General features: G+C 35.1%; 1 pseudogene across 1 annotated transcript; it reads left to right on the top strand.

Moving 5' to 3' along the window:
• The first annotated feature begins 18,074 nt into the window (after nucleotides 1–18,074).
• Nucleotides 18,075–59,733, top strand: LOC143223903 (lachesin-like; annotated as a pseudogene). Its single transcript, XR_013013179.1, has 7 exons — nucleotides 18,075–18,349; nucleotides 36,831–36,937; nucleotides 39,284–39,491; nucleotides 43,500–43,673; nucleotides 44,347–44,475; nucleotides 58,079–58,365; nucleotides 59,546–59,733. The product of XR_013013179.1 is annotated as a lachesin-like (transcript).
• Nucleotides 59,734–72,089: the final 12,356 nt, after the last annotated feature.

Raw genomic sequence — 72,089 nt, 5'->3', positions numbered from 1 at the left:
TTGCTGTACTTTTTGTATATAATGAACTGCTGCTGTAATGTTCTATATAATGAACTGTTGCTGTACTGTTGTATATAATGAACTGTTGCTGTAACGGTTGTATATAATGAACTGTTGCTGTATTGTTGTATATAATGAACTGTTGCTGTACTGTTGTATATAATGAACTGTGCTGCTACTGTTCTATATATAATGAACTGTTGTTGTAATGTCGCATATAATGAACTGTTGCTGTTCTGTTGTATATATGTGTACTTGTATATAATGAACTGTTGCTGTACTGTTGTATATACTTGTTCTATATAATGAACTGTTGCTGTACTGTTATAGATGATGCTGTGTGCTCACTGTTCTATATAATGGACTGTTGCTGTACTTTTTATATATAATGAACTGTATCTGTGCTGTTGTATATAATGAACTGTTGCTATAATAATGAACTGTTGCTGTACCGCTGTGTATAAATAAACTGTTGCTGTACTGTTCTATATAATGAATGTTGCTGTACTGTTCTATGTAATGGACTGTTGCTGTAATGTTGTATATAATGAACTGTTGCTGTACTGTTCATATATAATGGACTGTTGCTGTACTGTTCTATATACTGTAACTGTTGCTGTAATGTTGTATATAATGAACTGTTCTGTAAGATATAGACTGTTGCTGTACCGCAGGGTGTATAATAAACTGTTGCTGTGCTGTTGTATATACTGAACTGTTTGTAATGTTGTATATACTGTGGTCTTGCTGTACTATTGTGTATAATGGATTGTTGCTGTACTGTTGTGTATAATGGATTGTTGCTGTACTGTTGTATATAATGAACTGTACTGTTGCTCTAATGTTTTATATAATGAACTTTTGCTGTAATGTTGTATACAATGAACTGTTGCTTTACCTTGTATATGATGAACTGTTGCTGTGCAATTGTTCTATATAATGAACTGCTGGCTGTAATTGTTCTATATAATGAACTGTTGCTGTACTGTTCTATATAATGAACTATTTCTGTAATATTGTATATAATTAACTGTTCCAGCATATTCTATATAATGAACTGTTGCTGTATTGTTGTATTATAATGAACTGTTGTTGTACTCTTTGTATATATAATGAACTGTTGCTGTACTGTTCTTATATGTACTGAACTGCCGCTGTACTGTTCTCTTGCTGTTGCAATGAACTGTTGTGGTATAATGAATTGTTCTATATATGAACTATTTCTGTAATGTTGTATATATAATGAACTGTTCCAGCAATATTGCCTGCATAATGAATCATTGCTGTACTTACGTATATAATGAACTGTTGCTGTACTGTTCTATGTAATGAACTGTTGCTGTACTGTTCTATATAATGAACTGTTGCTGTGCTGTTGTATATAACTGGTACTGTTCTATATAATGGGCTAATAATCAGTGATGTCTGTATGAACCCACTTGTTGATGAATTTACTGTGCCAAAACTGTCTCTGTTTGCTGAGATATAAAATATTTTAACTAGAAGAGCGAACAACGTTTCTTGTCTGTTCTTGCATATAAATATATAAATAAACCGTTGCTGTGCTGTTGCATGTATAATGGACTGTTGTTGTGCTGTTCTATATAATGAACTGTTGCTGTGCTGTTGTATATAATGAACTGTTTGTAATGTTGTATATACTGACTGTTCCTGTACTGTTCCCATATAAATGAACTGTTGCTGTAATGTTGTATATAATGAACTGTTGCTGTGCTGTTGATATACTGTACTGTTCTATATAATGAACTGTTGCTGTGCTGTTGTATATACTGTAATGTTCTATATAATGAACTGTTTCTGCTGTTGTATATAATGAACTATTACTATGTTGTTGCATGATACTGTTAATTGTTCTATATAATGAACTGTTGCTGTGCTGTTGTATAATACCTGTAACTGTTCTATATAATGGAACTGTTGCTGTGCTGTTGTCTTTATAATGAACTATTACTTGAGCTGTTATATCTAATGAACTGTTGCTGTACTGTTGTATATAATGAACTGTTGCTGTAATTTTTTCTATATAATGAACTGCTGCTGTAATGTTGTATATACTGTACTGTTCTGTATAATAATCAACTGGTTGGCGTACTGTTGTCTATAATGGACTGTTGCTGTACTCTTTCTATGTAATGAACTGCTGCTGCAATGTTCAATATATACTGAACTGTTGTTGTAAATGTTGTATATAATGCAATTGTTGCTCTACTGTTCTATATAATGGACTGTTTGCTTTTATTGTTCTATATAATGAACTGTATCTGTGCTGTTGTATATAATGAACTGTTCTATATAACTGAACTGTTGCTGTACCGCTGTGTATATAATGTAATTGTTGCTGTACCCCTTCTATATAATGAAATGTTGTTGCAATTGTTCTATGTAATGGACTGTAGCTGTGCTATGTATTGTATATACTGGACTGTTCTATATAATGAACTGTTGCTGTGCTGTTGTATATAATGGAACTTTTCCTGTAATGTTGTATATAATGTAACTGTTGCTGTAATTGTTCTGTATATAATGAACTGTTGCTGTACTATTGTATATAATGAACTGTTGCTGTAATGTTGTATATATTGAACTGTTCTTGTGCTGTTGTGATATACTGTAACTGTTCTATATAATGAACTGTTGCTGTGCTGTTGTATATACTGTAATTGTTCTATATAATGAACTGTTGCTGTGCTTGTTGTATATAATGAATTATTACTGTGCTGTTGCATATACTGTAAATTGTTCTATATAATGAACTGTTGCTGTGCTGTTGTATATATACTGTAAATTGTTCTATATAATGAACTGTTGCTGTGCTGTTCTTTTATAATGAACTATTACTGAGCTATTCTATATAATGAACTGTTGCTGTAATGTTGTATATAATGAACTGTTGCTGTACTGTTGTATATAATGAACTGTTGTTGTAATGTTGTATATATACTGTACTACTTACTGTATAATGAACTGTTGCTGTAATTGTTGTATATAATGGACTGTTGTTTTGCTGTTCTATATAATGAACTGTTGCTGTAACTGTTGTATATACCTGTAACTGTTCTATATAATGAACTGTTTCTGTGCTGTTGTATATAATGAACTATTACTTGTGCTGTTGCATATACTGTAATTGTTCTATATATAATGAACTGCTGTGTTGTTGTATATAATTGTAACTGTTCTATATAATGAACTGTTGCTGTGCTGTTCTTATGTATAATGAACTATTACTGAGCTATTATATATAATGAACTGTTGCTGTAATGTTGTATTTAATGAACTGTTGCTGTACTGTTGTGTATAATGGACTCTTGCTGTACTCTTCTATATAATGAACTGCTGCTGCACTGTTCAATATAATGAACTGTTGCTGTAACTGTTGTATATAATGAACTGTTGCTGTGCTGTTGTATATAATGCACTGTTGCTGTACTGTTGCATATAATGAACTGTTGCTGTACTGTTGTATATAATGAACTGTTGCTGTACTGTTGTATATAATGGACTGTTGTATATAATGAACTGTTGCTGTACTGTTTGTATATAATGGACTGTTTGCTGTACTGTTGTATATAATGAACTGTTGCTGTAATGTTGTATATACTGTACTGTTGTATATAATCAACTGTTGCTGTACTGTTGTGTATAATGGACTGTTGCTGTACTCTTCTATGTAATGAACTGCTGCTGCACTGTTCAATATAATGAACTGTTGCTGTACTGTTGTATATAATGAACTGTTGCTGTGCTGTTGTATATAATGCACTGTTGCTGTACTGTTGCATATAATGAACTGTTGCTGTACTGTTGTATATAATGAACTGTTGCTGTACTGTTGTATATAATGGACTGTTGTATATAATGAACTGTTGCTGTACTGTTGTATATAATGGACTTTTGCTGTACTGTTGTATATAATGAACTATTGCTGTAATGTTGTGTATAATGGACTGTTTCTGTACCGTTGCATGTACTCGTGATAACAAGAACCTCATTCGAAGTAAAAATGTATTTCAGTACAGTTGGTATTGGTACTGACAATTTTGTTAATAAAGCAGAAAACAACGTTTCGACATTCTGAGGTCATCTCCAGGTTAATATTTAGGTTCGTACCAGCCGTTTTGAAATACATTTTGTATATACTGTTCTATATAATGGACTGTTTTATAATTTTGTATATACTGGACTGTTGGGGTATTCTTGTATAGACTGTTCTATATAATGGACTGTTGTTATATTGTTGTACATACTGTTTCATTGCGATATTGATGTATGTACTGTTTTATATACTGGATTGTTGTGACATTCTTACAAGATTAGTCTATTAATTTTCTGTCAAACATTGTTGGCTGAAATATTGTAGATGATTCAAAGTGATCTCAGTTGTGTGAGTCGAATTCATTCAGTATCAAGTTTATTTTAGCTATAGTTACGTAAATCATTGTTAAATTACTTACGTACATTATGCTCTCAGATTAGAGACCCTAGTATTGCCTCCTGATTAAAACAGTATCCTGGAAATTTGCGGATCGCGTGTTTAAATCTCTTTCAGGAATATACGTATTTTTTCTGTATTCGTTTAGAAAAGAGTAGTCCAGATGTTGGCGGTGGCTGATGTTAACTATCTGAATTCCCTCTAGTCTATCTTTTAATAATTCCAATATCTTTGTGCGAAATTCAACTTAATAAAAATATAGGTAAGAATTAAGTAAAACAATAAGTATCGATTAACCAGTGATACATATTTCTGAAAATATTGTACAGTTTAAAGATGTCAGACTAAGTTTTACTGTGAAACTTCACGTGCTTTGTACATTCTCGCTTTAATAATAAAAAAAAAATCGCCATTTCTTATTCAGTTATTTGTAGAAATCAAACTAAGCCTAACTGCTCTTCTGGTAGGTAATGTAAATAGATGATTTTTGTTTTGTGACTTGGTTGTGTCCGTTCAACTTCAGTTGAATATTTTGAACTATTTGTTAAACAGAACTTTATGATCATTCTCGTGAACAATTTTGTTTTTGTAAATACGTGGCGAGAGTTATGTGTTTGGTTGGCCCAAGTTTTATCTTTATAATGGCCACCTCAGACATACAGAAAGAGAGAAGAAAAAGGAAAACAAAAATCCGTCTAAGCCTTCTGAAGATTTTTTTTTTTAAGTGTGAGTTTTCTCAATAGCTTATCGAAGGAAAAAAAAAATCCATTTTTCCATGAAATATTCAGCTTTCCTGAAGATTTCACCCCGGAGATTCGTTTGGTTATTTTTCTTTCGATAAATGAACAACTGTCTTGAGAAAAAGTAATACATTCAAATTCTTCTTAAAGGGAAGCAAACTTCCTTCTTCATCCATAAACCTCTGCTCTCTCGTCCACTGGTTTTGAAAACTCAGAAGCTGAAAATGTGCAATTGAGAAGATTATTTCTTGTAGGTGGAGTGACAAGTCCGTCTGGTCCATGTAGCAAGTCCGTCTGGTCCATGTGGCAAAGAGTTTCCATTCTTTTTATTTCCTAATAAAATATTTTCGCATTCTAAGCTCTAGGTGAAATACGAGTGCGAATTAAAATGTTTAAAATTCTAGAGGTCAGTAGCAGTTTAATGGCGCATGTGAGATTAACCTTTTAAGATCATTTTCTAAGCCTAAAGCACACGCAACCCCTCCAGTGTCTCAGCTGGTAAGTTTACTGATTTACGACACTAAAAATCGAGTTTCGATACACACGACAAACAGAGCACAAATAAATCACTATTTAGCTGTGTTCAAAACAACAAAGTATTCTAGTGACATAGTATGGGATTTACTTTAAAACACTTATGTTTGGCTTATGGGGAAACGGAAGAGCACGTTCACGTCCGTTTAATTTATCGTGAAAACTTACTTATGAAACCGCCTTCTTCTGTGGAATTAATAATTTGTTTGTTTGTTTTGAATTTCACGCAAGGCTGCACGAGGGCTATCTGCGCTAGCCATCCCTAATCTAGCAGTGTAAGACTAGAGAGAAAACAACTACTCATCACCATCCAAGGCCAACTCTTGGGCTACCATTTTATTAGGGTGAGGAATAATTCGTGAGCGTTCTTAACTAATTTCATTCAAGCATTACATGCAAGACTATACAATACTTCAATGCATGAACACATTGCACCCAAAACATTTATTATGATACTTTATTTCATGTAATACCTAGGTGTATAGTATGCATTGTTTTAAACGAAATTGCAAGAAATTAAATGCGAAAAGCAGATGGTGTCGAAAATGATCGATTTTGTCCACTTGACATTCCATTTAATGAGCTGAAAATCAAACACACTATCTATTAGAGCAAAAAATTATCTACCAAATGACATGAAATATTTTGCGAAAGCGTTTCATTTATGAACGCCCCCGCTAGTACAGCGGTATGTCTCCGGATTTACAACGCTAAAATCAGGGGTTCGATTCCTCTCGGTGGGCTCAACAGATAGCCCGATGTGGCTTTGCAATAAAAAAAACATACTATTTTACAAACGAACAGTGGGATTAACCCGTAACATTATAGTGTCCCCACGGCTAAAAAGGCGAGCACGTTTGGTGCGATTGGTATATTCTAACCTGTGACCCTCAGATTGTGAGTCGAGCGCCCTAACCACATGGCCATGCTGGCGCCTGGAACTAACGAAACAAGCACTAAGGGTGAGATTTCCAGTTTTGGGGGCTAATGTACAATGCTCTTTGCAAAGGAACAAGAATACACGCCTTCATACGTATGTAATTAATGTAGAATTAATAAGAACAAGAATACACGTCTTCATACGTATGTAATTAATGTAGAATTAATAAGAACAAGAATACACGTCTTCATACGTATGTAATTAATGTAGAATTAATAAGAACAAGAATACACGTCTTCATACGTATGTAATTAATGTAGAATTAATTGTTCATAGCCACACTCATTAACACTTGTAAAGAAATTCCCTCTTGATATCATATATCAAAGTACCTCACCAACTAGCGCCCTAATTTACAATAATCTAATTACAGATGTTACACCATGCCTGTGGAACATCAAGGTTTTATTTTTTTCTTTTATCATAATCAACCCTCCGAAACTTCATTATTCACACTGTCAAACAAACGCTTGTAATTATGGTATATAATAAACCACAGAAGCCGCTGCGCGTGGTACACTTTCCAATCTCATTAGTATATGTCATTGTGACGTCACAGTCAGGGAAAAATTAGCATTTTTAGTCAACGCTGTTGAATCTTTCCGTTTGTGACCTCGTTACATAAGATGACACTAAAGTAGATATCGATTTTATCAAGAAAACAGGTTGGGGCTGTGGAGCTCTAAATTTAAGGTGTGAGTTTCGGGGGGGGGCGGAGACGTAGCATGAACAGCACAACTAGGCTTATTAACTCGTAATCTATTCAAAATATGTTTTTACGTGTTTTATCTTCCAGAAACGAAACGCAGTTATCCACGCAACTGTGGCTCTAGTTGATTTATTACTGTCTTATTACGCATAGTTTCCATTTTCTGTACAAACAAGAATGATCCAATAACCAAGGAATTCGTAAGGATTCGCTAAGACATAATCTGTTAATAATTTTCTCACCAGCAACCCAAATTAAAACAATTATAAATCGTACAAGTATAGTTTTGTTTTAATTAAAGTTTTTAATTGAAAAATGGTAAAATAGGTTTTCTGGGAATGTGGAGTTGGCGTGGCCTGATGGTTAGAACGCTCGACTCGCATTCTGTGGTTGCGGATTCGAATCCCCGTTGCACCGACCATTCTTGCCCTTCCAAGCTTAGGGTCGTGGTAATGTTATGATCAATCCCACTATTCGCTGGTAAAAGAGTGGCCCAAGAATTGGCGGTGGGTGGTATTGACTAGCTGCCTTTCCTCTAGTCTATCACTGCTAAATTAGATTGCGCCGTGTAGCTTTCCTCGAAAATGAAAACAAACCAAACAAGTGCTGATAACTGTTCCAGTCACGCTGATTTTATTACGGAAACTAACAATATTTGGCATAAATAATTGCTTTTAAGTATAAAAATGGGTTGTCGCTTTGTTTATATTGAGTATTTTTTTCTAGATGTAGTTTCTTAGCGTAGAAAAGAAACGTTTATACTAAATCGTACATTTCCAAGGATATTTCAAATCATTTGTGACACCCCACGACCCGTTTGACAGTCCCCCCCACACACACATATTTAACTCTGAGAGCAAATGCACACGTTCTGCATGCATTCAGTTTGTTTTTCATTCAAACTCAAGTTGAAACAGATTTGGAGAGTTCGATGCACTTATGGAGAAAACATCTCGTAAAAATGATGTTCTATTTCCACCGAACCTCCCGGGTCCGAGAATATAAGGTTTCCATGTTTCTGAAGGCTATCCATCAGTTCCATAACGCAACGAGTCTTCAAAACACAGTCTGTTCTTTTTGTTTTTAATTTCCGAAGAAAATAAAAAAAAATATATTAAAATTCTGTTGCCTTCAAGTTCCTCCCCTCTCACAAACTAAACTGATTTTATTACTGACCTCCGGTGAAATATAGTTTCGAGGGAAAAAAAAACACTTTAAAACGCGTTCTTTCAGTCTTTGAAATGGATGCTAAAAGATTTACGAATTTTTAAAATAAAGTTCGTAACATATTGACTGCGACCACAAGAATATTTGATGCGACCGACGGTTTAAGGTTTGAAACAGTGAAACAAACTGATCGTAATAATCTCAAACGATCAGTTCAAATATTAGTTTTTGAGAAACTGATTTGTTGTTTTAAATGAGTATTCTCAGAAATTCAAATAAAACATGAAACCAGAAGAAAAACACATTTTTATTAAATGAAATACAAATCACAAAGACAAATTTGATTTAATTACAGAAAACGTGGTATATTATAAATATAGCTAATCCCTGAAACTGAAGTTCCTAATGAATGTAGTTTAACTCAGAAACCAGGATTCGTAATGGATGCAGTTAACCCTAGAAACTTATGTTAGTAATAAATACAATTAACGCCAGAAACAGAGATTTGTAACGGATGAAGGTAACCCTAGAAACAGAGGTTCGAATGAATATAGTTAACCCTAGAAACAGATGTGCATAATAGAAAATTTTATTAGTTCAACAAACAAGTTGTGATCTTTATATTTCACAAAAGATTTAAATGGCGCCTGAGAGACAGTCAAGCCGGTTTCATAGCCCCTGTTAGCAACACATATATATATTAATTTTATTTCGTACGTCCAGGGTGGAAAACACAAATGACAGTTCGTTAATGTCAACAGAAAGGTTGTGTCTCAAGTTCCTGATTTTTAATATTGAAAAAGTTTAGGAAGGCCATTAATTATAGGTTCTTTTTCATTCCATGAAAATCCAGTTTAACGGTATCTCTCAGAAAACAATTTAACCGGCAAGTCACTGAAATCGTGGTATTTAGATTCTTGAAAAGTCACTGCATTTCTCTTAAAATCAATATGTCAGCATCTAAATGTCAATCCAACCTTTGTAAACAAACGAAAGTTTTTTTTTTTTAATTGAATATATGAAAGCGTAAGCATGTGACATTTAGCGCCATTCATTTTATATCAAAACATCTTTCTATCTAAAGAGAAAACTTACATTTTCCTTGGTTTTCTTTTATAATCGCCCGTATGCAACTAGTAATGTTTCACTTTTCTTCATTGGTGAGCGCTAAAAGAGCGGGAAAATATCTCTCAGTTCGTCTGCCAAAGTAGACATAAACGCAACTAACAATAGGTAGCGTTCTTTCCGGTTGAAATCTTGAGATGTTTTAAAACACAAATTTCCGAAGTGTCGAAGTGTGACAAAGATACCCACTCACATATATCCATGTGTTAAAAAATTAAATGAATAATTATCCAGATATATTTGTACATTTCAATTGCAATCTTTATCATATTTTATTGGGCTAAAATATCATGGTAAACACTATGTTAAACACTTTCAGGATTACAGGTGATAGAATTAGAAACATTTGTTCTCTCTGGAATTAATATTCTAATATCGGATTGATTAATTAATGTTACCGTCACCCGGTGGTGATGAATAAAATCTGGATCACTCTGTGGGGACACCTAGAGCCTGGATCACACGTTGGGGATACATAGGGTGTAAACCACATGATAGAAATATGTCTGATCTCAATTAAATGTTGTACATTCACAAAGCTTGGATCACATGGTGGGAATACATAAGATTTGGATCAAATAGTAAGGATATATAGTTCCTGGATCATACAGTGGAACACATAGAAACCAGCTTTCATGACGAAAAATAAAATCACCTAAAGTTTGAACATTAAAACAAACTAAGTTTGAACCCCGTCTATCATTTGGTTTATCACTTGGAATCAGTTTTAGAGATTTCACCCTTGGTTAGTAAACACAGACAAAATCAATTCGTACCCATAAAACTAGGATTTTTGTAGTGGTGAAGTGTACATTATACATGAGGCTATAACTGTTTTTTGTTTGTTTGTTTTTTAGTCATTTAGAAGCTAAATAATCAATATTCTTCAAATCTTATGCAAATATAACTTTGAGTGTTAGAAGACATCGAATAGTGTCATAGACAAAGTTCAGATGTTGCAGCTAACTGTTCAGACGTAGCAAAAATTATGTCATATCATCTCTGTCCCCCCCCTCCAATGTCACAGCGATACGTCTGCGATCTTACAACGCCAGAAACCTGGTTTCGATACCCGTGTTTGTCAGACCACAGATAGTCCATTGTGTAGCTTTATGCTTAACTTCAAACAACTTCTAATCTCTATATGTTGGTGTTACACCACCTCGATGTAGTGGTATTATATCATATTGATACGGTTATGGTACAATAAAATAAATAGTTTTAACTGTACATCAGTAACACCCAAGTACAATAAAATTAAGTAATTCTAAGACGTAAATCAGTAACATCCAAGTACAATAAAAATAAATAATTCTAATCTGTACATCAGTAGCATCCAAGTACAATAAATATAAATAATTCTAATGTGCAAGTCAACAGCATCCAAGTACAATAGCATAACAAAAGTCTGATCTAAATCTGAAACGAATATAAGAAGTTCATCCTCCTTGCTAACAACTAGGCCAACCAAACGTATTCACAAACTACTTATACTGTTTTATTAGCATTCCCTTCGGCCAGCAGATTACGAGGAAATATATTGCATCTCTATGAACAGTTGTTATGTGTTTTATAATTATAAGACTAAATGCATTAGCTGAAGTTCCAAGCCAGAATTTTTTGACGGGCAGAATACGCATGAATGTCATATCATTTATTTCCAATAAAAGTAACTTCATTATTTTGACATCAGGAGATATATCTTAGTTGTGCAGTCTTTGGTAGATACAAAAATAAATGGACTAGTAATTTATACCACGTGTCATCGCGGATAACCTTTGATACAATCTGCTTTCCATCAGTCCTTGATTTGTTTTATAACGATGCATAACAAAATATTAGAACAAAGAAATCGAAAATAAAAATTCTAATCGATTTTTGTTTCTGATAAAACAATGGTTACGTTATTACGAAATGTATTGTTTTTTAACTGTTTTCTCTGTGCAGAAACACGTCGTAAAAGACAACAAAGATACCAATAATGGCGGCTATGAAAAATTTGTTAAAATGGTGGTTGGGTATTGGGATAAAAAAGCTTTAAGATTTCTTCAAGATTGGTGGATTAATACAATGGCTTTCATGTAAATATTCTGTAAATCTGTACAACTTTTCACATGAAATAAGTTGGTGTTATACGTGTATATTTTACATCGCGCATACAAGATTTTGGTCTGACTTAAAACAATCTTACTTTGGTTCAACATGTTCTAACTTAAAACAGTCATGATTGGGTTCAACATGTTCTAAACTTAAAACAATATTTTTTTGGGTTCAACATGTTCTGAGCTTAAATAATTCTGATTAGCTTATCATATCCTGATCTTAAAATAATCATGTTTGGGTTCATGATGTTCTATGCTTAAATAATCTTGCTTGGATCCATCATGTCATAGATAAAAGCAATCCTGTTTAGAATGATAATGTTTGTTTGTTTGTTTTTGAATTTCGCGCAAAGCTACTCGAGGGCTATCTGTGACATCCGTCCCTAATTTAGCAGTGTAAGACTAGAGGGAAGGCAGCTAGTCATCACCACCCACCGGCAATTCTTGGGCTACTCTTTACAAACGAATAGTGGGAATGATCGTAACATTATAACGCCCCCACGGCTGAAAGGGCGAGCATGTTTGGCACGACGGGAATGCGAACCCGCGACCCTCAGATTACGAGTCGCACGCCTTAACATGCTTGGCCATGCCGGGCCTAGAATGATAACATTAAATATTTGAAATAATTCTGTTTTGAGAGATATCATATACCTTTGGGCTGGTTATAATAAAGAGATGAAACAATCCTGTTCATGGTAATTACATTATAGGTTTAAAACGATAATACTAGAAGGTAATGTGAGATTAGAGAGAACACAGGAACGTGCTGAAGTCAGTTTCTCCAATGTCAAAACTACTGACATTTATTGTTTTGATGTTTTCTCTTCTTTATATATTTTTGTACCTAATCCTGCATGGATAACATCGGTAAAATTCAATCTCCAGCAAGAGGAGCTTCATTTACATTCTTACCAAAGTGTGGATAAGACATGAACAATACAAACACCTTACATGATGTTATTAGTAAGGTTGGTGTGATTGAAGCCACCTATAGGAGAAACGTGTATATACAGTGTTGTCGTTGGAATCTTCAGGTAATGAGAAACTCAACACGAAGGGTTCCAGAAATATTAGAGATAAGCTATATGTGTAATTAGTGGCTTTTCAAGGTAGTAGATGTAAACCAATAACTGTAAAATTAGTTTAAGTTTAGGCAAAAAATGGAACATCTGACAGGATGATTGGTGTAAAAGATGTGGAAGTAACAAAGAAACACTTGAATAAAAAAGAAGACATTTTGATTATTGCGACGAGATGACAGACTCAAGAGACAATGAATTAATAGAAAGTTGGCGACAAACATATACGAAGGAGAAGCAGTTATCCGTGTACTTCGATTTGAAAAGAGGTTCTATCACGGCGGATCTTAATAAATGGCTCCGCGCAAAGAAGCACACGGCTGCTTTTAGTTAAGAATCGTTTGGATTATTAGAAACTGTTTTTAGGAAGACATTTGGAAAGTAGTGGGAATTAGGGTTAGTGAAACATGTGGAGAAGTCATTACGATAATAGTTTCTTGTCGTCTAATGACTTTTAATGAGCTTTATATACGTGTCGAGCTCGTAACTTAAGGGTCTTCAGCAGGCAGTATCTAAAACTGTATAGTTCTTTTGTACAAACAAGAACAGTCGACTTTAATTTCGAAATTATAACAAACAGCATTTGTGCAGCTCAATATCGAGAAACAAAATGGCGGCTTCCTATTATATACAGACACACATATACTTAAAACTTAGTTAGGTTTAACCAAAGCAATGGATACAGCCAGTGTGAGGGTTATGTGCGATAGGAGAGTAATAGGTATAATATGAATAGATCTATTTCATTCGAAAAGATAACCGACTGATAGTGGTAATATATAAAACCGTAAATCAAATATCTAGCGTCAGCGATGTCGTAGGTCTCTGTTAAGTTCTGCTTTCGGTAAAGTTAATAGTAGCACATTTTGTCGGCTGTGTTCGATTTGATGTCGGAACGTTGATCCAACCGCTTGATCGTAGCTTTGTATATTTTACCTTGAGTTTGCGTATTATTTTTGTATCTTAGAATCATCTTAATTTTGATCTATAAAATTAAATTATCCACCTGTTGGAATAATCTAAATTAATCACTCTGAATCAAATGTAATTATCTGACGTTTAATATAGTAGCACTTTTTACGTAATCTGTAAAAATTTGATCAATATTTTTGATCAATATTTTAGTAAAGCCTCGGGAATTAACCTAACCCTAATTATTTCTACTTTGGTACTTGGGCCTAGAGTGGACTAGTGGCTTGTGTACTCAAACTTTGAAGACGTCAACGCAAAAATACGCTTCGTACTTTGAGGGTGTGCGTGCACTATAAGCGTAACAGTCAAATCCTTCTATTTGCACAACAAAATTTGGAAGTTGGCATTGTTGACCAGTTGTCTTTCTTCGAGTCAGTCTGTCATTGTTGACTAGTTGTCTTTCCTCTAGTCTCTTTGTCATTGTTGACTTGCTGTTTTTCCTCGAGTCAGTCTGTCATTGTTGACTAGTTGTCTTTCCTCGAGTCTGTCTGTCATTGTTGACTAGTTGTCTTTCCTCGAGTCTCTTTGTCATTGTTGACTTGCTGTTTTTCCTCGAGTCTGTCTGTCATTGTTGATTAGTTGTCTTTCTTCGAGTCAGTCTGTCATTGTTGACTAGTTGTCTTTCCTCGAGTCTGTCTGTCATTGTTGACTAGTTCTCTTTCTTCGAGTCTGTCTGTCATTGTTGACTAGTTGTCTTTCCTCGAGTCTGTTTGTCATTGTTGACTAGTTCTCTTTCTTCGAGTCTGTCTGTCATTGTTGACTAGTTGTCTTTCCTCGAGTCTGTTTGTCATTGTTGACTAGTTGTCTTTCTTCGAGTCTGTCTGTCATTGTTGACTAGTTGTCTTTCTTCGAGTCTGTCTGTCATTGTTGACTTGCTGTTTTTCCTCGAGTCTGTCTGTCATTGTTGACTAGTTGTCTTTCCTCGAGTCTCTTTGTCATTGTTGACTTGCTGTTTTTCCTCGAGTCTGTCTGTCATTGTTGATTAGTTGTCTTTCTTCGAGTCAGTCTGTCATTGTTGACTAGTTGTCTTTCCTCGAGTCTGTCTGTCATTGTTGACTAGTTCTCTTTCTTCGAGTCTGTCTGTCATTGTTGACTAGTTGTCTTTCCTCGAGTCTGTTTGTCATTGTTGACTAGTTCTCTTTCTTCGAGTCTGTCTGTCATTGTTGACTAGTTGTCTTTCCTCGAGTCTGTTTGTCATTGTTGACTAGTTGTCTTTCTTCGAGTCTGTCTGTCATTGTTGACTTGCTGTTTTTCCTCGAGTCTGTCTGTCATTGTTGACTAGTTATCTTTCCTCGAGTCTGTCTGTCATTGTTGACTTGCTGTTTTTCCTCGAGTCTGTCTGTCATAATTGACTTGCTGTTTTTCCTCGAGTCTGTCTGTCATTGTTGACTAGTTGTCTTTCCTCGAGTCTGTCTGTCATTGTTGACTTGCTGTTTTTTCCTCGAGTCTGTCTGTCATTGTTGACTTGCTGTTTTTCCTCGAGTCTGTCTGTCATTGTTGACTAGTTATCTTTCCTCGAGTCTGTCTGTCATTGTTGACTTGCTGTTTTTCCTCGAGTCTGTCTGTCATAATTGACTTGCTGTTTTTCCTCGAGTCTGTCTGTCATTGTTGACTAGTTGTCTTTCCTCGAGTCTGTCTGTCATTGTTGACTTGCTGTTTTTCCTCGAGTCTGTCTGTCATTGTTGACTTGCTGTTTTTCCTCGAGTCTGTCTGTCATTGTTGACTAGTTATCTTTCCTCGAGTCTGTCTGTCATTGTTGACTTGCTGTTTTTCCTCGAGTCTGTCTGTCATTGTTGACTAGTTATCTTTCCTCGAGTCTGTCTGTCATTGTTGACTAGTTGTCTTTCCTCGAGTCTGTCTGTCATTGTTGACTTGCTGTCTTTCCTCGAGTTTGTCAGTTCACCACTAGGGGCGGCTACTCTTATTTAATTTTTGTTCTTCTGTCTTGTGAAACGAGATACTTTAATTAAATGTATTCCAATTTCACTTCACTTTTGAGCCCCGCCAAGTTAAGAAGTTGCTCGTAAATGATCAGATTAGGTTAGGTAAAAGCTTTAAGATCGATTAACGTATTAAATATACCATGTTAAAAATAACAGCCTAATCTCTTTACTTGGCTATTACACAGAAAGAGTAGCGAATATAAATAGAAACTAGCTCGTTGCTTTCATATCAAAGACAAGTAGCAACTATTTCTCAGTAAATTTCAAATTTGAACAGAACAATGAGAAGTCACCGTTTCAGTATTTACGCTCTGTGTAAACTGCTTCAGACTGGACAGTCATAACGTTTTATAGACGATTAAAGAAAATTTATGAGCATCTTTTATTCAGAATTTGAAAAAAAAACTCTCTCTCTCTGGTATTGATTAATCTATATTGAGCAAGCTGTTCGCTGGTTTTTCTAAATTAATCTGCAACAATTTACGTAGAGTTGGTAAACCTAATGTGTACAATATTGTCTCATTCTCTCTGTGTGTTTCGTTCAGTCATGTTTGTGTCGTTTTTTACGACTGAATTTTGTTGTTAACGATTTTAGCGAATCGGTTCATGAATATACGATGTTTGGTTTCTTTTGAATTTCGCGTAAAGCTACACGAGGGCTATCTGCGCTAGCCGTCCCTAATTTCGCGGTGTAAGACTAGACGGAAAGCAGCTAGTCATCAACAACCACCGCCAACTCTTGACTACTCTTTTACTAACGAATAGTGGATTGCCCGTCACATTATAACGCTCCCACGGCTGAAATGGCGAGCACGTTTGGTGTGACGGGAATTCGAACCCGCGCCCCTCAGATTACGAGTGGAGCGTCTTAACCACCTGGACATGCCGAGACCTAAATTTTTGGAACCTTGTATCGGATGAGTATAGAAAACAATACATTTTATGTGTTTTTATTAAGTTTCTAAAAGTAATTCAAGATCTTGAAGTACGAAGTAAAAAATCGATTTTAAATATGAATGTTATATTTTACTTTTCGTCATGGAAAAGTCGTTATTGTAGATTATAACTGTTAATGTTAAAGATATGGGTGTTTTCTTATAGCAAAACACAAGACGCTACGGCCGGCATGGCCAGGTGGTTGAGGCACTCGGCTCGTAATCCGAAAGTTACGGGTCTGAATCCCCTCAGACTAAACATGTCCGCCCTTTCAGCCGTGGGGCGTTATAATGTGACGGTCAATTCCACTATTCGCTGGTAAAATAGTAGCCCAAGAATTGGCGGTTGGTGGTGACGACTAGCTACCTTCCTCTAGTCTTACACTGCTAAATTAGAGACGGCTAGAGCAGATAGCTTTGGTGTAGCTTTGCGCGAAATTCAAAATCAAGCAAACAAACAACAGGCTATATGGTGCGTCCACCGAAGAGAAAGTTTAACAATGTACTTAACAAGTGACAATATAGGTAGGTCACTGACTATCTTCATCAACGATTAATATTAACTCTTATTCAACTGTGGAAGGTTTATTCATTTTCTAGCCAACATTTGCAGCCAGTTCGTCTTGCCAACAGTGCATGCGCAAACTGAACCTGGCCAATTTTCATTACCCGTTTCTTCTGGCTGTTATTTATAAAAGTCGCATCTCGTAAACTTTGGTTCTTAATTGAATCCGGTCGAAATTTGTTAGAACTGTGTCTTGCTGAGATATATTATGTGTGTGTTACATCTGGCTAATGTCTTTGAATATTGCATTCTTTTATAATATATGTTCTTAGCGAAGTTTTGTTCAGTTTCCTCTGTTGACGTTTGTTTTGTACACATAAAAAATAATTTTGTATACATCACTGGAAGTTCCAGTTTCATTATAGTTGGTTTATTTTCTCAGTGTCTGACATTGTAGACAAATATGAACTTTAATCGTAGCCAACGGACGTATTTGTGTGTCGTCATTTGCACAAAATTGTTTAAATTATCAAGTTTTTGTGTATACACGTGGATCAAAACAAAAAGCAGAGAAAACTTTGAAACAGTTTCTCAGACATCAGGAGTTGGGAGAATACAATATTTTCGATGTTCTTCGCACATTAAAATTCTTTGCTAGATTATTACTTTAAACTTATTCAGCGGGCTACCAAAAACATGCCATTGAAGATATTCAAGTAACTTTCTTTATTCTTTATTTCTTAATAACACCGATCCGAAAGTCATATGTAGGAAATGGAGAAGTTTCATACAGGAGGCGCTGACGAACAGCTTCCGTATAAGGATAGCTAACGCCAAACCACCCAATAAAAGGCTCGCTGAAAACGTACGTATTAGAAAGCCTGATTGGTAGGCGAAGGTTTCCCGCTTGTTTAAGTTCCAGATAAGATATCTAGACAAGGGTCATGAACCAGACGATAAGCTAAACTTATCCTGGACACGTTTCTTTTAGACCTGACAGATATAGCATATAAGGACTAGTTTGTCTCCTGTACAAATTAGATCCGAAATGGTCAAACTATATCCTTGTTTAGCTTTAGCTTGCACCCTGGTGTTGATACTTACTGACGACGTCGTGGAAATTGGACGATCTGAATATTACGGTAGGCATAAATGTATTGATGTGTTACTTTAATTGAAACGAATATTTCGTAAACACCTTGCGTGTTTTGTTAATTTGGAGAGTTAAATTATATTACGCTCCAGTAGTTATCGTTTCAAACAAAGCGAAATTGTGCATACAAGGTGTTATATTCGTCTATTGTAAAGGTGTTGTATGTTATAACATATTCATATGTTGTATTATAACACATAAATAACACGGTTTGTCGTTGTTCTTTTATATTTATGTCAAAAAGAACTAAAACTATTGTTTTAACAATTCGGATTTGTAATGTTGAGAGATAACTTAATTATACAAAGATTTAACATTTTAGTGTTTTATATTGTCAAAACAAAACTTAAAGCCACAGAACATTGTAACACCTTGGTGTTTTGTATTGTTATTAAAGAACTGAAAGGTACAGAACATTTTAACACCTTGGTGTTTTGTATTGTTATTAAAGAACTGAAAGGTACAGAACATTGTAACACCTTGGTGTCTTGTATTGTTAAAGAAGAAACGAAAGACACAGAATATTTTAACACCTTGGTGTTTTGTATTGTTGAAAAGAAGCGAAAAGCATAGAACATTGTAACACCTTGGTGTTTTGTATTGTTATTAAAGAACTGAAAGGTACAGAACATTGTAACCCTTTGTGTGCTTTGTATTGTTACTAAAGAACTGAATGGCACAGAATATTGTAACACCTTGGTGTTTTGTATTGTTACTAAAGAACTGAATGGCACAGAATATTTTAACACCTTGGTATTTTGTATTGTTACTAAAGAACTGAATGGCACAGAATATTTTAACACATTGGTGTTTTGTATTGTTACTAAAGAACTGAATGGCACAAAATGTTTTAACACCTTGGTATTTTGTATTGTTACTAAAGAACTGAAAGGTACAGAATTTTGTAACTCTGTGGCGAAACTCACAGGATATGTACTATTAGAAAAATGAATGTTTCAGTTTCTGGCATATTGTTTGTTGAGCAAACACTAAACGCTCAGTGATCTCAATGCAACAGTTAATTACGTCTCATTGTTTTGCTATGTTGTTAATATGTGAGTACTTCGCTATATTTTATTATAAATATATAAATATATTTGGTGGTAAATAACTTGATGGATTACATCTCAGTGCTAAGTTACAACGCAATAAACACCTCTTACATTCTGTAATGAACAAATTAAATATCAAACTTAAACAAACAATAACAGTGTTATATTTATATGGCTAATATGAAACGTTTTCCTGTCATTAACCTATCGGCCCACATTTATATCTAACCCTTTTTTTACCCAGTTAACTTCGCAAATTGTCTACCTACGCTTTCATTGTCAACTACTGACATCTACATTTTTATTTATTCATTATCGAGACAGTTATTAAAATTTCACAGTCCTTACACCCATACTTATAATTCTGACAATATTCAAGTTTCATCTTTTCTTTCATCTGATACATCTATATAACCGACAGTAATATGTCAGTATTAACACCTTATATCACTACAAACAACATTCACTAATCACAATCAACTCACTATACATTTATTACTAGTGCATCCACCTCTTACACTGAGTAACACACCCACCTAATACATTGAACAATACACCTACCTAATACACTGAATAATACATCTACTATCAACAAATACATTTTGAAATATTTAACAGCAAGTCTAACGAAAACAATAGATTTTCCATAAAATCATCTAATTTAACTTTCGGTTACGTGACATTTCACAGTGTGTATGTGTGATGTATTGTTGTGTGACGTCTCACAGTGCATGGTAGTGTGATGCATTGTTGTGTAACGTCTCACAGTGTATGGTAGTGTGATGCATTGTTGTGTAACGCCTCACAGTGTATGGTAGTATAATATATTGTTATGTGACGTCTCACAGTGCATGGTAGTGTGATGTATTGTTTTGTGACGTCTCACAGTGCATGGTAGTGTGATGTATTGTTATGTGACGTCTCACAGTGCATGGTAGTGTGATGTATTGTTTTGTGACGTCTCACAGTGCATGGTAGTGTGATGTATTGTTTTGTGACGTCTCACAGTGCATGGTAGTGTGATGTATTGTTACGTGACGTCTCACAGTGCATGGTAGTGTGATGTATTGTTATGTGACGTCTCACAGTGCATGGTAGTGTGATGTATTGTTTTGTGACGTCTCACAGTGCATGGTAGTGTGATGTATTGTTACGTGACGTCTCACAGTGTATGGTAGTGTGATGTATTGTTGTGTGACGTCTCACAGTGTATGGTAATGTGATGTATCGTTGTGTAACGTCTCACAGTGTATGGTAATGTGATGTATTGTTTTGTGACGTCTCACAGTGTATGGTAATGTGATGTATCGTTGTGTGACGTCTCACAGTGTATGGTAGTGTAATGTATTGTTATGTGACGTCTCACTGTGTATGGTAGTGTGATGTATTGTTGTGTGACGTCTCACAGTGTATGGTAATGTGATGTATCGTTGTGTGACGTCTCACAGTGTATGGTAATGTGATGTATCGTTGTGTAACGTCTCACAGTGTATGGTAGTGTGATGTATTGTTGTGTGACGTCTCACAGTGTATGGTAGTGTGATGTATTGTTTTGTGACGTCTCACAGTGCATGGTAGTGTGATGTATTGTTGTGTGACGTCTCACAGTGTATGGTAATGTGATGTATCGTTGTGTAACGTCTCACGGTGTATGATAATGTGATGTATTGTTTTGTGACGTCTCACAGTGTATGGTAATGTGATGTATCGTTGTGTAACGCCTCACAGTGTATGGTAATGTGATGTATCGTTGTGTAACGCCTCACAGTGTATGGTAGTGTAATGTATTGTTATGTGACGTCTCACAGTGTATGGTAATGTGATGTATCGTTGTGTAACGCCTCACAGTGTATGGTAGTGTAATGTATTGTTATGTGACGTCTCACAGTGTTTGGTAGTGTGATGTATCGTTGTGTAACGCCTCACAGTGTATGGTAGTGTAATGTATTGTTGTGTGACGTCTCACAGTGTATGGTAGTGTGATGTATTGTTGTGTGACGTCTCACAGTGCATGGTAGTGTGATGTATTGTTTTGTGACGTCTCACAGTGCATGGTAGTGTGATGTATTGTTGTGTGACGTCTCACAGTGTATGATAGTGTGATGTATTGTTGTGTGACGTCTCACAGTGCATGGTAGTGTGATGTATTGTTATGTGACGTCTCACAGTGCATGGTAGTGTGATGTATTGTTATGTGACGTCTCACAGTGTATGGTAGTGTGATGTATTGTTGTGTGACGTCTCACAGTGCATGGTAGTGTGATGTATTGTTATGTGACGTCTCACTGTGTATGGTAATGTGATGTATTGTTATGTGACGTCTCACTGTGTATGGTAGTGTGATGTATTGTTGTGTGATGTCTCACTGTGTATGGTAGTGTGTAACAGATTTACTGTTATACATTTATTTTAGTACCTACACTTATTTCAATATAGTTTTCTTTTTTGCATGCAACGTATATTCTTGACTTATATTTCGCAACTCCTGCCTGTTTTCGAAACTTGTAGAGAATTTTTTAAAGTGACAATCAACAACATTTGTTTACGAAAACACGCTATAAAATTGTTGAAAATTCTAGAAACTTGCCTGATTGGTATATAAAAACCGATGCGCCGAGTGACGAATAACATTATTATTGTTGGATAGCTATAGTCAGTGTGCTATAGGCCTCTGAAGCTATAATTGTGATTAACACCTATTATTCTGAAACTGCAGAATTTGACCGGGAACGTTTGTAGATAATTAACATTACAAACCGTTCAATTTCAGTGAATTACTTTGGACGTCAGTAATACAACGAGGACATTAAATATTGTTGTAGACAAAACACTTACGGGTGTTTTAAGCTATCCAGTCGTTAAAAGAAGTTTTACAGGTGTATCAACAAAGAAGTAATTTTCTTGTCGTGGACCTGGATCGTTAATAAAATATCCAGTTCTAGACTGGATAAAACCCAGTATTTTTTGTAAATTGTAACATTCTTGTACATAAACCAGCATTTGTAATAACTTTAATAATAACTGTTATTATAAATTATACTTTTTAATGTGTTTTATATTAACTTATATATTTGTTGAAAAAAAGAACTTGGGTGTATCAATCTTGTTGGTAAATAATATATATTAAATACATATTAGGTATTAAGTTCAAATTCAAATTTCCAGTTATTTGAAATAGTAATACGTAACGTACGTAACATAATAAATGTGAGACTCGTCCGAAGTAAATTACAATACAAACCAAGTGTGACGTATTGTTATGTGACGTCTCACAGTGTTTGGTAGTGTGATGTATTGTTGTGTGACGTCTCGCAGTGTATGGTAGTGTGATGTATTGTTGTGTGACGTCTCACTGTGCATGGTAGTGTGATGTATTGTTATGTGACGTCTCACAGTGCATGGTAGTGTGATGTATTGTTGTGTGACGTCTCACAGTGTTTGGTAGTGTGATGTATTGTTGTGTGACGTCTCACAGTGTTTGGTATTGTGATGTATTGTTATGTGACGTCTCACTGTGTTTGGTATTGTGATGTATTGTTGTGTGACGTCTCACAGTGTTTGGTAGTGTGATGTACTGTTGTGTGACGTCTCACAGTGTATGGTAGTGTGATGTATTGTTGTGTGACGTCTCACAGTGCATGGTAGTGTGATGTATTGTTGTGTGACGTCTCACAGTGTTTGGTAGTGTGATGTATTGTTGTGTGACGTCTCACAGTGTATGGTAGTGTGATGTATTGTTGTGTGACGTCCTCACAGTGCATGGTAGTGTGATGTATTGTTTTGTGACGTCCTCACAGTGCATGGTAGTGTAATGTATTGTTGCGTGACGTCTCACAGTGTATGATAGTGTGATGTATTGTTGTGTGACGTCTCACAGTGTTTGGTAGTGTGATGTATTGTTGCGTGACGTCTCACAGTGTTTGGTAGTGTGATGTATTGTTGTGTGACGTCTCACAGTGTTTGGTAGTGTGATGTATCGTTGCGTGACGTCTCACAGTGTTTGGTAGTGTGATGTATTGTTGTGTGACGTCTCACAGTGTTTGGTAGTGTGATGTATCGTTGCGTGACGTCTCACAGTGTTTGGTAGTGTGATGTATTGTTGTGTGACGTCTCACAGTGTTTGGTAGTGTGATGTATTGTTGTGTGACGTCTCACAGTGTTTGGTAGTGTGATGTATTGTTGTGTGACGTCTCACAGTGCATGGTAGTGTGATGTATTGTTTTGTGACGTCTCACAGTGCATGGTAGTGTAATGTATTGTTGCGTGACGTCTCACAGTGTATGATAGTGTGATGTATTGTTGTGTGACGTCCTCACAGTGTTTGGTAGTGTGATGTATTGTTGTGTGACGTCCTCACAGTGTTTGGTAGTGTGATGTATTGTTGCGTGACGTCCTCACAGTGTTTGGTAGTGTGATGTATCGTTGCGTGACGTCCTCACAGTGTTTGGTAGTGTGATGTATTGTTGTGTGACGTCCTCACAGTGTTTGGTAGTGTGATGTATCGTTGCGTGACGTCTCACAGTGTTTGGTAGTGTGATGTATTGTTGCGTGACGTCCTCACAGTGTTTGGTAGTGTGATGTATTGTTGTGTGACGTCCTCACAGTGTTTGGTAGTGTGATGTATTGTTGTGTGACGTCCTCACAGTGTTTGGTAGTGTGATGTATCGTTGCGTGACGTCTCACAGTGTTTGGTAGTGTGATGTATTGTTGTGTGACGTCCTCACAGTGTTTGGTAGTGTGATGTATTGTTGTGTGACATCTCACAGCGTTTGGTAGTGTGATGTATTGTTGTGTGACGTCCCACAGTGTATGATAGTGTAATGTATTGTTGCGTGACGTCCTCACAGTGTATGATAGTGTGATGTATTGTGCGCGACATTTCACAGTGTTTGGTAGTGTGATGTACCGTTGTGTGACGTCCTCACAGTGTATGGTAGTGTGATGTATTGTTGTGTGACACTCACAGTGTTTGGTAGTGTGATGTACCGTTGCGTGACGTCCTCACAGTGTATGGTAGTGTGATGTATTGTTGTGTGACGTCCTCACAGCGTTTGGTAGTGTAATGTATTGTTGTGTGACGTCCTCACAGTGTTTGGTAGTGTGATGTATTGTTATGTGACGTCCTCACAGTGTATGGTAGTGTAATGCATTGTTTTGTGACGTCCCATAGTGTTTGGTAGTGTGATGTATTGTTGCGTGACGTCCTCACAGTGTTTGGTAGTGTGATGTATTGTTGTGCGACATTTCACAGAGTTTGGCATTGTGATGTATTGTTATGTGACGTCCTCACAGTGTTTGGTATTGTGATGTATTGTTGTGTGACGTCTCACAGTGTATGGTAGTGTGATGTATTGTTGTGTGACACTCACAGTGTTTGGTAGTGTGATGCACTGTTGTGTGACGTCCTCACAGTGTATGGTAGTGTGATGTATTGTTGTGTGACGTCCTCACAGTGTTTGGTAGGGTAATGTATTGTTGTGTGACGTCCTCACAGTGTTTGGTAGTGTGATGTATTGTTGCGCGACATTTCACAGTGTTTGGTAGTGTGATGTACCGTTGCGTGATCGTCCTCACAGCGTATGGTAGTGTGATGTATTGTTGTGTGACGTCCTCACAGTGTTTGGTAGTGTAATGTATTGTTGTGTGACGTCTCACAGTGTTTGGTAGTGTGATGTATTGTTGCGTGACATTTCACAGTGTTTGGTAGTGTGATGTACTGTTGTGTGACGTCTCACAGTGTATGGTAGTGGGATGTATTGTTATGTGACGTCTCACAGTGTATGGTAGTGTAATGTATTGTTTTGTGACGTCCTCACAGTGTTTGGTAGTGTGATGTATTGTTGTGTGACGTCTCACAGTGTTTGGTATTGTGATGTATTGTTGTGTGACGTCGCACAGTGTTTGGTAGTGTGATGTATTGTTGTGTGACGTCTCACAGTGTTTGGTATTGTAATGTATTGTTGTGTGACGTCTCACAGTGTATGGTAGTATAATGTATTGTTGTGTGACGTCTCACAGTGTGTGATAGTGTAATGTATTGTTTTGTGACGTCTCACAGTGTTTGGTAGTCTAATGTATTGTTGTGTGACGTCTCACAGTGTATGGTAGTGTAATGTATTGTTTTGTGACGTCTCACAGTGTTTGGTAGTGTGATGTATTGTTGTGTGACGTCTCACAGTGTTTGGTATTGTGATGTATTGTTGTGTGACGTCTCACAGTGTTTGGTAGTGTAATGTATTGTTGTGTGACGTCTCACAGTGTTTGGTAGTGTGATGTATTGTTATGTGACGTCTCACAGTGTATGGTAGTGTAATGTATTGTTTTGTGACGTCTCACAGTGTTTGGCAGTGTGATGTATTGTTGTGTGACGTCTCACAGTCTGTGATAGTGTAATGTATTGTTTTGTGACGTCTCACAGTGTTTGGTTAGGTGATGTATTGTTGTGTGACGTCTCACAGTGTGTGATAGTGTAATGTATTGTTTTGTGACGTCTCACAGTGTTTGGTTAGGTGATGTATTGTTGTGTGACGTCTCACAGTGTGTGATAGTGTAATGTATTGTTTTGTGACGTCTCACAGTGTTTGGTTAGGTGATGTATTGTTGTGTGACGTCTCACAGTGTGTGATAGTGTAATGTATTGTTGTGTGACGTCTCACAGTGTTTGGTATTGTGATGTATTGTTATGTGACGTCTCACAGTGTGTGTTAGTGTAATGTATTGTTTTGTGACGTCTCACAGTGTTTGGTTAGGTGATGTATTGTTGTGTGACGTCTCACAGTGTTTGGTAGTGTGATGTATTGTTGTGTGACGTCTCACAGTGTTTGGTAGTGTGATGTATTGTTGTGTGACATTTCACAGTGTTTGGTAGTGTGATGTACTGTTGTGTGACGTCTCACAGTGTATGGTAGTGTGATGTATTGTTGTGTGACGTCTCACAGTGTTTGGTAGTGTGATGTATTGTTGCGTGACGTCTCACAGTGTATGGTAGTGTGATGTATTGTTATGTGACGTCTCACAGTGTATGGTAGTATAATGTATTGTTGTGTGACGTCTCACAGTGTGTGATAGTGTAATGTATTGTTTTGTGACGTCTCACAGTGTTTGGTATTGTGATGTATTGTTGTGTGACGTCCTCACATTGTTTGGTAGTGTGATGTATTGTTGTGTGACGTCTCACAGTGTTTGGTAGTGTGATGTATTGTTGTGTGACGTCTCACAGTGTATGGTAGTGTGATGTATTGTTGTGTAACGCCTCACAGTGTATGGTAGTGTGATGTATTGTTGTGTGACATTTCACAGTGTTTGGTAGTGTGATGTATTGTTGTGTTACGTCTCACAGTGTTTGGTAGTGTAATGTATTGTTGTGTGACGTCCTCACAGTGTTTGGTAGTGTGATGTATATTTTGTGTGACGTCCTCACAGTGTTTGGTAGTGTAATGTATTGTTATGTGACGTCTCACAGTGAATGGTAGTGTGATGTATTGTTGTGTGACGTCTCACAGTGTTTGGTAGTGTAATGTATTGTTATGTGACGTCTCAAAGTGTATGGTAGTGTGATGTATTGTTGTGTGACGTCTCACAGTGTTTGGTAGTGTGATGTATTGTTGTGTGACGTCTCACAGTGTATGATAGTGTAATGTATTGTTGCGTGACGTCTCACAGTGTTTAGTAGTGTGATGTACTGTTGTGTGACGTCTCACAGTGTATGGTAGTGTGATGTATTGTTGCTGACGTCTCACAGTGTTTGGTAGTGTGATGTATTGTTGTGTGACATTTCACAGTGTTTGGTAGTGTGATGTACTGTTGTGTGACGTCTCACAGTGTATGGTAGTGTGATGTATTGTTGTGTGACGTCTCACAGTGTTTGGTAGTGTAATGTATTGTTATGTGACGTCTCAAAGTGTATGGTAGTGTGATGTATTGTTGTGTGACGTCTCACAGTGTTTGGTAGTGTGATGTATTGTTGTGTGACGTCTCACAGTGTATGATAGTGTAATGTATTGTTGCGTGACGTCTCACAGTGTTTAGTAGTGTGATGTATTGTTGTGTGACGTCTCACAGTGTTTGGTAGTGTGATACATCGTGAATCACGATTGTGGCTCATAATAGAGATCACAAGGAATTTAAAATAACCGTAATAGAATGTTCAGGTAAAACACACCTTCAAATGTAAATATTCAGTACGAACAACACTTTAAGCCTCTTACTATCGACTGTTTAGGCTGTACACGCATAAAATTGAACAGAAAGCATGTATTTCAGAATTACTCATTTGTAATTCGTCTTTTTGTTATTATTTTCTTGTCAGCCTACAACAGAAACAGTTTGGTATATTGTAGAATATTATATAAGGTACCATGAAGACCATAAAGTCTGTTTATTATTTCTTGTGTAAACAATGTTATTTTTATTCCTGAAAGTTAGATTTCCGACAAACATCTAATGTTCCTTTAAAAAAAACTTAAGTAATGAGTGAAACGGGACTTATCAACCAATAATAGATGAACATTAGATTACTATAACATGTAAGTACTCAATGTTTTGTACACTATACAATCGAGGTTTCTAGGAGCCAACACCTATATTATGTATGAAGCGAAATATTAAAAAAAAAACAATATTAATTTTTATTACACACATTTGTAGAATAATTACTTTAAATATCACGAAGTTTTATTTAGAGCAATGTTTTAGACCTATATGTTTTATTTAAAAAGACTGTTTTTCTACCGGAAAAACATTTGAATTCGTTTACTGTCGTTGTTTCTTAGTTCAGGTATACATTTATTATTTCTATGCATTATTTATATGTACATATTTATTTAAGTTGCACAGAAACTATAAATGTTCACTATGTTGTCAGACAAATCTCTATGACAATCACCAACTACAGCTTAACATTTTACCTCTCAAACTAATGTAATCAAGTAGTGAATAGCTACAGTAAATCATCAGGTACCATATCAGCTAGCTACTAACTACGCGTATTATCATTGCAATGTATAAAAGTAGCTATCATATCAAATAATCTTTCATGAATAGGTGAGTATTAAAAAAGTAAGTAAACAAGAGTAGAGATTCTGTATACAATATCTATTCATACTAGTGACTACACCTAATGTAATTCTGGGTAACAGCATGAAGTCAAAATGACAACTAATGTTCGAAACTGATGAGACGTTGTACTATGTGTGATGTAATATAGTGTAAATTGGTGTAGTATGGTATTGCATAACGTTTTATAATACAGATAGCATTATGTAGTGTCTTACAGTGTATATTTGTGTGGTGTAGTGTAGCGCTGGATACTGTTTCGTAGTGTAATTAGTTGTAGCACAATCTAATTTCTGTAATGTCATGAATTGTAACACTGAGTAACTTTTCATAACATAATTAGTGTTACGTCATGAAGTGTAGCGAAAGTTATTTAGGGTTAGTGAAAGCAGTTAACTCATTAAGCAAATAAAAAAAATGAAAATGCATAAGAAGTTAATATTATAAAAATATGGTAGTTAAAATTAAAGCGTTGATTAACCCGTGTTAAGACTCTCACAAAATTCTACTGGTATGTTTTGTTCGTTTATTTGTAATTAAACACAAGGTTACGCAAAGCTTTCTTAGCCATAAGTCTGCAGAAATACCACTGTGCCACTGGGGTCGCTACTGGTAGGTTTAGCGTTTATCGGGATGTTTTACGTTTGGCGACAATATCAGTTCTTGGGCCTTTTTTTTGTTGTTGTTGTTGTTACACATCTTAGCATTTCTTAGCGAAGTAGACACGACCTTCTGAGATATCACATAAATAATATTGAAATAAGGCTACAGTGAATCCAAAATCTAACAGAATGCTGTCAAATAGAAGGCGCTTGGTCAAAGTATCACCCAAAGGATGTTTGATTGAAGGGAGTCAACCAGTTGATTCGGATTCAGCTAGCTTAATACAAATACCGTAATGTGACTAGGCCTAAGGTCTGAGTGCTTGCTCGTTATAATTTCATTCTCATGTTTAATTCAAAACCTTTCAGTTAGTCTCACTTCCACCCCGTTTCTTTTCTTCCTCTCGTTTCTTTGTTTTTGTATCTTGTTTCCAGACAACGTAAGGCCAGTTTCTCTGTCAAGGAGAGATCTGTCTGGTGTTTGTGAGAAGATAGCACTGCATACAATTCTCTCTCTGTCTCCTCATAAGAAAAAAAGCAACAAAAAAAACTTTTGTCGGTATATTGCATACGTTTCCAAGACTGCGTCAGTGATTCCAATTTATCACATTTTCGATAAAAGAAGATATTGAAGAAGGTTTGTTATTATATATCCTATAAAAAGAGGTTATCCAAATTAAAGTTTATTATTATATATTCTATAAAAAGGTTATTGAAGTTAAAGTTTATTATTATATATTCTATAAAAGAGGTTATCCAAATTAAAGTTTAGTATTATATATTCTATAAAAGAGGTTATCCAAGTTAAAGTTTATTATTATAGATTAGATAAAATATACTCTTCAAAAAAAGAAACGCAAAAGGCAAAACATGAGACAAATTGTTAACAAGTTTATTCCGGGTAGTTCTGTATGACATGTGTGAAACTTTGCACATTCACTGCTGAACGTCCAAAGTCTGCAAAGTCGAAGTCCATGCTCACTAGGTGAAGTTTAACGTCACTCAACGTCAATAACGAGTATGCCCCCCGTGAGCATCAATAACTGCTTGGCATCTCCTGCCCATGGAAGCGATGAGATGACGAATCACATCCTGTGGAATGAGCTGTCCACTCAGCCTGCAAAGCTGCTGCAAGCTGAGATAGAGTCTGCGGTTGAGGTTGTCGCCGTCGCAGACGTCGGTCCAACTCGTCCCAAAGATGTTCGATGGGGTTTAAATCTGGTGATCTGGAGGGCCAGGGAAGGACGTTGATGTTGTGGTGTCTGAAGAAGACAGTGGTGTGTCGGGCTGTGTGAGGACGGGCGTTGTCATGTTGAAAAACGTCGTTGACGTTCACCATGATGGGTTGCACATGGGGCCTAAGAATCTCGTAGACGGTTGCGTACGGTCTAATCGGAAATCCTACGTAGCCCTGGTATGGTTGAGGCAGTAGACGTTGCAGTAATGGTCCTATCCCGAAGGTGACGTAACCGGATGTTGCGATCTTGTGCGAGCGTGGTCACACGAGGACTGCCAGATCGTGGACGGTCATGAGTTGATCCATATTGTTGGTGACGATTCCATAGCCTTGTGATGGTGCTTGGGTAGACATTTACAGCTCTGGCAATATCTGATCGAGATTCGCCTGCTTCCAAGCGGCCAATGGCGTTGTTGCATTGTGCTTCAGTCAGTCTTGTCGTAACTGTATTGCGTGTCGGTGGCTTAACACTGAGCTATGAAAACCGAAAACTCGTCACTTTTATAGGGATTTTGCACATGTTGCACTTGCAGAACGTGCAGATCTCTCAAACAAATTTATTGGACACGCATGCGTTTTGGCGAAAAATCCGATGTTTTCCTCCGTTTTCAAAGTGCACAACTTTTATTGTCATTTTAGTCTGACAATCGGTGCCTTAACACGTGTAACATCGCATACTCTGAGCTTGAAACGTTATTACGTATATTTCTCTTTAAAATAACAAAAATATCCCTTTTGCGTTTCTTGTTTTGAAGAGTATATGTTATTGAAGTTAAGGTTTGTTATTGATGAATAAAAACTCTATAACCCAGTTTGCCCCTGAAGAAGAAAAGTCCATCTTTTGAAAGCGCTTATGTTAAAGGTTTTTATTAATTTCTATTAAAACTTTTCGTTTGTTTGTTTGGGAATTTCGCACAAAGCTACTCGAGGGCTATCTGTGCTGACTAGAGGGAAGGCAGCTAGTCATCACCACCTACCGCCAACTCTTGGGCTACTCTTTTACCAACGAATAGTGGGATTGACCGTCACATTATACACCCCCACGGCTGGGAGGGCGAGCATGTTTAGCGCGACGCGGGCGCGAACCCGCGGATTACGAGTCGCACGCCTTACGCGTTTGGCCATGCCAGGCCTTTCGAACGTGGGTGTTTTTCTAACATTGTGAAGGTTTTTTATTATATATTTGATAAAAGAGGTTATGAAAATTTGTTATGGTTTTAACTTTGATTGTTTTAAAATCCGTATAGCTGATTCCTTATTAATTTCCAGAAATAAAAAAAACAGCTTATAAATGACCCACGGAGAAGAAGTTCCAGTTACATACTTTTGTATCATCCTCGGAAATTAAAAGAATTCCTTTCTTTGAAAAGTACTACAACATACAAACCTGTAATAAGTGTTATGCTCTGATTGCCTGATTTCAGGGCTTTGTATTTTGTCACTTAGCTATAAAAATTTTTTCGATTTTACTTCAGAAAGTATTCATATAAAGTAACCTTACAAAAAATATCCAACAACAATCGCGTTAAAAGATTACGTTGAACGTGTAAGCACATATATTGTAAAATGAACTACAGGGTGTACGGAAAGTCACTGTGCACTTGTATATTTATTATCAGACATGTTTCAATATAGAATACAGGAGGTAAATATGAATGACAATTATAAACAATGTTGAAAGTGACCCCGTTGGCATCAATACAGGCCTGGATCTTTCTTATTTTGTTTCTAAACACCGCTATCAGTTGCTGGTTTGAAATATACTGAATAGACATATGATTACAAAACTGCACAGTGACTTTCTGAACACCCTGTACTTCGTGTACAGGCCATGAGAAAGTTTCTAAAAATTTAGTGATATATCTAGTATTTGATAATGTATCAGGCCGAATTGCTTCACTGGACCACATATGAAAAACAATTTGTCAGTTTCAACAGGTCATATTAAATATTTTCTGATTGAACTTACTATCTAAGAAAAGCCTCCATTTAGAACTATTATTACACTTTGCATTTGGTGTAAGATTTGTCCAAACAAATCATAGTTCCTCATGGAAAAATCCCGGATGGATATTGTTTATGAATGGTCGACCTATCCAAAACGAGTACCAATAATGCTTTGTTCTATTTTTTGACAGACCGTGATTTGTCACTGGACTACAACACTACTAAATATGATGAAACGAGACTCATTCAAACGTTAAAAATAGTATAAATTTCTTGTGATAAGGAACAAAAAGAGAGACCTATCAAAAGGGAAAAAAAACCTAGATGAAAAAAAACATGAGGTCTATCTATCAGCTGAGGATAATCTGTTATAGGTTTGTCACCAGCGCTCTTCAATTAATTCCTCACTGGTAATCAAGTGCTCAATATGATTTCCTGTCAGACAGTCAGGATGAGTAATACTTCTGAGGATATAAGTACATATATATATATCTTTTCTTTGTCACTGTTTCCTTATATTTCAACACGTTATTCAATGCTTGATTTCTGAGATACTCGATAGAACTTCAAACCACTTCGATTTGCTTATTGCTACGGTGGAATCTGGGTGGAACATATTTTTAAATCCAATTTCATAATTAATCCTTTTGCCACCAGAAGGAGTCTAACAGATCTTTACTTTGTGTCACGTGATTATTAATTATCTTCTACTTTCTCCAAATGTAACTATGCCATGTGATTATTGGCTGTATTCTACTGTTTCCAAACGTAATGAACGTTTTCATTCCAGAATGTTTATTGTAAGATTTAATATAACTAGCTGAATGTAATATATATATATATATATATACTTCTTGTTTTCAGGATCAACGTAAGTTTTATCTAAGTATTACCCCAGTCATTCATCGAATTTGCATATAAACATATGAGATATCAATTTTTAAAAGAAAAACATTAATAAATAGAGAACGTAGTATCAGTCTAAAGTATGACTGGATAAAAAAATGTTTAGCTTGTTTGTGTGATAGTCAAGTTTTATAACGCGTGTGTACGTGATGAGTTAGGCTTAGCTAGACTGTGAAAAGTTTCCATTGTTTTTGTAACGTGTGTGTACGTGATGAGTTAGGCTCAGTTGGAGTATTAAAAGTTTCGAATGTTTTGTAACGTGTGTGTACATGATGAGTAAGGCTTAGCTAGACTGTGAAAAGTTTCCATTGTTTTTGTAACGTGTGTGTACGTGATGAGTTAGGCTCAGTTGGATAATTAAAAGTTTCGAATGTTTTGTAACGTGTGTGTACATGATGAGTAAGGCTTAGCTAGACTGTGAAAAGTTTCCATTGTTTTTGTAACGTGTGTGTACGTGATGAGTTAGGCTCAGTTGGGGTATTAAAAGTTTCGAATGTTTTGTAACGTGTGTGTACATGATGAGTAAGGCTTAGCTAGACTGTGAAAAGTTTCCATTGTTTTTGTAACGTGTGTGTACGTGATGAGTTAGGCTCAGTTGGAGTATTAAAAGTTTCGAATGTTTTGTAACGTGTGTGTACGTGATGAGTTAGGCTTAGCTAGACTGTGAAAAGTTTCCATTGTGCGTGTGTGTACGTGATGAGTTAGGCTCAGTTGGGTATTAAAAGTTTGAATGTTTTGTAACGTGTGTGTACGTGATGAGTTAGGCTTAGCTAGACTGTGAAAAGTTTCTATTGTTTTGTAACGTGTGTGTACGTGATGAGTTAGGCTCAGTTGGAGTATTAAAAGTTTCGAATGTTTTGTAACGTGTGTGTACATGATGAGTAAGGCTTAGCTAGACTGTGAAAAGTTCCATTGTTTTGTAACGTGTGTGTACGTGATGAGTTAGGCTCAGTTGGAGTATTAAAAGTTTCGAATGTTTTGTAACGTGTGTGTACATGATGAGTAAGGCTTAGCTAGACTGTGAAAAGTTTCCATTGTTTTTGTAACGTGTGTGTACGTGATGAGTTAGGCTCAGTTGGAGTATTAAAAGTTTCGAATGTTTTGTAACGTGTGTGTACGTGATGAGTTAGGCTTAGCTAGACTGTGAAAAGTTTCCATTGTTCGCGTGTGTACGTGATGAGTTAGGCTCAGTTGGAGTATTAAAAGTTTCGAATGTTTTGTAACGTGTGTGTACGTGATGAGTTAGGCTTAGCTAGACTGTGAAAAGTTTCTATTGTTTTTGTAACGTGTGTGTACGTGATGAGTTAGGCTCAGTTGGAGCATTAAAAGTTTCGAATGTTTTGTAACGTGTGTGTACATGATGAGTAAGGTTTAGCTAGACTGTGAAAAGTTTCCATTGTTTTTTGTAACGTGTGTGTACGTGATGAGTTAGGCTCAGTTGGAGCATTAAAAGTTTCTGAATGTTTTGTAACGTGTGTGTACATGATGAGTAAGGCTTAGCTAGACTGTGAAAAGTTTCCATTGTTTTTGTAACGTGTGTGTACGTGATGAGTTAGGCTCAGTTGGAGTATTAAAAGTTTCGAATGTTTTGTAACGTGTGTGTACGTGATGAGTTAGGCTTAGCTAGACTGTGAAAAGTTTCCATTGTTCGTGTGTGTACGTGATGAGTTAGGCTCAGTTGGAGTATTAAAAGTTTCGAATGTTTTGTAACGTGTGTGTACGTGATGAGTTAGGCTTAGCTAGACTGTGAAAAGTTTCTATTGTTTTTGTAACGTGTGTGTACGTGATGAGTTAGGCTCAGTTGGAGTATTAAAAGTTTCGAATGTTTTGTAACGTGTGTGTACATGATGAGTAAGGCTTAGCTAGACTGTGAAAAGTTTCCATTGTTTTTGTAACGTGTGTGTACGTGATGAGTTAGGCTCAGTTGGAGTATTAAAAGTTTCGAATGTTTTGTAACGTGTGTACATGATGAGTAAGGCTTAGCTAGACTGTGAAAAGTTTCCATTGTTTTGTAACGTGTGTGTACGTGATGAGTTAGGCTCAGTTGAGTATTAAAAGTTTCGAATGTTTTGTAACGTGTGTGTACGTGATGAGTTAGGCTTAGCTAGACTGTGAAAAGTTTCCATTGTTTTTGTAACGTGTGTGTACGTGATGAGTTAGGCTCAGTTGGAGTATTAAAAGTTTCGAATGTTTTGTAACGTGTGTGTACGTGATGAGTTAGGCTTAGCTAGACTGTGAAAAGTTTCCATTGTTTTTGTAACGTGTGTGTACGTGATGAGTTAGGCTTAGCTAGACTGTGAAAAGTTTCCATTGTTTTTGTAACGTGTGTACGTGATGAGTTAGGCTCAGTTGGAGTATTAAAAGTTTCGAATGTTTTGTAACGTGTGTGTACATGATGAGTAAGACTTAGCTAGACTGTGAAAAGTTTCCATTGTTTTTGTAACGTGTGTGTACGTGATGAGTTAGGCTCAGTTGGAGTATTAAAAGTTTCGAATGTTTTGTAACGTGTGTGTACATGATGAGTAAGGCTTAGCTAGACTGTGAAAAGTTTTCATTGTTTTTGTAACGTGTGTGTACGTGATGAGTTAGGCCTAGTTCGACTATTAAAATATTCCAGTATTTTAATAATAACAACAGAAATAAATATGAAAACCTCACATTTTCACAGCTTTGGCCTTTGAGAAGGAAATGTTAAATTAGAAAGTGACTTTAGTTTCTAGTCAAGTTTTGTTTAGGCTTCTGAACGAAACTTATGATACATATGGCGTAGGATAAATGACCACTTCAAAAACCCCTAGGTGTCTAGTTTGAGAGTTATTAATATTGAACTACTGACCAAAAGTAACACTCACCTCAACAAGAACGTTGAACCGAATGAGGAAATCGACCGTCAATTTTACAAATGCGCCCATAGCTGAGTGCAGAACTGATTTAGTAACATCGAGTTTTATTTCTTGAATTTTCTATAATGTACTCCCTGCTCAGTAACCAACACGCTAAGCCCAGCCTAAAGAAACATATTACAATAAAATATTTTGATCACGTTTCATTTAGATTATATACAAGTATTTATTTTACATTGGTGCTAGTTTAAAGGTAGTCATGTTATTTATTTTACATTGATGCTAGTTTAAAGGTACTCATGTTATTTATTTTACATTGGTACTAGTTTAAAGGTAGTCATGTTATTTATTTTACATTAGTACTAGTTTAAAGGTAGTCATGTTATTTATTTTACTTTGGTACTAGTTTAAAGGTCGTCATGTTATTTATTTTACATTGGTACTAGTTTAAAGGTACTCATGTTATTTATTTTACATTAGTACTAGTTTAAAGGTAGTCATGTTATTTATTTTACTTTGGTACTAGTTTAAAGGTAGTCATGTTATTTATTTTACATTGGTACTAGTTTAAAGGTACTCATGTTATTTATTTTACATTAGTACTAGTTTAAAGATATCCATGTTATTTATTTTACAATGGTACTAGTTTAAATGTAGTCATGTATAATTCATGGTTTGTTTATTTTATTGTAATTTTAGTTACCCAGAATAAAGAAAACAGTTATTGTACATCAGTATACATCTTGTGTTGAACTGATGTTATCTATGTATTTTATAATTCCTAAGTCTATTATAGATCATTAGTGTTAAACATATAGTGATTTTTCAGGTTTAGAATCCGAGCCTGTGTTCTCCGAACCAGTGCACAACATCACAGTAGCAGTGGGGCGGACTGCCAGTCTGAAGTGTGTGGTGGAAGATTTAGGATTATATCGGGTAAGGTTTAGATCTTAGCTTACGTTAATACTGACAGAGGTGGGACTGGACTTAGGATACCGAGTAAGGTTTGTATCTTAACTTAAGTTAATACAGTGACAGCGTTTCATGGTTAAAGGAAGAAAAAGTTTTGTCCGTCATGATTTCACAAAGCACTTAGTTCAAACATAATAACTGCATCTAATGTCTATACCAAAACAAAAAACCGAACTATTTTGCAATGTATGTATGTGTGTGTGTGTCTCACAAGCCTTTAAGTTTCTATAATGCTGACGAATAATGTGTAATGTTTTCATTGTTTTTCTAACCATTGTGACAACAATAGGTTAAAGACGGAGTTCTGTAACTATTGTCAAAGTACTGCTCGAATGCTATACTTTGATACCATGGTATTGGTAGATGGTAATTATTTGTGGTTGTGGAGAAGATGAAGTTAATAGATGTTATAAGTACTAGTGACGATGTTATTCTGATGGTGGATTGTTTTATCAGGACTATTTTTGATGAATTTATTTTGTATCTACAACTTTACGAGTATCTTTTACTGCCTTTGTATAAATGAGACAGAAAACAATATGACTGATGGTAATACAGACTTAGAAAGAAGTAAAACCTAACGCAGGAGGAAATATTCCGTTATTTATCAAGAATTATTAACTTTTGGATGTTCCTAGAAGCTTTATTTTACTAACACGTCAATCGTTCAATGTGCACGTGGGCTTGGTTAGTGGTCTTCTTTTGACAGAAAAGACCAGAAGATGGAGATCTCAAACTAACAGACATTTCAAAGTCACCAAGATGTACTTATCTCATTAGGTATTTTCCTTTCAATAAATTGGTTCGGATTGATTGATTGGAAGTTTAGCTTCTATCGCTCACAAAACCCCATTTTCTGAAGTTGTTGCTTACACGAGTCAAGTTTTATTGAGACATACAGAGAGAATTCCTGCCTTCTGACAGCGATTGTATATTTAAGGAAAGCATCAAGATGTTATTTTTTTTAGCTGTCTAGACCTATCATGTAATTCAATCAAGGTATAGATACACTGGCATTGTCGGCTAAGAGCGAAGATACGTTATTTGTGCAGGGCTACAAATATCCGACAACAAACAGAGTAAGAGTCGTAAAACTAAAACTTACTGCTCTGTGTGTAGATAAGACATATCCGGTATAACGTAGTCAGAAATAAGAACAACCATTATTTTGAACTACTATACCATATTTAAAATTACGGACATAATTTAAAGTCCGTATTCTCTTAAAGTATTCACAGTGTTAGTAATGTTATTCCGATCTTTCTCTCTTCAAAATAAAAATTAATATATATCTTTCAATCCCAGGTTACACATCGGTAAACATCAATTTCATTGGATGTTTTTTTTTTTCGGTTTCTTTCAACATTTACTCTTTTTTCTTGTTCTGTTTTTCAGTATTTACTTTCTGAGTAATAACGTGATTTATAACTGATCATTTTACTTTTTGTTTCTCAATAAAAATATTTGAAAGGCTGTGGTTATTAGTGTGAATCTTTGAAAGTCTGCCACTAGTTGAGTTGTTGTTGAATTAAACACAAAGCCACACAATGGGGCATCTGTACTCTGCCAACCAGGGATATCGAAACCCGGTTTTTAGCCTTATAAGTCCGCAGACATTCCGCTGTGCCACTGAAGGGGGCGTTACTAATCGAGAATCCTTCAAATACTTAATGACTGTCTGAGAAAGAGTTTGGAAATTTCGTTTTTTTGTTTGTTACCATAACAACGGAACTATGACCTCATGACATGATCCGATTAACATGTTAAAAACAGTCACATTTTTATCACATTCTTTTAACTGCATAATTCAATATAAAACATAATGTTACTCGCGTTTTCAGTTATTGAAAAATGAATAATCGGCAAAATTCATATGAAATAATTAATTTTAGCGAACTATCAAACTTTTATAAACAGTGTTGATATAACCCTTAAGCCTATGGACCACTGTCTGCATTTGAAAATTTTCGGCCTTGAGGTTAAACTGCAAATATTTGAAATTACCACAACGTCGGCTGAATGTGCTTCTTTGATAATGAAGTACTTCTCTTTTAATATCATCTTGAAATATTTATCTTATTGATAGTTAAGTGTTTTTTGATGAAGTAAAACTTTTCAATATTCAGAATGTTAAAGTGAAATTTCAACAGACTCTGTAACAGTACTTTAAACATTCGAAACCAACGCTCGCTCTTCTTCAGTAAACTCCAAAGCCCTGACTCAAAAAACTCACGAGTTCAGGAACGTCGAATGAAAAATTTTAAACACATTTAAGTAAGTTGTATTATTGGAAAATATTTAATATTTCAGGTTGCTTGGCTGAGAGTCGAGAGCAAAACTATCTTAACCATCCACCATCACGTGATAACTAGAAATTATAGAATTGACTTAAGTCACAGCGACCATCGAAACTGGGTTCTCCACATTAAGAATGTCCAAGAGTCTGATAGGGGAGGTTATATGTGTCAGATTAACACTGTGCCCATGAAGAGTCAAGTTGGCTATCTAGACGTAGTCGGTGAGTTAATTATTGGTTTGGGTTTATCAGTATGATTGTGAAAGTTTGTTAAAAACAGAGTTAAACAGAGCTTTGTGTTATAGATTTATGATTTATGTTATGTGTATTTATTTTAATATTGATGTTTGTTTTAGGTTAATATATATTTAGAAATGCATGTAACTTATTGTGTTAAATATGTGTTGCGAAATTTCCACCTATTGTCTAAAGTTGTGGAAGATTCTCGAGTGCAAGAATCAACAATATATTATGTCCGTAAGTAAAATATTGTTGCAAACTGAACTTTCGAGAACCTTGCCTAAAGTTTATACATCGACGCGCCAAGAGACAGTTCTCATTATATTGTTGCTTTGCTATATCTAATATCCTATAATAAACCTTGGACGTTATAGCTATGATAAAGAGTTTATTAATTGGAAAACTATAGATATTTGGCCAACTTCAATTAATTAATTTCGGACGCTACTATTTCTAAGAAGACATTAGATATCTTCGTAGGACAAAAACCGGCTTGTAAACGCCGTTAAGCCAGTCAAGAATAGAGAGTTTATTTTTGTTTGTTCGTTTTGAATTTCGCGCAAAGCTACTCGAGGACTATCTGCGCTATCCGTCCCTAATTTAGCAGTGTAAGACTAGAGGGAAGGCAGCTAGTCATCACCACCCACCGCCAAATCTTGGGTTACTCTTTTACCAACGAATAGTGAGATTGACCGTCATATCATAACGCTCCCACGGTTGAAAGGGCGAGCATTTTTGGCGTGACGGGGATTCGAACCCGCAAATCTCAGATTATCAGTAGAGCGTCCCTAACGACCTGGCCATGCCGGGCCCTTACTGCTGGAATTGGTCCATTTGAAATTTTCAAATCGAATGACCATTGGTACGCATTTAAATGGCCTAACAAAGGATAATTAGCAGATTAGGTTTAAAAACGTTCATCGCACATAGTCAAATATAAATTATTTGAAAATTTGTTGGTGTTAGCTATTGTAATTATTTTACCTTTCTTCAGAGAAACACTGAAAATAGGGTTTCGATACCCATGGCGGGTAGTGAAACACAGACTGCCTGTAACAACACACGCAGTTACACGAAACATGTTTTAACAGACTTGAACTTCTTACAGATGCATAACAACATATTTCAAGGCCAGCATAGCCAGGTCGTTAAGGCGTTCAACTCGTAATTTGAGGGTCATGAGTTCGAATCCCCGTCGCACTAAACATGCACGCTCCTTTTAGACGGAGGAGCGTTAAAATGTTTGGTCAATTCCACTATTCGTCAGTAAAAAAAGTAGCCCAAGAAAGTCCAAAGCCAACCAAACAATAAGTACGTACCTGTTACGTAATAATACTTCGTGACCAGCAGCGGTTACGAAGCTGTGACGTAATACTATGGCAAATGTAAAAGTTATGTTAAATAATAATGTTTACATACATGTAAAATAAGGTTACTAAACCTGAATAATTATAAAAAAAACAACATAAAGCGTGTAGAAATAAACGTACTGTTGGCCACAAACTATATAGAGCATTCAAATTTAACTGTGTCATTATGACTGTTTCTACTAATATTAATACGTGATTAGGCTTTGTATATAATACTGAAACACGAAAAATCTCGAATAATATTACAGATTAGCCTTTTAGTAGTTTCTGCTGGTGAAGAAAACAAACTTCCCTAATAACAATATTCATCACACTTATGATTAACACGGTTTCATAGTTTTCTTTATCATAGAAATATTATTGGTTAATCTTCAATATGAAACTAAATTTTCGCTTAATCTAACTTTAATGAGAGTTGGGTTGTTGTTTTTTTTCGCATTAACTTGTAATTATTATCACTGAGAAAATAGAAAGTACAGACATGTAAGTCAGGAAATATAACGTGTTTTCGGACTCTTCGTCGAGTTTTCCTGAGATGTCTTCGTGAATTTTTGTTTAATTAGATGTAAACGAATAAAAACTTGCGCAGGTTTATTTTAAAAGCCTTGTACTAATTTTTATACAAATAATTGTACAAAGAGGCCCCCGGCATGGCCAGGTGGTTAAAGTACTCGACTCATAATCTTAGGGTCGCGGGTTCGAATCCCCGTCACACCAAACATACTCGCCCTTTCAGTCGTTGGGGCGTTACGGTCAATCCCACTACTCGTTGGTAAAATAGTAGCCCAAGAGTTGACGGTTGATGGTGATGACTAGCTGCCTTCCCTCTAGTCTTACACTGCTAAATTAGGGACGGCTAGCACAGATAGTCCTCGTGTATCTTTGCGCGAAATTCAAACCAATCGCTACAAAGAATAACGTGTAGTAAACACATTTCAATGAAGTGTATGCGCCAACAAACGACTGTATCAGATAGCAGTTTTCACGTTCGTCTAGGCTCCAGGTCTAGGGGTTGGTCTCTTCCTCGATAATAAATTAATCAATGAACACGATAAACACGGTTTTGTATGGAAGTAAAGTATGATTTGCTTTCTTTTAATAAAATATTATATTTTTAGTTTCATTTCCTAGATGGAGGCACTCAATAAAATCAGTTCAAAAATTCGCGTCTTTATTTTGTTCACAAATTTTTGGTGTACTCAAAAGAAAAGTTGTTGAACTGGCTTTATTAATGCTGTATAAAAGTAGTTATACAATGAACACGAACCGATTTAAAAAATGTATAAGTTAAACAGTTTTAAAATATATACTGACTTCGGTAGTTTTTAAGATATTGAGTTGAATGATTTAAGAAAGTTTGTGTTTTTATGTGTTTTCTTATAGCAAAGTCACATCGGGCTCTCTCCTGTGTCCACCGAAGAGAATCGAGCCTCTGATTTTAGCGCTATAAATTCGAAAATTTACCGCTGTCCCTGCGAGGGACTTAAGACAGTTATTAAGCTCAATAGTTTTAAGATACTTACTATATTAAAAAATATATATCGAATAAAGTCGATAACGACATTGGGTTAATCTGCTTTGAAAAGGGTTTAACGTCGAGTAACTTTATGGAGGGGGTTATGATCAATGCTTGGCATAGTCTGATGGTTAGGACGCTCAGTCCGTATCTGCGTGTCGCGGGGTCGAATTCCGTCAACGCATATGGTCGCTTTTCTAACCGTGAGGGCGTTATAAAGTCACGGTACATTCCACTATTTGTTGCTAAAAAGATTAGCCCAAGATTTGGCAGTGGGTGGTGATGACTAACTAGCTATTTTCCCTCTAGCCATATTACAGCAGCTAGCGGTGTAGTTTTACGGGAAATTCTAAACAAAACAAAAACTTTAGGTTTGTTTGTTTTGAATTTCACGCAAAACTATACGAGGGCTATCTGCGTTAGCCGTCCCTAATTTAGCAGTGTAAGACTGGAGGGAAGGCAGCTATTCATCACCACCCACAGCCAACTCTAGGGCTACTCTTTTACCAACGAATAGTGGGATTGACCGACACATTATAACGCCCCCCACGGTTGAAAGGGCGAGTATGTTGGGTGCGACTTTAACACATTTGGCCATGCTAGGCCCAAACTTTAGGCATTGTGCGAATAATTGATGAAACTAAACTTCCATCCCAGATAAGCAAATCTAACAATGAAGTTGAAAAACAAATAACAGAACCTTGTCACTAGAAATTGTCTTAGCTCTAAAAACAAAACCTCAACAACTACAAACTTTAGGTCTAGAACAAAACATTAACCTGTATCAAAGTACTTTCGATCATTTGGACGTGAGACAAAAATTAATCGAACTTGGAAAGATCGCGAGATTAGCGCGTGGATGTGTGATGTCATTTTGTGCTATTTTCTTAAGGAACTGAGTAAACGCTCTTTACAAAATAAACAGTCGTCTAGAGCCCTTTGTTTCTCGACTTATTACGGATAAGACTGTAACTCGTAAGTCATGCATCACACACAAACACACACAAGCTACGTTTTTTTTCCCATTACCCGAAGGTGTGAACTTCTAACCAATCTTCGTACAATAACATGCATTTCAAATCACGGTTTCTATTATTTCGTCAGTTCCGCCGGAAATCATTGGGCCCGAGAGCAGTACTGACGTGCTCGTGAGGGAAGGAGTCAGCGTAACCCTGACGTGTCGAACCAAAGGTTATCCCACACCGACGATATCTTGGAGACGAGAAGACGAGCAACCCGTATCAGCAGGAAACTGGAAGACAAACATGATGATTCGTGGTGAGAATATAAAATTAAAAAGGCATTAGCTTGGCAAGCCCATATCAGAATTTTAAAAAAATTGCATATATTTTGTCTTTTAAATGCCTTCCATTGAATTATTAAAGAGAGATTAGCACTGCCATTTGCAGCTGTTAGTTACTGAATATGATAATTCTCATAATTTCAGTGTTGATGATAGCCCTAAAAGACTTAAATGAGACTCGAGGAAACAACGTGATACTCACGTGCACGCCAATCTGCATTCTGCATCGTTACTGATTTCCGCGTCTCATAAAACAGTATTTTAAAATCTAAACCTTTCATCTCTTGTGTCATCAATTCTTAACACGTAGTAACTCGAGACCACCCTCATTAAATTAAATGTCTCTTCCCTAAAAGTACAGGGTAATGTAGAAAACTTGGGTTTTGACAAAGAGACGCTGATCATAAGAACAAACGGGATCAAAATATTTGGTGAATAAAAGTTAAAGATATCCATAAAAACCCAATTTGTCGAAACCTGCAGGGTTTACATTGTTATTGTTTAACTTTGATTCTCCCTTAAAACGCACATTCGTAACAAAATAATAATATTATTTTCCAGGTTGGTAGAATTATTTGAACAAAGATGTATTTTATTTAAGTCAAGATACGTTACTCTAACAAGAGATTCAAACTTTCGTATTTATAGGAAAGTCTATCACTGGAGAAACCCTAAACATCACTAAAGTAAGTAGGCTTCATATGGGTGCTTATTTGTGCATCGCATCAAATGGTGTTCCTCCATCGGTCAGTCGAAGAATTGTGCTACAAGTAAACTGTAAGTGGACCAAAATATGACATTGTAAGTTTAGTGTTTTAAAAGTATCGAATATCAGCACGTGCCATGTGAAAAGTGTACGGTAACTGGAAGTATTTGTTATAGATAAACTGTAAGATATAGAATCGTGTAGAATATTAAGGGTAACTGTCAGTTCTTGTCCTGTATAAACAGAAAGTTATAGAATCGTGTAGAATGTTAATGGTACCTGTCAGTTCTTGTCCTGTATAAACTGAAAGACAGAGAATCGTGTAGAATATTAATGGTGCCTGTCAGTTCTTGTCCTGTATAAACTGAAAGATATAGAATCGTGTAGAATATTAATGGTACCTGTCAGTTTTTGTCCTGTATAAACTGAAAGATATAGAATCGTGTAGAATGTTAATGGTACCTGTCAGTTCTTGTCCTGTATAAACTGAAAGATATAGAATCGTGTAGAATATTAATGGTACCTGTCAGTTCTTGTACTGTATAAACTGAAAGATATAGAATCGCGTAGAATGTTAATGGTACCTGACAGTTCTTGTCCTGTATAAACTGAAAGATATAGAATCGTGTAGAATATTAATGGTACCTGTCAGTTCTTGTCCTGTATAAACTGAAAGATATAGAATCATGTAGAATATTAATGGTGCCTGTCAGTTCTTGTCCTGTATAAACTGAAAGATAAAGAATCGTGTAGAATATTAATGGTGCCTGTCAGTTCTTGTCCTATATAAACTGAAAGATATAGAATCGTGTAGAATATTAATGGTGCCTGTCAGTTCTTGTCCTGTATAAACTGAAAGATATAGAATCTTGTAGAATATTAATAATGCCTGTCAGTTCTTGTCCTATATAAACTGAAAGATATAGAATCGTGTAGAATATTAATGGTACCTGTCAGTTCTTGTCCTGTATAAATTGTAAGATATAGAATCGTGCAGAATGTTAATGGTGCCTGTCAGTTCTTGTCCTGTATGAACTGAAAGATATAGAATCGTATAGAATATTAATGGTGCCTGTTAGTTCTTCTCCTGTATAAACTGAAATATATAGAATCGTGTAGAATATTAATGGTGCCTGTCAGTTCTTGTCCTGTATAAACTGAAAGATATAGAATCATAGAGAATATTAATGGTGTTTGTCAGTTTTTGTCCTGTATAAACTGAAAAATATAGAATCGTGTAGAATGTTAATGGTACCTGTCAGTTCTTGTCCTGTATAAACTGAAAGATATAGAATCATAGAGAATATTAATGGTGCCTGTCAGTTTTTGTCCTGTATAAACTGAAAGATATAGAATCGTGTAGAATGTTAATGGTACCTGTCAGTTCTTGTCCTCTATAAACTGAAAGATATAGAATCGTGTAGAATATTAATGGTGCCTGTCAGTTCTTGTACTGTATAAACTGAAAGATATAGAATCGTGTAGAATATTAATGGTGCCTGTCAGTTCTTGTCCTGTATAAACTGAAAGATATAGAATCGTGTAGAATGTTAATGGTACCTGTCAGTTCTTGTCCTATATAAACTGAAAGATATAGAATCGTGTAGAATGTTAATGGTACCTGTCAGTTCTTGTTCTGTATAAACTATAAGATATAGAATCGTGTAGAATGTTAATGGTACCTGTCAGTTCTTGTCTTGTATACACTGAAAGATATAGAATAGTGTAAAAGATTAATGGTACCTGTCAGTTCTTGTCCTGTATAAACTGAAAGATATAGAATCGTGTAGAATGTTAATGGTACCTGTCAGTTCTTGTCTTGTATACACTGAAAGATATAGAATAGTGTAGAAGATTAATGGTACCTGTCAGTTCTTGTCCTGTATAAACTGAAAGATACAGAATCGTGTAGAATATTAATGGTGCCTGTCAGTTCTTCTCCTGTATAAACTGAAAGATATAGAATCGTGTAGAATATTAATGGTGCCTGTCAGTTCTTCTCCTGTATAAACTGAAAGATATAGAATCGTGTAGAATATTAATGGTGCCTGTCAGTTCTTGTACTGTATAAACTGAAAGATATAGAATCGTGTAGAATATTAATGGTGCCTGTCAGTTCTTGCCCTGTATAAATTGTAAGATATAGAATCGTGTAGAATATTAATGGTGCCTGTCAGTTCTTGTTTTATATAAACTGAAAGATATAGAATCGTGTAGAATGTTAATGGTGCCTGTCAGTTCTTGTCCTGTATAAACTATAAGATATAGAATAGTGTAGAATATTAATGGTGCCTGTCAGTTCTTGTCCTGTATAAACTATAAGATATAGAATATTGTAGAATATTAATGGTACCTGTGAGTTCTTGTTCTGTATAAACTATAAGATATAGAATAGTGTAGAATGTTAATGGTACCTGTCAGTTCTTGTCCTGTATAAACTATAAGATATAGAATAGTGTAGAATGTTAATGGTACCTGTCAGTTCTTGTCCTGTATACACTATAAGATATAGAATAGTGTAGAATGTTAATGGTACCTGTCAGTTCTTGTCCTGTATAAACTGAAAGATATAGAATAGTGTAGAATATTAATGGTACCTGTCAGTTCTTGTCCTGTATACACTGTAAGATATAGAATAGTGTAGAATGTTAATGGTACCTGTCAGTTCTTGTCCTGTATACACTATAAGATATAGAATAGTGTAGAATGTTAATGGTACCTGTCAGTTCTTGTCCTGTATACACTATAAGATATAGAATAGTGTAGAATATTAATGGTACCTGTCAGTTCTTGTCCTGTATAAACTATAAGATATAGAATAGTGTAGAATATTAATGGTACCTGTCAGTTCTTGTCCTGTATACACTATAAGATATAGAATAGTGTAGAATATTAATGGTACCTGTCAGTTCTTGTTCTGTATAAACTATAAGATATAGAATAGTGTAGAATATTAATGGTACCTGTCAGTTTTTGTTCTGTATAAACTATAAGATATAGAATAGTGTAGAATTTTAATGGTACCTGTCAGTTCTTGTCCTGTATAAACTATAAGATATAGAATAGTGTAGAATGTTAATGGTACCTGTCAGTTCTTGTCCTGTATACACTATAAGATATAGAATAGTGTAGAATGTTAATGGTACCTGTCAGTTCTTGTCCTGTATAAACTGAAAGATATAGAATAGTGTAGAATATTAATGGTACCTGTCAGTTATTGTCCTGTATACACTGTAAGATATAGAATAGTGTAGTATGTTAATGGTGCCTGTCAGTTCTTGTCCTGTATACACTATAAGATATAGAATAGTGTAGAATATTAATGGTACCTGTCAGTTCTTGTTCTGTATAAACTATAAGATATAGAATAGTGTAGAATATTAATGGTACCTGTCAGTTCTTGTTCTGTATAAACTATAAGATATAGAATAGTGTAGAGTGTTAATGGTACCTGTCAGTTCTTGTCCTGTATAAACTATAAGATATAGAATAGTGTAGAATATTAATGGTACCTGTCAGTTCTTGTCCTGTATACACTATAAGATATAGAATAGTGTAGAATATTAATGGTACCTGTCAGTTCTTGTCTTGTATACACTGAAAGATATAGAATAGTGTAGAATATTAATGGTACCTGTCAGTTCTTGTTCTGTATAAACTATAAGATATAGAATAGTGTAGAATATTAATGGTACCTGTCAGTTCTTGTTCTTTTTAAACTATGAGATATAGAATAGTGTAGAATGTTAATGGTACCTGTCAGTTCTTGTCTTGTATACACTGAAAGATATAAAATCGTGTAGGAGGTTAATGGTACCTGTCAGTTCTTGTTCTGTATAAACTATAAGATATAGAATCGTGTAGAATGTTAATGGTACCTGTCAGTTCTTGTTCTGTATAAACTATAAGATATAGAATCGTGTAGAATGTTAATGGTACCTGTCAGTTCTTGTTCTGTATAAACTATAAGATATAGAATAGTGTAGAATGTTAATGGTACCTGTCAGTTCTTGTTCTGTATAAACTATAAGATATAGAATCGAGTAGAATGTTAATGGTACTTATCAGTTCTTGTTCTGTATAAACTGAAAGATATAGAATCGGGTAGAATATTAATGGTGCCTGTCAGTTCTTGTCCTGTATAAATTATAAGATATAGAATAGTGTAGAAGATTAATGGTGCCTGTCAGTTCTTGTCCTGTATACACTGAAAGATATAGAATCGTGTAGAATGTTAATGGTACCTGTCAGTTCTTGTCCTGTATACACTGAAAGATATAGAATCGTGTAGAATGTTAATGGTACCTGTCAGTTCTTGTTCTGTATAAACTGAAAGATATAGAATAGTGTAGAAGATTAATGGTGCCTGTCAGTTCTTGTCCTGTATACACTGAAAGATATAGAATCGTGTAGAATATTAATGGTACCTGTCAGTTCTTGTCTTGTATACACTATAAGATATAGAATAGTGTAGAAGATTAATGGTACCTGTCAGTTCTTGTCTTGTATAAACTATAAGATATAGAATAGTGTAGAAGATTAATGGTACCTGTCAGTTCTTGTCTTGTATACACTATAAGATATAGAATAGTGTAGAAGATTAATGGTACCTGTCAGTTCTTGTCTTGTATAAACTATAAGATATAGAATAGTGTAGAATGTTAATGGTACCTGTCAGTTCTTGTCCTGTATAAACTATAAGATATAGAATAGTGTAGAATGTTAATGGTACCTGTCAGTTCTTGTCCTGTATACACTATAAGATATAGAATAGTGTAGAATGTTAATGGTACCTGTCAGTTCTTGTCCTGTATACACTGTAAGATATAGAATAGTGTAGAATGTTAATGGTACCTGTCAGTTCTTGTCCTGTATACACTATAAGATATAGAATAGTGTAGAATGTTAATGGTACCTGTCAGTTCTTGTCCTGTATACACTATAAGATATAGAATAGTGTAGAATATTAATGGTACCTGTCAGTTCTTGTCCTGTATAAACTATAAGATATAGAATAGTGTAGAATATTAATGGTACCTGTCAGTTCTTGTCCTGTATACACTATAAGATATAGAATAGTGTAGAATATTAATGGTACCTGTCAGTTCTTGTTCTGTATAAACTATAAGATATAGAATAGTGTAGAATATTAATGGTACCTGTCAGTTCTTGTTCTGTATAAACTATAAGATATAGAATAGTGTAGAATTTTAATGGTACCTGTCAGTTCTTGTCCTGTATAAACTATAAGATATAGAATAGTGTAGAATGTTAATGGTACCTGTCAGTTCTTGTCCTGTATACACTATAAGATATAGAATAGTGTAGAATGTTAATGGTACCTGTCAGTTCTTGTTTTGTATAAACTGAAAGATATAGAATAGTGTAGAATATTAATGGTACCTGTCAGTTCTTGTCCTGTATACACTGTAAGATATAGAATAGTGTAGAATGTTAATGGTACCTGTCAGTTCTTGTCCTGTATACACTATAAGATATAGAATAGTGTAGAATGTTAATGGTACCTGTCAGTTCTTGTCCTGTATACACTATAAGATATAGAATAGTGTAGAATATTAATGGTACCTGTCAGTTCTTGTCCTGTATAAACTATAAGATATAGAATAGTGTAGAATGTTAATGGTGCCTGTCAGTTCTTGTCCTGTATACACTATAAGATATAGAATAGTGTAGAATATTAATGGTACCTGTCAGTTCTTGTTCTGTATAAACTATAAGATATAGAATAGTGTAGAATATTAATGGTACCTGTCAGTTCTTGTTCTGTATAAACTATAAGATATAGAATAGTGTAGAGTGTTAATTGTACCTGTCAGTTCTTGTCCTGTATAAACTATAAGATATAGAATAGTGTAGAATATTAATGGTACCTGTCAGTTCTTGTCCTGTATACACTATAAGATATAGAATAGTGTAGAATATTAATGGTACCTGTCAGTTCTTGTCTTGTATACACTGAAAGATATAGAATAGTGTAGAATATTAATGGTACCTGTCAGTTCTTGTCCTGTATAAACTATAAGATATAGAATAGTGTAGAATGTTAATGGTACCTGTCAGTTCTTGTCCTGTATACACTATAAGATATAGAATAGTGTAGAATGTTAATGGTACCTGTCAGTTCTTGTCCTGTATAAACTGAAAGATATAGAATAGTGTAGAATATTAATGGTACCTGTCAGTTCTTGTTCTGTATAAACTATGAGATATAGAATAGTGTAGAATGTTAATGGTACCTGTCAGTTCTTGTTCTGTATGAACTATAAGATATAGAATAGTGTAGAATGTTAATGGTACCTGTCAGTTCTTGTCCTGTATGAACTATAAGATATAGAATAGTGTAGAATATTAATGGTACCTGTCAGTTCTTGTCCCGTATAAACTATAAGATATAGAATAGTGTAGAATATTAATGGTACCTGTCAGTTCTTGTCCTGTATAAATTGTAAGATATAGAATCGTGTAGAATGTTAATGGTACCTGTCAGTTCTTGTCCTGTATAAACTATAAGATATAGAATAGTGTAGAATATTAATGGTACCTGTCAGTTCTTGTCCTGTATAAACTATAAGATATAGAATAGTGTAGAATATTAATGGTACCTGTCAGTTCTTGTCCTGTATAAACTATAAGATATAGAATAGTGTAGAATGTTAATGGTACCTGTCAGTTCTTGTCCTGTATAAACTATAAGATATAGAATAGTGTAGAATATTAATGGTACCTGTCAGTTCTTGTTCTTTTTAAACTATGAGATATAGAATAGTGTAGAATGTTAATGGTACCTGTCAGTTCTTGTCTTGTATACACTGAAAGATATAGAATCGTGTAGGAGGTTAATGGTACCTGTCAGTTCTTGTTCTGTATAAACTATAAGATATAGAATCGTGTAGAATGTTAATGGTACCTGTCAGTTCTTGTTCTGTATAAACTATAAGATATAGAATCGTGTAGAATGTTAATGGTACCTGTCAGTTCTTGTTCTGTATAAACTATAAGATATAGAATAGTGTAGAATATTAATGGTACCTGTCAGTTCTTGTCCTGTATACACTATAAGATATAGAATAGTGTAGAATATTAATGGTACCTGTCAGTTCTTGTTCTGTATAAACTATAAGATATAGAATCGTGTAGAATATTAATGGTACCTGTCAGTTCTTGTTCTGTATAAACTATAAGATATAGAATAGTGTAGAATTTTAATGGTACCTGTCAGTTCTTGTCCTGTATAAACTATAAGATATAGAATAGTGTAGAATGTTAATGGTACCTGTCAGTTCTTGTCCTGTATACACTATAAGATATAGAATAGTGTAGAATGTTAATGGTACCTGTCAGTTCTTGTCCTGTATAAACTGAAAGATATAGAATAGTGTAGAATATTAATGGTACCTGTCAGTTCTTGTCCTGTATACACTATAAGATATAGAATAGTGTAGAATGTTAATGGTACCTGTCAGTTCTTGTTTTGTATAAACTGAAAGATATAGAATAGTGTAGAATATTAATGGTACCTGTCAGTTCTTGTCCTGTATACACTGTAAGATATAGAATAGTGTAGAATGTTAATGGTACCTGTCAGTTCTTGTCCTGTATACACTATAAGATATAGAATAGTGTAGAATGTTAATGGTACCTGTCAGTTCTTGTCCTGTATACACTATAAGATATAGAATAGTGTAGAATATTAATGGTACCTGTCAGTTCTTGTCCTGTATAAACTGAAAGATATAGAATCGGGTAGAATATTAATGGTGCCTGTCAGTTCTTGTCCTGTATAAATTATAAGATATAGAATAGTGTAGAAGATTAATGGTGCCTGTCAGTTCTTGTCCTGTATACACTGAAAGATATAGAATCGTGTAGAATGTTAATGGTACCTGTCAGTTCTTGTCCTGTATACACTGAAAGATATAGAATCGTGTAGAATGTTAATGGTACCTGTCAGTTCTTGTTCTGTATAAACTGAAAGATATAGAATAGTGTAGAAGATTAATGGTGCCTGTCAGTTCTTGTCCTGTATACACTGAAAGATATAGAATCGTGTATAATATTAATGGTACCTGTCAGTTCTTGTCTTGTATACACTATAAGATATAGAATAGTGTAGAAGATTAATGGTACCTGTCAGTTCTTGTCTTGTATAAACTATAAGATATAGAATAGTGTAGAAGATTAATGGTACCTGTCAGTTCTTGTCTTGTATACACTATAAGATATAGAATAGTGTAGAAGATTAATGGTACCTGTCAGTTCTTGTCTTGTATAAACTATAAGATATAGAATAGTGTAGAATGTTAATGGTACCTGTCAGTTCTTGTCCTGTATAAACTATAAGATATAGAATAGTGTAGAATGTTAATGGTACCTGTCAGTTCTTGTCCTGTATACACTATAAGATATAGAATAGTGTAGAATGTTAATGGTACCTGTCAGTTCTTGTCCTGTATACACTGTAAGATATAGAATAGTGTAGAATGTTAATGGTACCTGTCAGTTCTTGTCCTGTATACACTATAAGATATAGAATAGTGTAGAATGTTAATGGTACCTGTCAGTTCTTGTCCTGTATACACTATAAGATATAGAATAGTGTAGAATATTAATGGTACCTGTCAGTTCTTGTCCTGTATAAACTATAAGATATAGAATAGTGTAGAATATTAATGGTACCTGTCAGTTCTTGTCCTGTATACACTATAAGATATAGAATAGTGTAGAATATTAATGGTACCTGTCAGTTCTTGTTCTGTATAAACTATAAGATATAGAATAGTGTAGAATATTAATGGTACCTGTCAGTTCTTGTTCTGTATAAACTATAAGATATAGAATAGTGTAGAATTTTAATGGTACCTGTCAGTTCTTGTCCTGTATAAACTATAAGATATAGAATAGTGTAGAATGTTAATGGTACCTGTCAGTTCTTGTCCTGTATACACTATAAGATATAGAATAGTGTAGAATGTTAATGGTACCTGTCAGTTCTTGTTTTGTATAAACTGAAAGATATAGAATAGTGTAGAATATTAATGGTACCTGTCAGTTCTTGTCCTGTATACACTGTAAGATATAGAATAGTGTAGAATGTTAATGGTACCTGTCAGTTCTTGTCCTGTATACACTATAAGATATAGAATAGTGTAGAATGTTAATGGTACCTGTCAGTTCTTGTCCTGTATACACTATAAGATATAGAATAGTGTAGAATATTAATGGTACCTGTCAGTTCTTGTCCTGTATAAACTATAAGATATAGAATAGTGTAGAATGTTAATGGTGCCTGTCAGTTCTTGTCCTGTATACACTATAAGATATAGAATAGTGTAGAATATTAATGGTACCTGTCAGTTCTTGTTCTGTATAAACTATAAGATATAGAATAGTGTAGAATATTAATGGTACCTGTCAGTTCTTGTTCTGTATAAACTATAAGATATAGAATAGTGTAGAGTGTTAATTGTACCTGTCAGTTCTTGTCCTGTATAAACTATAAGATATAGAATAGTGTAGAATATTAATGGTACCTGTCAGTTCTTGTCCTGTATACACTATAAGATATAGAATAGTGTAGAATATTAATGGTACCTGTCAGTTCTTGTCTTGTATACACTGAAAGATATAGAATAGTGTAGAATATTAATGGTACCTGTCAGTTCTTGTCCTGTATAAACTATAAGATATAGAATAGTGTAGAATGTTAATGGTACCTGTCAGTTCTTGTCCTGTATACACTATAAGATATAGAATAGTGTAGAATGTTAATGGTACCTGTCAGTTCTTGTCCTGTATAAACTGAAAGATATAGAATAGTGTAGAATATTAATGGTACCTGTCAGTTCTTGTTCTGTATAAACTATGAGATATAGAATAGTGTAGAATGTTAATGGTACCTGTCAGTTCTTGTTCTGTATGAACTATAAGATATAGAATAGTGTAGAATGTTAATGGTACCTGTCAGTTCTTGTCCTGTATGAACTATAAGATATAGAATAGTGTAGAATATTAATGGTACCTGTCAGTTCTTGTCCTGTATAAACTATAAGATATAGAATAGTGTAGAATATTAATGGTACCTGTCAGTTCTTGTCCTGTATAAATTGTAAGATATAGAATCGTGTAGAATGTTAATGGTACCTGTCAGTTCTTGTCCTGTATAAACTATAAGATATAGAATAGTGTAGAATATTAATGGTACCTGTCAGTTCTTGTCCTGTATAAACTATAAGATATAGAATAGTGTAGAATATTAATGGTACCTGTCAGTTCTTGTCCTGTATAAACTATAAGATATAGAATAGTGTAGAATGTTAATGGTACCTGTCAGTTCTTGTCCTGTATAAACTATAAGATATAGAATAGTGTAGAATATTAATGGTACCTGTCAGTTCTTGTTCTTTTTAAACTATGAGATATAGAATAGTGTAGAATGTTAATGGTACCTGTCAGTTCTTGTCTTGTATACACTGAAAGATATAGAATCGTGTAGGAGGTTAATGGTACCTGTCAGTTCTTGTTCTGTATAAACTATAAGATATAGAATAGTGTAGAATGTTAATGGTACCTGTCAGTTCTTGTTCTGTATAAACTATAAGATATAGAATCGTGTAGAATGTTAATGGTACCTGTCAGTTCTTGTTCTGTATAAACTATAAGATATAGAATAGTGTAGAATATTAATGGTACCTGTCAGTTCTTGTCCTGTATACACTATAAGATATAGAATAGTGTAGAATATTAATGGTACCTGTCAGTTCTTGTTCTGTATAAACTATAAGATATAGAATAGTGTAGAATATTAATGGTACCTGTCAGTTCTTGTTCTGTATAAACTATAAGATATAGAATAGTGTAGAATTTTAATGGTACCTGTCAGTTCTTGTCCTGTATAAACTATAAGATATAGAATAGTGTAGAATGTTAATGGTACCTGTCAGTTCTTGTCCTGTATACACTATAAGATATAGAATAGTGTAGAATGTTAATGGTACCTGTCAGTTCTTGTCCTGTATAAACTGAAAGATATAGAATAGTGTAGAATATTAATGGTACCTGTCAGTTCTTGTCCTGTATACACTGTAAGATATAGAATAGTGTAGAATGTTAATGGTACCTGTCAGTTCTTGTCCTGTATACACTATAAGATATAGAATAGTGTAGAATGTTAATGGTACCTGTCAGTTCTTGTCCTGTATACACTATAAGATATAGAATAGTGTAGAATATTAATGGTACCTGTCAGTTCTTGTCCTGTATAAACTATAAGATATAGAATAGTGTAGAATGTTAATGGTACCTGTCAGTTCTTGTCCTGTATACACTATAAGATATAGAATAGTGTAGAATATTAATGGTACCTGTCAGTTCTTGTTCTGTATAAACTATAAGATATAGAATAGTGTAGAATATTAATGGTACCTGTCAGTTCTTGTTCTGTATAAACTATAAGATATAGAATAGTGTAGAGTGTTAATGGTACCTGTCAGTTCTTGTCCTGTATAAACTATAAGATATAGAATAGTGTAGAATATTAATGGTACCTGTCAGTTCTTGTCCTGTATACACTATAAGATATAGAATAGTGTAGAATATTAATGGTACCTGTCAGTTCTTGTCTTGTATACACTGAAAGATATAGAATAGTGTAGAATATTAATGGTACCTGTCAGTTCTTGTCCTGTATAAACTATAAGATATAGAATAGTGTAGAATGTTAATGGTACCTGTCAGTTCTTGTCCTGTATACACTATAAGATATAGAATAGTGTAGAATGTTAATGGTACCTGTCAGTTCTTGTCCTGTATAAACTGAAAGATATAGAATAGTGTAGAATATTAATGGTACCTGTCAGTTCTTGTTCTGTATAAACTATGAGATATAGAATAGTGTAGAATATTAATGGTACCTGTCAGTTCTTGTCCTGTATGAACTATAAGATATAGAATAATGTAGAATGTTAATGGTACCTGTCAGTTCTTGTCCTGTATAAACTATAAGATATAGAATAGTGTAGAATATTAATGGTACCTGTCAGTTCTTGTCCTGTATAAACTATAAGATATAGAATAGTGTAGAATATTAATGGTACCTGTCAGTTCTTGTCCTGTATAAACTATAAGATATAGAATAGTGTAGAATGTTAATGGTACCTGTCAGTTCTTGTCCTGTATAAACTATAAGATATAGAATAGTGTAGAATATTAATGGTACCTGTCAGTTCTTGTCCTGTATAAACTATAAGATATAGAATAGTGTAGAATATTAATGGTACCTGTCAGTTCTTGTCCTGTATAAACTATAAGATATAGAATAGTGTAGAATGTTAATGGTACCTGTCAGTTCTTGTCCTGTATAAACTATAAGATATAGAATAGTGTAGAATATTAATGGTACCTGTCAGTTCTTGTCCTGTATAAACTGAAAGATATAGAATAGTGTAGAATGTTAATGGTACCTGTCAGTTCTTGTTCTGTATAAACTATAAGATATAGAATAGTGTAGAATATTAATGGTACCTGTCAGTTCTTGTTCTGTATAAACTATAAGATATAGAATAGTGTAGAGTGTTAATTGTACCTGTCAGTTCTTGTCCTGTATAAACTATAAGATATAGAATAGTGTAGAATATTAATGGTACCTGTCAGTTCTTGTCCTGTATACACTATAAGATATAGAATAGTGTAGAATATTAATGGTACCTGTCAGTTCTTGTCTTGTATACACTGAAAGATATAGAATAGTGTAGAATATTAATGGTACCTGTCAGTTCTTGTCCTGTATAAACTATAAGATATAGAATAGTGTAGAATGTTAATGGTACCTGTCAGTTCTTGTCCTGTATACACTATAAGATATAGAATAGTGTAGAATGTTAATGGTACCTGTCAGTTCTTGTCCTGTATAAACTGAAAGATATAGAATAGTGTAGAATATTAATGGTACCTGTCAGTTCTTGTTCTGTATAAACTATGAGATATAGAATAGTGTAGAATGTTAATGGTACCTGTCAGTTCTTGTTCTGTATGAACTATAAGATATAGAATAGTGTAGAATGTTAATGGTACCTGTCAGTTCTTGTCCTGTATGAACTATAAGATATAGAATAGTGTAGAATATTAATGGTACCTGTCAGTTCTTGTCCCGTATAAACTATAAGATATAGAATAGTGTAGAATATTAATGGTACCTGTCAGTTCTTGTCCTGTATAAATTGTAAGATATAGAATCGTGTAGAATGTTAATGGTACCTGTCAGTTCTTGTCCTGTATAAACTATAAGATATAGAATAGTGTAGAATATTAATGGTACCTGTCAGTTCTTGTCCTGTATAAACTATAAGATATAGAATAGTGTAGAATATTAATGGTACCTGTCAGTTCTTGTCCTGTATAAACTATAAGATATAGAATAGTGTAGAATGTTAATGGTACCTGTCAGTTCTTGTCCTGTATAAACTATAAGATATAGAATAGTGTAGAATATTAATGGTACCTGTCAGTTCTTGTCCTGTATAAACTGAAAGATATAGAATAGTGTAGAATGTTAATGGTACCTGTCAGTTCTTGTACTGTATAAACTATAAGATATAGAATAGTGTAGAATATTAATGGTACCTGTCAGTTCTTGTCCTGTATACACTCCTCATCTAGTTCCACCAATGATCTGGATCCCACACCAACTGGTTGGATCCTTAGTTTGGAGCAACGTCACTTTGGAATGTCATACTGAAGCCTTCCCTATGTCCATCAACTACTGGACCAAGGAAGAAGGTGAAATGATCGTATCTGACCAGAAGTACGTGACAGAGACGCACGAGGAGACCTATAAAGTCCATATGCAGCTGGTCATCTTATTTGTGACCCCAGACGACTATGGAAGTTACCGATGTTTTGCTAAAACTCTCTAGGGTCAACAGAAGGGTCAATTAGGCTTTACGGTATGATTTTATTAACCTCCAAAGTACTAGTAAATGTTTTGACGAACCCTTTATCTCCTCTCAATAGGTTAGACAAGTTATCTGTTCATTCATATTACACTGCACAACAATTTTTTGAAAAGTTTTTGCTGATTGTAACAGGTACCTGGTGGGTATGCACAAATATAGTTTTGGTTTTGCTTCATCACGTAAGAATTCTGAGAAATAGACAGTTAACTGTTTAACGTATTTAATTACGTGTATGTTTCTGATACGCTATTAAGTTCAACATAATTAAAAGTGTTTTGCTCCTGATTTCCGTTTGTATTCAATGTCCAGTGCATCACGTTACATTGTCCAACAGTAGTCAACAAGCATTGACGGATTCCAGTTGCTCTGATATCGTTTTTCCATTGCAGCAAAACTGAAGATTTCGATGAAACGGTACGTGATGGGCAAATATGGATGTAATTTTCGTGATCAACAGCCAAAATTCTATAAGGAACACCCAACAGTGTTCAAGAAGCAAAAACTTTGTTGTGCAGTGTTATCAAGCTACTCTGGTCAATTTTACTTTTCAGTTACATAAACTGACTGGTCCTGTTGATTTTCTCTCTTCACTAGTTATCTGACCAGTGTGAGTGGTGTTCTGTCAGATACGACAGTATGCTTGCTTTTTTGTTTGCTTGTTTTTAATTTCGCTCAAAGCTACACGAGGGCTATCTGCACTAGCCGTCCCTAATTTAGCAGTGTAGGACTAGAGGGAAGGCAGCTAGACATCACCACCCACCGCCATCTCTTGGACTACTCTTTTACCAACGAATAGTTGGAATGACCGTCACATTATAAAGCCCCCACACCTGAAAGGGCGAGTTTGTTCGGGTACGAGAGGGATTTGAACGTGCAACCCTCGTATTACGAGCCTTGTGCCCTAACTACCTGGCCATGCTGGGCCAAAACAGACTGATATAAATAGTTTTCCTCGTCAAGTAACAAACGTCTTAAGTCAGATTCATCCTGTTCGACATCTAGACGTAACTTAATGATTGCTTCACTCTTTTATGGAATTCAGATGGCCTAACCAAATCTTCCACTTGACACGAAACTATGATACTGATGACTGTAATAAACAGTCATATGTCGCAATCCCCCTTGTGGCAAGAATGGAAAGTACTGTTTGTTTTCCTTTGGTTCCATGTAGATAAACGTTTATCACCTGTTGAAGTTATTACTGATTTGGCTTCTAGTAGAAGAAGTACTGTCACAGACACCACGATCATCTCTATTCTTCTGGATAAGTTCAGAACACGTTACTCGCTTGAGACGTCACGTGCAACTCTTCTATTTGAAGAGCTTCAAATTTCATCGTCTTTTTTTTCTTCTTGGTAGTATTTTTGTACTAACGACAGCAACTTGCAATGGATCAGAATTAGAGAGCGAAGGATAAGAACTGTTAATGTTTGACAGAGTTTGCAATGTGTTAAGTATAACTTTGAATTATAAGCAACTTTACAGCTGGATGCTCAGAAATTAAATGTAAACCTTTTAATAAAAGTCCAGAAATACTTTATGTATTCATAGACCATCATCTTCTGGATGAGTCCATATTCATACACCTTTAAAATTTGTTTGTGTTTTCCTGTGGACCGAGCGTTATCCAGAGTGTCGAGCTATGGATCATAAGGTCCGTAGTTTGAGGCGTGATAAACTCACATAATAAACGTGACAGTCAGTACTGTTATATGATTGAAGTACCAGAAAGGTCCCTCTGATGATTGGTCAGTGGTTCGAAATTAAGAACGGTTATACCTAAACCTTCGGCCCGGCATGGCCAGGTGATTAAAGCACTCGACTCGTAATATGAAGGTCGCGGGTTCGAATCCCCGTCACACCAAACATAGTCGCCCTTTCAGCCGTGGGGACGTTATAATGTACGGTCAATCCAACTATTCATTGGTAAAAGAGTAGTCCAAGAGTTGGCGGTGGGTGGCGATGACTACTTGCCATCCCTATCGTCTTACACTGCTAAATTAGGGACGGCTAGTTTAGATAGTCCTCGAGTAGCTTTGTGCGAAATTGGAAACAAACCAAACCAAACCTAAGCCTTAGGAATCTCTGGCCTGGACATTCAGTCAGCATGCGCATAAGGTACCGTTCGGTTTCAATATCACAATTCCGTTTTTCTGTGTACTCACTGGGTGACGTCTGTTAATTTGAAACTCTCCTATTAATCAGTCTCATGACTATAATAAAAAGGAGAGTTTCCCATTAAAGTGTGTTGTAAGGACTTATGGATAATGTTGTTTTAAATTAATAAATCACAAACCAAGTTACTGCTACCAGTAGTAGTAGGGTAAACGAAGATTTATTTCTGAATTAATTTGTTCAAGATAATGTTAACCAGACTTCAGGTTATGGTCTTACAACATGACCAAGTTTTGTTAGATAACGTTAACCAGACTTCAAACTATGGTCTTACGACATGACCAAGTCGTGTTACATAACGTTAACCAGACTTCAGGTTATGGTCTTACAACATGACCAAGTTTTGTTAGATAACGTTAACCAGACTTCAAGCTATGGTCTTACAACATGACCAAGTTTTGTTAGATAACGTTAACCAGACTTCAAGCTATGGTCTTACGACATGACCAAGTCGTGTTACATAACGTTAACCAGACTTCAGGCTATGGTCTAACGACATGACCAAGTCGTGTTAGATGACGTTAACCAGACTTCAGGTTATGGTCTAACGACATGACCAAGTCGTGTTAGATAACGTTAACCAGACTTCAAGCTATGGTCTTACGACATGACCAAGTCGTGTTAGATAACGTTAACCAGACTTCAGGTTATGGTCTTACAACATGACCAAGTTTTGTTAGATAACGTTAACCAGACTTCAAACTATGGTCTTACGACATGACCAAGTCGTGTTACATAACGTTAACCAGACTTCAGGTTATGGTCTTACAACATGACCAAGTTTTGTTAGATAACGTTAACCAGACTTCAAGCTATGGTCTTACAACATGACCAAGTTTTGTTAGATAACGTTAACCAGACTTCAAGCTATGGTCTTACGACATGACCAAGTCGTGTTACATAACGTTAACCAGACTTCAGGCTATGGTCTAACGACATGACCAAGTCGTGTTAGATGACGTTAACCAGACTTCAGGTTATGGTCTAACGACATGACCAAGTCGTGTTAGATAACGTTAACCAGACTTCAAGCTATGGTCTTACGACATGACCAAGTCGTGTTACATAACGTTAACCAGACTTCAGGCTATGGTCTTACGACATGACCAAGTCGTGTTAGATAACGTTAACCAGACTTCAGGCTATGGTCTTACGACATGACCAAGTCGTGTTACATAACGTTAACCAGACTTCAGGCTATGGTCTAACGACATGACCAAGTCGTGTTACATAACGTTAACCAGACTTCAGGTTATGGTCTTACGACATGGCCAAGTCGTGTTAGATTTACGTTAACCAGACTTCAGGCTATGGTCTTACGACATGACCAAGTCGTGTTACATAACGTTAACCAGACTTCAGGCTATGGTCTAACGACATGACCAAGTCGTGTTAGATGACGTTAACCAGACTTCAGGCTATGGTCTAACGACATGACCAAGTCGTGTTACATAACGTTAACCAGACTTCAGGTTATGGTCTTACGACATGACCAAGTCGTGTTAGATAACGTTAAGCAGTATTTGGGTTATGATTCCACAACATGGTTAAGTTGTGCAGATAAGTTATGGTTGTTTAAACAATGATTAAAGTCATCGTTACATGTTGTTTTGTTCTGGTTGTTCAAACAAATTAAAAGCATATTTACGTATTGTTTAAACAATGATTAAAATCACAGTTACGAGTTTTGTTTTCGTTATTTAATTGTTAGCACATGTAGGTGTTTTAAACGGTGAATGTATAAAGATTTAATTATAGCTGTGAAACCTGATGTTTTCTTATTGATATAGAAGTCCACGAAGCATCTGATAAAGAAAAAAGTTTTTCGACTTTATTCCAAAACGTGAACGGTGAGTCGAAGATAATTTAATTAATGTGTTCTCTGCCTTCGCCTGTTACTCGTTAGAGGCTAGAGTCAGCTTCGTAGAAAAAGTATGGAAGATTATTATTTGTTATCTTCTTAGATGGTCACATGATGTCCTTCATGAATGACTTGTAACCCAAGATTCTCCAGTGTTGATTGATCGATAGCAAATAATGCACGACAAGTTTATCAGAGACAAATCCGTTCTAAACTGGTTTTTTTCTTTTGAAACTCTTCATATGTCGCGGTAGTGATTATATATATATATATGTATGTGACATTTTGAAATATGTAGCTTAAGATATGTCCGCTAAGAGACAAGAAATAAAATTAGTTTCATCTTCATATATCTAAACATTTACATACATGTCAAAAATTTTTAATCGCCTCATAGACGGCGCGCATCTACGCTGAAGAGAAACATTAATAATTTTCTAACTACCGAATTTTATTCATCCATTTCGTTTTAAGATTATTATATTTACTTACTACATAGTTTGATGAACAGATCGTTTGAGTGAATAGTGTTTTATATATATATTTCCTCACAAATAAAACTTCATAAATTTACATAAAGGGTTTAAGTGGTTCAGTTTTCACTTTATTTTTTGAATTTCGCGCAAGAACAACTTATTCAAATTTATCACAATCAATTTGATAATTGGTTTGTTTGTTTGTTTTTGAATTTCACACAAAGCTACACGAGGGCTATCAGCGCTAACCGTTTCTAATTTAGCAATGTAAGACTAGAGGGAAGGCAGCTAGTCTTCACCACCCACTGCCAACTCTAGGGCTACTCTTTTACCAACGAATAGTGGGATTGACTGTCAACTTATAACGCCCCCACGGCTGAAAAGACAAAAATGTTTGGTGGGGACTCGAATCCGCGACCCTCGGATTACGAGTGGAGTGCCTTAACCACCTGGCCATGCTGGGCATGATTTTTCTCATTTTATATTAGATGAGAAATTCGAGTTTACGCCAGTCTCTCTCATGATTCTCAATAACTTCGTGATCACAAATAAATTTACATTCTGTGAATGAAATCTCCCCTCTCAGGTGGCTTAGCCGTAAGCTAGAGTACTTTATAATGCTTAAATCTGGTGTTCGATCCCGGTACGACACACGTTCCTTAGTGTGCAGCATTGCACTTAACAACAACAACAATGAAAAAAAAAATGTTCACAAAGGGAAAATAGAAACCAAAGTTGCACTGATTTGCATACAAAGTCGATACAATATGAACTTTTTGAAAGACATATTGTACTTTACAATATATCTTAAAATTTATAATGTTTCTAGCATTCACTTATGAGTTACACCATTTAAAATAAATAAGCTATAAGTTAGTGTGAGAAAGTATGTAATTAGAAAGCCTGGAAGGAAAATGTAGATACGTTTTAACACTTTTAACCACCAGAGAATCACAGCGCTGTGTTTCGCCCAATCTTCTTAAGACTAGGAAATGAGAATTTCATTGTTAGGTTCTTGCTGTAAGCAATTAGGCCTTAACTATTTTGTATATATATCAGCTTTCTGCCTAACCCAAGTTTCTATTACGTATAAGAATCATCCAAACGACCAGTCTCCCCTGTGTAGTCTCTACACTTCAACAGGACTTTTAATTCGTTTGAAACCGATTTATTAGCAGATAGTTCGTTTTGGAAATAAGTTCAAGTGTTGAATGGTTTAATAGCCACTGTAATTAGAAGACGTATCGATCGTCTGCTGACGTCATCAGCTCGATGTAACGTCGAAGGTTTAGCTTAAAATCGCTTACTGATATATCGATTAAATGTGCATTATTTTTGATAATCTGAAGAACAAAACGTACACACGTACTCTGCCGTACGGTTGGATCTATGGTTATATTAAGACTTCTTTCATTTTAGAAATAACTTGTCACATCTCTTCGGATTGAAGGTGTTTTATTTCTATTGTTAGTGTTCAGAAGAAAGTCAGGATTGTGTAACATTATCACACATCGGATTGAAGGTGTTTTATTTCTATTGTTAATAGTATTATTAGTTGTTCATTGTTACTTTGAGTTACAGTGTTAGTTATTCTGTATAATATTCCAAGTATTATTACTTTTTAACTTTACACATTGTAATCATATTTTAATTATAGATATTGTTTTACACTGGCCACGCCCCCATCTGATCAGCGGTAAATCTCAAGACTTATGTGGCTGAAAATTAGGTTTCAATATCCGTGGTGGGCATAGCACAGATAGCCCATTTTGTAGCTTAGTGCTTAACTTTAAACCAACAAACAGAAACACTGGTAGCTTAAGAAATTTAGTTTAGCCCTATATGCATATATTAAGCTGACCAAACTTCGGGAGATATTATTGGAATTACGGCCGAAAATATCCTTAGTAGCGAAGGTATCCAATTGAAGAAATACTGTATTTTAATCTTTATAAGAAGAGACCCGGGAATAGTATATTCAACTGGCAGTATTTTACGCTTTGAATAATCCAATCACTGCTCTTCTTGTTTTGAAACCTCCACTATTTTGTCAATTTATGTGGAACATCTTTCAGTTAAGCTCTTGGGAACCTTTCATGTAGGTGGTAGACAAATTATCTATTATCAAACATCGCCATTAAACCTTGATCTAGAAGCTTAAAACAATGTATTTCGATAAAATAAATCATGTGGAATTGTGATTAAAGTTTAAAGGTTAACATCTATTATGAAAATCATGTTGTATTATGTTCAACATTTGGGTCTAAACATTCTAAACCTTTCATGGGTATTTTATGCAGTTTAGACGTAGTGGAGGTTTAGCTTTAACAGATAGCTCCTGTATTGTTTGGCCTGGAGAAGGCCTCAGTATAGAAGCAGAAACGTCGTGCGACTCAAAGAAACAAACAAAAGCCAGAAAAAGGCTTAATTGTAGAAGCCGAAAAGTCGCATCACTCTGAGAAACAAATAACAACCTGACAAAAGACTCAGTATATAATCCAAAACGTCGTACCGTTCTAGAAATGACAACGGCCTGGAAAGATTTTCGGTCATTGTCCAACTCAAGCAAGAAGTCGATGCAGTCCATTAAAGCTAAGTCTCTCCAAGTAGTTATGACGTCATCATAGATGAATGTGATAAAAAACTTTATTGTTGTTTTTAAGTATATTAAAAGACAGAACCTCTCGGGTGATTTGATTTATAGATTGACGAGCAAATATTTTAATATTTTTTATTTTAATATTATTACTTCATGTCAAATGAAGTAAAAACCATAAACATACAAGACACTGACAAACTGAGTTGAAATAGTGAATTATTTGATGTTCCCTTTGCAGGTGGTCAACTAAGAATGACCGATGATTACAGCAGTAACAATAAGGGTCTGAACTCCCTCGACCAGCAACAAAACTCGGGTAAAAATAAAAAAATTTGATCTCGTTTTTCTAAGCATTTTAATTACGAAAATATAAAGCTAAGAAAATTAAACCTACATATAAATATTTGGTAAAAGTATGCAGGTTTTCTTAAGCTGATACACACTGCTGGCCAAAAATCTTAAGGTCAATAAACATAAAGAAAAAATATGCATTTTGCATTGTTAGACTTAACCATTTATTTGAGTAGAGTTTCAAAAGATGAAAATAAGAAAAGGGAAAATAAAAAGGTTTGTAGAATTTAATAGGGAAAATGTGAACTCTATGAAATTAGCCTAAATACTAGCTGGTCAAAAGTTTAAGACCATACTGAAACGAAGCGTTAATCGGTAAATACGTAACGAAATTTAGTCATTTGTGTTCAAGCATTAGCGTTGTCAACATCTCCCACTGACATCTCCTGTGTTACATTGGGTAAAAACATGGCAAAGGTTAAAAAGTTGACAGAGTTTGAACGTGGCAGAATTGTCGAGTTGTAAAAGCAAGGTTTCTCTCAACGTGTCATCGCTGGTGAGATTGGATGTAGTAAAACTGTTGTTGTAAATATCCTAAAAGACCCTGAGGGATACGGAACGAGAATTTCAAGTCGTCGGCCCAGGAAAATTTCGCCGACGTTGAACAGGAAGATTCGACGAGTTGTCCAGCAAGACACCAGCCGATTGTCGAACCAGATAAGGCCCTCACGGATGCAGAATGCAGCTCAAGAACAATAAGACGGCATCTACGAGAGAAAGGCTTTAAAAACCGTAAGCGTTTTCAAAAGCCACGTCTCCTTCCACACCACGAAACAGCTCGGTTAAACTTTGCTGAGAAGCACCAAACATGGGACGTAGAAAAGTGGACGAAGGTTTTGTTCTCTGATGAGACAAAATTTAACCTGGATAGTCCAGATGGCTTCCAACGTTACTGGCACGATAAGGATATCCTACCGGAGACATTTTCTGCATGACACAGTGGAGGAAGTTCCATAATGACCTGGGGTGCTTTTTCCTTCCATGGAACAATGAAGCTTCAGGTTATACAGGGGCGTCAAACAAAGGACGTTTTCATGTCGAATAAGGTGATTCTTTCAAACCATCTAGGTGTTCGCCTGAACTGAATCCCATTGAAATTGTTTGGGGTGGATGGCAAGAGGAGTCTATAGAAATGGACGTCAATTCCAAACAGTGCATGATCTTCCTGAAGCCATCTTCACCACTCGGAATAACATTCCAGCCAGCCTTCTGCAAACGCTTACATCGACCATGCCAAAGCAAATGTTTGAAGTTATTCGTAATGATGGCCGTGCAACTCACTACTGAGACCTCTTGTTGGGCATTTCCTACTCTGTTTAGGACTTCTTTTTGGTATGGTCTTAAACTTTTGGCCAGCAAGTATTTAGGCTAATTTCATATTGTTCACATTTTCCGTATTAAATGTTCAAAAAGTGTTTTATTTTTATTTTCCCTTTTATTATTGTCATCTTTCAAAGCTCTACTCAAATTAGTGGTTGAGTCTAACAACGCAAAATGCATATTTTTTTCTCTATGTTCATTGGCCTTAAGATTTTGGCCAGCAGTGTATATTCGTGTTCCATTTGTGGTGTATATTCCGTTTTCTAACTGATTTGTGGATTGTCTACTAGGGTGAGTGTATGAATTGCACTATTATATCTGTTTAATTTAGGCTTAATAGGCTTTCATCTATTCTTAAATACTGTTCATCATTAGCCATTAAAGTTTTTCTTGTTTTTTAAAATATATAACTCATGTCTTTACTTTTGTTTGCTTGTTTTTAACGCCCTAGCAGTAGAACCTACATAACCTAAATTACATTTAGGACTTCTGTATTGATATGGTACAATCGATGTTTAACAGATGGATATTCGATTTTTATATTTAAATTTAAAAAAAAGTTTAAGGGACATGCGCTTTACAGTTTCAATAAACAAAGAAAATTTTAAAATTGTGGGCAGGGTTACTAAGAAATGAAAGTCTGTTAGGTAATAGAGTTAAGCCTAAATTAAATAAACGTAATAATACAATTCATTTATTATTAAAATTATAAGTGTTAGTGTTCTGCATAAAGTAAAATGATTAGTTAGTGAAGGCCAATGACGTACAAAAGCTAGCCAATCATAGCACCATGTCGAACTTTAAATCTAACTTGGATATTTTATTAATTCTGCTATTCGAGCAGTATTCTTATCATACCTTTGTTACTACGGAACTAATTCGGAACAGTAAAGTTTCAATAAAAAACTGTGAGACAGGGGCGTAGCCAATGGGCGTGTTAAACCCACCCTCCATGGACCCAAACTTTTTAGACAAGTTCAGTTGCCACCTGTGAAGTTTCATAAAGATCCGTGATTGCATGGCAGATAATTTCACACACAACAAATGGTCAAATACAAATTTCTGATTGAACACTTTTAACACAGCAAGTTTTGTCAGAACTAGAGAAATACAATCGAATATCTATGAAAGGCTCAAACGTCTGTTCGTTCTTGCCAGGACATCTACAACACAGTTTGGTTCAACTTTAATATCACGGTGAATGTATAATGAGGCCTACTTTGCTGGGCCTGATAACTTTAAGTTGTATATTATATATATAAGCCTATATATTTATTTATGATTAAAAAAATAAGACAAACACCTCAGTGTGCCACTCTGAAATTTGCCAAAAACGTGGTCTCAGAATGCATAATTCAGGCTTTTCTTTTACCGTTTTATTAAAAAAATTTCCCGGGGGGTGGGGCATGCCCCCGGACTCACCTAGCATGGCTTCGCGCCTGCGGCGCTTGCATCAAGCACTCAAACTAAACTCCCCCCAGTGACCATTTTTGGCTACGCCACTGCTGTGAGATTACAGTTACTTGCTGTAAAAATGTATTTCAAGACGACTGGTGTATGTATTAAAACGTTTGTTAAAATATAGTGGAGAATAACATTTCGACCTTCTTAGGTCATCTTCGAGTTAACAACGTTGTAAACTCTCTCTCTGTTAACATGAAGATGACCTGTGAAGGTCAAAAGGTTTTCCTCTACGATGTTTTAATACACATACCAGTCGTCTTAAGAAACATTTTTACTTCAAGTTGGTTTCTCATCATCACGAGCTATTTGCTGTTCCTTAAAAGATATGCCGTAAATATACCTAAACAACGTTTAGTTAATATATTAATTGAATTTTATTCCAGATTAATCGGAACAATATATAAATAGGCTTAATGCATTGTGTTTGTTACTGTATTTGTTATATTTTCACAAGTCAATCTCTCCTTTATGATTTTGTATACAGGCTCATCGCACTACAGTCATTCAGTTCAGCTGGTGCTAAGCCTAATATTTTGGTTAACGTCGATGAATCAAAGAACCTTGAGGTGAGGTACCCAGTTTTCGCACGTGTAAAAACCCATGGACTTCTGTGTTACCTGCATCTTGGACTTTACAGTTTCTACGTCATTACCTAAGCAAATGGAAAATCGGAATAATTTATGTGTGATTGATAGCCTAAGAAATTAGAAGAAAAAAAAATGGTGCGTTATTTGTAGTACTGCTGTAACGCTGGAGGCACTAATTAAGCGTTTATTGGTTCATTATTAGTCACGTGGTTAACAGGCGTTTCGTTACTCAGCCCACTCGGTCAGTTTCATAAAATGAGAGAACACATGTCGAACGATTAATACCTTCTTCTTCCTAGTTACACCAGTAGCAGTATTTGGTTCAGTAAGGCTTAATTCACGTTCGTCATATACTGAAGAACTCTACTTGTTTTGACGAATAACTCATTTCTCTACAGATGTCGCCACGTGTCGCTTTTGAACATCGTAAAACAATATATTTCCATAAATACGGTTTCCAAGTTACAGTGTTTTGATCTCTTAGACAGCTATGTATGTGTGTTGCTCTGAATAATGCCATGTAATCAGTTTGATTTTGATTTTGAATGACGTAATATTTAATTTTTTGTCATTACGAACTTATGTCACATAACTGATGAACCTTACAGTTATTACTCGCTCCAATGTTCGTCGCTATTGAGATTGTATGGTTATTAAAATTTATATATAATGTCGTTTATTTTGTAAGTAACAATAATCCGAATGAGGTATAAGCAACCTGTAGAGTGTTCTATATATAACATGTCATACTGTAGATGGTTCTCTAGTGCTTCATCTAGTAGAATATAAACCTTATTTTCATTAGAACGATAATAAGCAGTGTCAGTCACGCAGAAACGGTTTGTTGAAGGGTAATGAATACATCATTTTGAAAATAGTTCAGCGTAGGTTTATGAGCTAAGCGTACATTTCACTCAGAGAATACTCATTTTAATCTGAGTAATAGAAAAGACAGCTCCGCGGATAAACGTATATTTCGCTCGAACCATCAGGGTGTTTTACTAAAGTTAACTCTAATAAAATAAAAAAATAACTCCAGGCTAAGTAAGGGTGTATTACTCAGTTTAACTCATGGGTTAAAAACAACAACTCCAGGTTATAGATACACAAAGATGTGTTACTCAAGTGAACTCTAATAGAATAAAAACAACTCCAGGTTTAACGTGTATGAGGGTGTTATTTCTCGAGTAAACTCAAATAGAAAATAAAATAGTTCTATAGTGGTATAGTATTAAAGTTCTGTAAGTTGGCTCTTTAAGAACTGGAAACCTTCAGAAAACTCCTAGTGGTGTGACCACTTTGTTATTGAAGCAATATTGTGGTCATTGCCTGTACATTAAAAATAGACTTTCTTGTTCCAGAGGTAATATTTATCAGACACGCACATAGTTATCTCTTATAGTGTAAATTACTCAATGTATAAAAAGAAAAACTTCAATGTCCACTTTTTTCTTTGCCAGTTCTCGGCTTGATTAAAAGAGGAAGTCTGTAAGAGAAGTCACAAGCTCTAAATGTCGAACAAAAACACCTCTTCCACGAGACCCGTTAAACATTTTATGTTATCAAAGGATCAAATATCAAAAGATATTTATATAAGTTGTATTAACAGCAAGCAATAACCAATAACAATCAGAAATGACCAATAATATCCAGAAACAATAAGAAATCACCAATAATAAGTAGTAACAATCAGAAATAACCAATAATAACCAGTAGCAATCAGAAACAACCAATAATAACTAGTAACAATCACAAATAACCAATTATATCCAGAAGCAATAAGAAATAACCAACAATAGGCAGTAACAATAAAAAACAATCAATAATAACCAGTAACAATCAGAAACAACCAATAATAACTAGTAACAATCAGAAATAACCAATAACAATCAGAAATAACTAATAGTAGCCAGTAACAATCATAAATAACTAATAGTAGCCAGTAACAATCATAAATAACTAATAATAGCCAGCAACAATCATAAATAACTAATAGTAGCCAGTAACAATAAAAAATAACTGATAGTAGCCAGAAACAATCACAAATAACTAATAGTAGCCAGTAACAATCAGAAATAATTAATAGTAGCCAGTAACAATCAGAAATAACCAATAATATCCAGAAACAATAAGAAGTAACCAATAATAGCCAGTAACAATCAGAAATAACTAATAATAGCCAGTAACAATCAGAAATAACTAATCGTAGCCAGTAACAATAAGAAATAGCCAATAATATCCAGAAACAATAAGAAATAACTAATAGTAGCCAGTAACAATCAGAAACAACTTATAGTAGCCAGTAACAATCAGGAATAACCAATAATAGCCAGTAGCAATCAGAAATAACCAATAATATCCAGAAATAATAAGAAATAACCAATAATATCCAGAAATAATAAGAAATAACCAATAATATCCAGAAACAATAAGAAATAACTAATAGTAGCCAATAACAATCAGAAATAACTTATAGTAGCCAGTAACAATCAGGAATAACCAATAATAGCCAGTAACAATCAGAAATAACATAATATCCAGAAATAATAAGAAATAACCAATAATATCCAGAAACAATAAGAAATAACTAATAGTAGCCAGTAACATTCAGAAATAACCAATAATAGCCAGTAACAATCAGAAATAACTAATAATAGCCAGTAACAATCAGAAATAACTAATAGTAGCCAGTAACAATCAGAAATAACTAATAGTAGCCAGTAACAATAAGAAATGACCAAAATATCCAGAAACAATAAGAAATAACCAGTAATATCCGGGAACAATGACAAATAACCAGAAACAACCAATAACAATAAAAAATAACCAATAATATCTAGAAACAATGAGAAATAACCAGTGACAATCAGAAACAACCAGTA

This window comes from Tachypleus tridentatus, chromosome 8 (genome assembly GCF_004210375.1).
Source record: "Tachypleus tridentatus isolate NWPU-2018 chromosome 8, ASM421037v1, whole genome shotgun sequence".
NCBI classification, from domain to species: Eukaryota; Metazoa; Arthropoda; class Merostomata; order Xiphosura; family Limulidae; genus Tachypleus; species Tachypleus tridentatus.
Note: the sequence above shows the minus strand (reverse complement) of the source record. Positions and strands in the feature narration are given on the sequence as shown.